This window comes from Polypterus senegalus, chromosome 14 (genome assembly GCF_016835505.1).
Source record: "Polypterus senegalus isolate Bchr_013 chromosome 14, ASM1683550v1, whole genome shotgun sequence".
Classification (NCBI taxonomy): Eukaryota; Metazoa; Chordata; class Cladistia; order Polypteriformes; family Polypteridae; genus Polypterus; species Polypterus senegalus.
This window is the reverse complement of record NC_053167.1, coordinates 143,934,446-144,006,534: the sequence shown is the minus strand read 5'-3', so window position 1 is coordinate 144,006,534 and position 72,089 is coordinate 143,934,446. Positions and strand designations below refer to the sequence as shown.

The 72,089-nt window shown below is 41.9% G+C and overlaps 1 protein-coding gene across 1 annotated transcript; it reads right to left on the bottom strand.

Moving 5' to 3' along the window:
• Window positions 1-21,311: 21,311 nt before the first annotated feature.
• LOC120515086 (interferon-induced protein 44-like) lies at window positions 21,312-69,939 on the bottom strand. Its single transcript, XM_039735812.1, has 8 exons — window positions 69,828-69,939; window positions 64,774-64,819; window positions 56,264-56,339; window positions 46,319-46,508; window positions 38,926-39,081; window positions 32,973-33,144; window positions 29,063-29,163; window positions 21,312-21,984 (listed from the first exon to the last, which is right to left on the bottom strand). The coding sequence occupies exons 2-8, from the start codon at window positions 64,796-64,798 to the stop codon at window positions 21,802-21,804; spliced, it is 903 nt and encodes a 300-aa protein (XP_039591746.1). The 5' UTR covers window positions 64,799-64,819; window positions 69,828-69,939; the 3' UTR covers window positions 21,312-21,801.
• Between the last annotated feature and the right edge of the window lie 2,150 nt (window positions 69,940-72,089).

Genomic DNA, 72,089 nt, shown 5'->3' with positions numbered 1-72,089 from the left:
ATATACATACATATCTACATATATACACACACAGCTATTTCAGTATCAGTGCAATACGCTGCTTGTTAAAACGGATAACTCCGCTCTTACGCAAGCCTCGTGGATATTATGAACTATCGTATTTGTTCAAGTTCTATTTAAATTTTAAATAGAAGGAATTTTTATTTAGTCGACAGAAATATCTTTGGTAGGAATGGTAAAAACAGACAGGAATATTATTCATGAATAAATCAACTCAAACCTTAAATAACTTAAAAGAACAAACATTCAAATTTCTTTACTCTTATGTAAATTTATATAAAAAATAAACTTAGATTTTAAATATCCCAAAAGATTTTGCTCTCCATAAAAATATATCCTGTCAAAATTATACAAATTCAAATATGAACAATGCTGCATAACAAAACCTGGAAATATAAATAAAATGTGTTCCTTTCAGCAATAACAAATCAAATCATTCAGTTGTCTTTGCTCATATGTCATTTTAGAGCTGGACGCCTGGCATCTTTTTTTGGCCACAAGTTCGTTTCTGTTTGGTGTGAGGTTCTGTGTTGTGGAGATTCTCAGGATGGATTGCAGGTGCTCATCAGTGAGGCGACTCCTGTGTGCTGTTTTGTTAGTCTTTATCACTGAGAAGAGCTTCTCACACAGATATGTGCTACCAAACATGCACAAGGTTCGAGCCGCATGTAGACGGACTTTTTGTTCTTCAAAGTCACCAAAGCGCGTGCAAACTCAGTGCGCCAGTTTATCAGCAAAGTGCGATTTGGGAACACCGTAGTGACGACTTGGTTTAACATTACTTGGCAACAGGGAAAGTGGGGCAAGGTGCACTGGTGCATTTGTGTCTCCCATAAAAGTAGCTTCACTTGAAATCACTTTGTGATTGTGCACGGGTAAAAACGTCCGCTGAAGTGTCAGATTCTTATTTAATTCTTCTGCTTTCTGTATCTTCTGCATTGCATTCAGGTTACCCTGATGTTTTGTCTCATAGTGCCGTCTTAGATTAAATTCTGTAATTACAGCCACATTAGCTCCACAAATGAGACACACGGGTTCAGTAAACATATACTCAGCCTCCCATCGGTTTTAAAGGCTCTATTTTCAGAATCAACTTTTCTCTTCAGCATCGTGTGAGCTAGCTTCGCAATAACTTGCAGCATCATAAGCTAGACTTGATTAACGCGTAAGTGTTGACAAGGCAGCTGAAGCGCTGCATTATGGGATCTGTAGTTTATTGTGTTACCAGCGCTTCATATACCGGGCCATTAATAACAATAATACAGTATATAAAATGATCTCGGGCGGATATAATTACACCGGCCGGATGTGGCCCGCCCTTGAGTTTGACACATATGGACTAAATAGAACTTGAAAAGATATATTTTTTCAAATGTGATTGCGCAATTCAGATAGAGTTGATGCGCACTACAGCCTGCATGCCTCAATAAGTCATCCTCCCTCGCTCTTACTTTTTACCGCTCATCTAATGAATACACTGAGTATGGCTTTACCAAAACAATCATTGATGGCGAATAAAGTATCCATTATTCGAGTATGTAGAGCGGGATATATATATATACATATACATATATATATACCCGTGTATCGCAGGGGAGAAGTAGTGTGTTAAAAAGCTAGAAAAAGAAAAGGGAACATTTTAAAAATAACGTAACATGACTGTCAATATACAGTATTTGTTTTGTGAGTGTTACTGAGTGTTGCTGTCATCAAGGATTTGATTATCATTATTTCTTTCAATCAGGTTCGTATTTGTAGGATGTGTTGTGTTCAAGTTACATTCCGTGTTTGTCAATCGCTGTAAAGATGACAGGTTTCATTCATCGATTCGCTTCTTACTGCATCAATAAACAGCTCGTCTTCTTCTTTATCTGAGACCTGACACACTGCATGCACGGGTTTTTTACACTGTCTTCCTTTAGCGGGACATTGACTTTTTCCACGTGTGCTTTGTTTCCACAGTAGCTGGATTTATGAATATGCTTGTATGTATCAGACGCTTCATATTTTTTGCTGCCTTTTCAATTGTGTAATTCGGTTTTTGTTCAGCGCTCTTTGGAACTGTTGCTTTTATCTGTGCACTGCGCCAGTTCACGTGAGCCGCTCGGTGTACATGCATCGAAGTTCCCAGCTGTGCTGGTGCCATCTCGTGCTATGTCCATGGCTGTATTTAATGTTACCTTAGTCCTGGCACTTAAAACTTTCTCTCGCAGTTTCGCTGAGTTTGTGTCAAACACCACCCTGACCATCTCATCTTCCTCTGCATAAGCACAGTCCTTCACCCGTGAATATTTAGTGGGAGTTTGCTATTGGATTGCCGCTGACGGACGGCCTTATATGGGCAGGCACTAAATTACAAACGCCAGCGGCAGCCTGTCTATGAACTTAATTTAAAGTGTAGGTTTACATCGTGCTTTGTTTCAAGTAGCAGAACTCATGAATATGGTTGTATATGTCACTCGCTCGCTTCTTATTGTTTCGCTGCCTTCTCAATTATATAATGCATGTTTTCTTGAGCGATTTTTTGAGGTCTTCCTGGTTTTCTATGTGCTGCGTGATTACGTGGGAGGCGTGATGATGTCACACGAAACTCCGCCCCCACGGCGTTGAAGCTCATCTCCATTACAGTAAATGGAGAAAAACTGCTTCCAGTTATGACCATTACGCGTAGAATTTCGATATAAAACCTGCCCAACTTTTGTAAGGAAGCTGTAAGGAATGAACCTGCCAAATTTCAGCCTTCCACCCACACGGGAAGTTGGAGAATTAGTGATGAGTGAGTGAGTGAGTGAGGGCTTTGCCTTTTATTAGTATAGATAAAAACATACATTTAATTTGTGTCTGTAACAGCCGGTGTAAATTTATAGTGCTAGTAAAAATTCTTTTAGTTTGATGCCCAACCTCTCATGTGGCACCTTATCAAATGTCTTCTGAAAGTCCAAATAAATAATATCATACGCTCCACTCTAACCCCATGCTGGCTGTTCCAATAAACTCCTGTTCTTGCCATGTGTTGCTCAATTTTCTCCTTAATAATTCTTTCCATTAATTTTCCTGTGATGCATGTTAAGCTTAATGGCCTATAGTTGCTTGGATCTGCCCTGTCACCCTTTTTATATAATGGGATGATATTTGCCATTTTCCAGTACTTCAGAATCTCTCCAGTGTGCAGTGAAATCCTAAAAATGTATGTCAAGGGTTTATATCTGTATCCGCTAGCCTCAACTCGAGGATAAATATTATCAGATCCTAGTGATTTGTTTGATTGCATCTTATTTAATCTGAGCAGCACTTGTCCCTCTACAATTTCCAAATCCCTCAGCACCTCCTTAGTAGTCCCTGTTACTGCTCTGAGGTTATCCACTCACTCACTTGTAAACACCTCAGAAAAATATCTGCTATTTCACTATCTGTATCTTTTAATTCCTCTTTACTATTTCTGATACACTTGACCTCCTCCTTGACTGTTCTCTTACTATTTAAAGAATCTCTTAGGGTCATCTGTCGCCTTATCTGCTCTATTCCTCTCCAACTGTCTTTTAGCCTAACTGATATCCTGCTTAATGGTTGCCCTCATGTTCTCATACGCCCTACGATTCACTTTGCAGTCATTAGTGTTATATGCCTTATAAAGCAGTTTTTTCCTTTGCTGCCTGTTTTCTTAAATTTTTATTAATCCACTGTGGAGTTTTTTAAAAGTTCCTATTAATTCCAAATTTAGGTATGTATCTGTCCTGAATTACATGTTGTCACAGACGTGTGCTTAGGAAGCAGCCAACAAGTCCAGAGGTGAGTGAAATATTATGAGAGGAGGGGTTGATTTCAAGCGCTAATGCCTCTCTCCTTCTTTCAACAGAACCACGGAAGAATAATAAACTTTCTCACTCACCTTCACCATTTCCAGCTCACCAACCTGATGTGCCCTTGATGACATCATTTCTGCCTCTGACTCCAGAAGATGATGTCACTTCCGGTTCTGCTCTGAAGATGTCATTTCTGTCCACCTGATGTAATGTCACTTCCATCATTACTACCTTCCAGACACCATCTTATTACATTCTCCATATTTCTCTGTTCTTTGACAAATGCTGAATGTTTGTTGACCTCAAATTTTAAACATTTTTTCACTAGTCCAATGGACATTGTAATGGGACAATTCTCCAACTCTTTGTGAGTGTCCTGAGTCAATTTATTTTGTTACAAAGTAAAACGTTTCTAGCACTAGAATTTCTGAAGCTTATGAAAAAACTCGTAATCCCGGCCCACTTTAAATCCCTTCGCACCTCCACCATCAGTGTCTTTTGTGTTGTAAATGCATCAGTCAGCACAAGCAGCCCGCTATCCCATCCACCTCCTTGACTGGGCTCAACTCTCCCAGCTCCTTATCTACAGTATATGTGAGGTACCTGGAGTTGTAGAGGGTAAATAATACAGTATATCTTTATTTGGAATTCATGCATTTCATGTGTGTTCCATGTCTTCAAAGATCTGGGTAAGTGTAGGATGAAAGGAACTGAGAAAAATGCAAGAAATGCTGAACACATACCTAAAGCAGAAACTTTTTCCATGTTATACTGATAATGACATGAAGTGTATAATGTGTGGAGACTTTAGTCCAAATATCAAATAAACATTTGCTTTTAATACAAGAATATAACCAAAGAAAAAAAAAGCATTCAATTTACATGTTGATGTCAATGAGTTAAAAACTCAAGCTGAAATGTCAATCGACAGGGAGTTTACACGTATATTTGAGTGGTGCAGAGGTAAGAACTGCTACCTTATAACCTGAAGGCCTCGAGTTTGAGACCAGGCACTCCGTATTTTGAGTAGTGAGCTGCTATTATTATAATTATTATTTCTACAATATAATAAAAACATACATTTGATTTGAGTCTGTAATATCTGATGTAAATGTTGGCTACTTGTTAAAGTTAGCCATTTGCTTTTTTATTATTCAGTTTTATTCTCACAGTGATGTTCACGTGGTACAACAACCTTGCCTCTCCCATTTATTAATTCATGCTTTTGTTTGTAGTATATATTTTCTCATGGAAATTAAATCCTTGTGTCCTGTAAATGTAAGTTGATGTTTCATTGCACACTTTCAGTTTGGTTTCACTGCTTTCTTACAGTCTTTTTTCACAAGATATTTAAATTTTTTTTTGAGAGACCTTGCCCTGCTATGGACCATTTAATTAATCAGTACCATTTCATCATCACAGGGTGGTGCAGTGGGAGTTGTGCTACTAAAATGGAGACTGTGGCAGTCCCAACTCCAGCTAGAAGCCCCCATCCATTTCCCATTGGACTCAGTGATCTTAGTGCTGTCTTTCCACGTACACAATATGTGGCAATGGTTAACCCCCTGCACATCGAATCAGAGCGACTCTTTTCTGATTATGAAGAAGAGCAATTCTCTTTTGATTTTATTTTTTCAGTCAGCATGTGTGGAATGGAAGTTAAAATCTATTGCTAGCTTCTGTATGAAAATCTGCATGTTCTCTGTGTGGCTAGGTATTATTATTAACAGAAGTGTGCTTCCAGCTGTGGAATGCAGCTCTCAGCCACTCCCCGGCTTGTCTCAAGCAGTGTCTGGTTATTGTCCAAGTAAGATGCCAAACATATGACAAGTTTTCTGATAAGCTTCATTCCAAATATAAGACTAGAATTTATGCTTTCCGCTGTAATCAACAAATTTTGTAAAGAATGTTCTGTGGCCTTGGATAGAACTGCTCTATTTTTTTCTAACCATTCTCTTTGAAGATTTTGTTATAAATGCAGCTGAACCCCGTTTGTCGGGGGCCTTCCTTGCATTTTCTCTCTGTAAGGAAAAGCCGCTCTGCTCACCAAGAAGTCAGAAATAAAAGATTTTGCTTATTAGAACTGGTGTCTGCCTGCTATTTGTTTGAACCTTCGTCCACACATGTGATGTGCTGCTCACAACATTCAGACTGATCTGACTGAACTACAATACCACCGCTAACTTTGAGGTTTGCTCCTGTTCTGATTTCTATGCCTCACTTCCAGGCACAGTGACATATTTCCACCTTCATGTGACTCGTGTTGTCTTCACTTTTGTGAATTGTGACCACCAGGGAGCGCCCAGAGTCCATATACACCAGACACAACTCAGCCACATACAAGTTTAAGATAACATAAAAATGTTATTTATTTGGTAACAGCACCTTGGCACAGAAACAGATCAGTCAAGCACCACACCAACACCCAACAAAGCTCCTCCATCTCCCTCTGTGTCTCCTCTGTCAGGTGTCATCCTGCTTCCTCCCGACTCCGACTCCATGATTCAGATGATGTGGTGTCTTTTATGCCAGACCTGGGAGTACTTCCAAGGTCAAAGCATTGCACATCACAATCATTTTTGGCCCAGGAGGAATCCCCCCAAAGTGTTGGAAATGTTTCCCTACAGCTCCTCAGGGTGGCACCTAAGTATCCCAACAGAGCTGCCTCTCAGGACTACACCTCTCAACATGCTCTGCAGGGTTATTAATGGGAGTTCAACCAAATGAATACTGCCACCCTGCTGTGTACAGGAGGAATACATCGCTCCTCTGTTCTTCCATTATGGTCTCCCAACTGGGAAAGGTACCAGCAACCAAACCAGCCGAGATGCCCATCCATCCACATCATTCTGTTATGGACTCCAGCTTGGGAACAGAATTAACCTCGATCCCAGTTGAGATACCAGTCCATCCACTCAGACACTTACAGTGTACATATTTATTCTGGATAGCTGTTTTCACTGATTAAACCCAACAAGTCTAAACCTAAAAACACTGTCGTTCGAGCTCCTGTATCACAAGACATCATTGTTATTTTTTTAGTTATTAATTTCTGCCCACATCTATCTTAATAAAAAGATAAGTGTCTGCATGTCCAGGGCTGCTGCCAACTACAAAGACTATGTAGTATACATGCATGGTGCACATAGGCCTACATGTCCTCATACAGTACATGCACGAATTCTTGTGTATTGCCAGTTTGCAGATTCCTTTGTCAAACGTCCAGTAAACTTCATTTTTTGCTCATTAGAGCAGACACGGTGCCTATTCAGTAACTGCACAGTAATTGCATTCAGCACTGCAGTAACTTACACATATTCAGTCCTTGACAGACATGATAAGAAGACCATGTGTTTCCACAGCTTTATCAGTCCACACACAAACTTACAAAACTTCCAAGTTCCCAATAACCTCTTGTGATGATGCGGGTCCTGCTCCATGCTCGCACTTCTCTCCAGGGAGCATCTCAAACCCAACACCATCGTTAATGTAACCGGATGAGCTGGACAATGAACACCAAATGAAGCAAGGAGAAAGTGCAAAGTGCAAAACTGCTTTTTTTAAAAATAACAAAAAAAAAAAAAAAAATGTTCAAATAAACAGTGCAGTGTTCCGACAAACAGTCAATAAATCATCCATAAAACAGGTGTAAAAAGTAGAGGTTAAAATAAAACAAAATCCCTTAAAACAAGGTTTGAAACAAAGTCAGGAAGCTGTCCTTTCAAAATAAATCTGGTGCCTTCATCTTCGAACTGGCGGCTCCCCTGCTCATCCCATACAGGCCTTGCAGCAAAGGAGTCGCTCTATCACCGCGGGCAAAGCTGACCTTCCAACCTGTTCCGGTAGCCTTCCATCCCCTGGCTATGTATAGCTCCCGCCCGACCAAAACTTGGGTTCCCCCAACGGCCAGGGAACTCACGCTAGGGATCAGCCTCCCAAGCCTCTGTGACCCCTCACTACCAGTTACTCTAGCTCCTTAGGACTCCTCAGCTGGAGCGACCGCTTCTGTCTGTCCCTGTACCAAGTGTCGGCAAAACACTCTTCATCAGGGGCTCTCCTCCTAGCTGCCTGCTTTCTAGCGAGCCTGCTCTCGTTCATGCACCGGCTCTCAGCCTTCAGCTTCCTTCTTCTTCTTCTTCCTCTTCCTCCTCCTCCTCCTCTAACCTCCGCTCTCTCTATTTTTTCATTTTTCCCTTTCTCTGTGGCAGCCCATACTTATACAGCTCCTTGGGTACAGCGTCTTAATTACGCACCACAGGAAGCCAGTGAAGCAATTGAGAACAATCGCACCCTCACGTGCCAGTGCGACTCCCCCAATTACCTCATTAACTCCCTGCGGTCGTGTGATCGTGCTCACAGAGATTGACAGAGCTATTTGGATTATTTAAAAGTGGCCATTGTTATGAAGCCGTGGACCCGCTATGTCACACCCCTTCAAGAAACAATACTCTAAATCTAAACTGAATCATTATCTAGCCCATTCTAATGCATAAATTAATCTTGAACTACAAAATAATTTTAACATATCTTCAAATTAAAAGAACATAATATGGTAATACATAACTTGGTTCACACAAAGCCTAATTGTTTTCTATTTTTAAAAACAATTGCAATAACACAAGAATCAGTCATTAGAAAATGTAGAATTGTGTCTCATCCTGCTTCTTAGAGAAGACAGATTCTAGTGATTGTTCTATCAAATTCACTTGTCTTTGTCGTGACACAAACTTTACAGACAACAACAACAACATTTATTTCTAGAGCACATTTTCATACAAATGACGTTGCTCAAAGTGCTTTACATAATGAAGAATGAGAAAAATGATGAAATAAATAAGAAAGTAAAATTAGGCAAAACTAATTAACATAGAATAAAAGTAAGGTCCGATGGCCAGGGAAGACAGAAAAAAACAAAAAACAAAAAAAATCTGCAGGGGTTCCAAGGCCACAAGACCACCCAGCCCCCTCTAGGCATTCTACCATCATCATTCTAACATCAATGACCTCAATCAGTCCTTATAATTTTCAGGGTTCACATGGAAGAACTTGATGACGGTCATGTGGACTTCTGGCCTTTAATCCATCAATGGAGGGACATCACGGTGCTTTGATTAGGGGTGCAGGTCGCCACCACAGAAAACCGGAAAAAGAACAGAAGAGAAAGTAGGGGTTCGTACGGATTACGAGGCCATCAGGAAAAATATTGATAATTAAATGCATATACAGAGTTAAAATGAAGCTCTGAGAAAGCCATATTACAGTAATGTGTTTTTAGCAGTTTTTTAAAGTGCTCCACCATATTAGCCTGGCAAATTTCTATCGGTCAGCTGTTCCAGATTTGAGGTGCATAACAGCAGAAGGCCGCCTGCCCGCCTCACCACTTCTTTTAAGTTTTGCTCTTGGAATTCTAAGCAGACACTCATTTGAAGATCTGAGGTTACAATTTGGAATGTAAGGTGACAGACATTCTGAAATATAGGAGGGAGCAGAATATTTAAGGCTTTGTAAACCATAAGCAGTATTTTAAAGTCAATTCTAAATGACACAGGTCTAGTGACATCAAACCTGGTGTGATGTGCTCAGATTTTCTTTTCTTAGTTACTTCCAGATGCTATTACGCTACTCTGAACAACTCTTTACGCTCCTATGGTGGTCAGCAGAATTTTAGCCTTTTATCCACAAAGGTTTAGCTCATTCATAAGCTCTTCTGTGCAGATAGAGGCCTCACTGCCGGGATCTAAGAATACTGGAACAATGGCAAGAACGTTGTTTGTGTCTCCGGCCCCAGTGGTGGCACATGCTTTACTTTCTGGATCCACAAATCCACTGATCACTGTAAGCTTAGTTTCCTCTCCTTATGTGTTGCTTTATGTTTAGATTTTATGTGCACCAGTGTAGGGTGTATCAGTGAACAGAGCTGGCAACATAATTTCTCCTCACAGGATTTACTCCTATGCCCAGGCATCAGATAACTGAAGTACAGGCTCTTAATTCTGAGTAAATCCAACTTTTCTTTATGAGATGATTTCTGACATTTTTTACACTGATCCATTATATGCTTTTCTTGACAGAAAAGGCAAGGCTTGTAAAATACATTTGGAGTGATTTGCCCTCTTTTGCTTGAGCTTAAATCTGAGCTTAACCTCGTGTCCACTCACTTGTGTTCCTGTGGTGATGAAGTTCCTTTCATTCCTTGCTTTCCCTGACTGATGTCTAACAGAGACTTTGTTTTTATCTAAGTATCCAAACAATGGATGTGAAGCAATATTAGATTGTTTGTTAACAAACTCCACAATGTCTTTAAATGTAGTCCTGGGCTTTTGTATCTCTTGAATATCACAGACCACATTCCTCTACTTCTCCCTCAGCTTACATGGGAGCTTAGAAACAATTCCACACACATTAGCAGCATTGTTCGTTTCTTCCATATATTCTATATCTGTCATTGCACTGCTGCAACAAATTAGAAAAAGAAATAAGTGCATCACTGTCTTCTGCTTTAATGGTAGGCCAATTTAAAGCTTTATCTATTTACGCAACAGAGATTTTATATTCATCTCCAAAATGCTCTTTTAGGAGTCCCTTAGCCTCACAATAACCCTGCTTGGGGTCCACAAGAAGACAACTTCTCTCTAACTCCCTTACGCTCTCAACACAACCCGCTGTAGAGCTTTTTGATCAGCTGCTGTACCACTGTGATACCACACTCAGATACAGTGGGTTAAAATACTCTGAGTGGTGCACTGAGAGTAACAACGCTAAAGCAGCTATGATAGTTGGAATAGTTTGGCCATTCCGTGGACCATTATATTGTTACAGAATGATTACAATTAAATTTGTAAATGATATACAATTCATTTCAGTGCATTTGATAAGTTGTGCGTCATTGATGCAAATATGAGAAAGAAAGGTAAATGACACAGAAACACGTAGCACTGCTTTGATGCTGGGGGCTGGCAGTTTGCAAAACTGAGCAGAAATGTGTGGACACAAAGAGAAGGGCTACCATGAAAATGTGCGTGGCTTTACACCAAGTTTAGTTTTTATACATCTGAAAGTGTGCGAGGAAATGAGCGTATGCAACATTTTTGTGAGTTAGCACCATTTATACTGGAGGCCCCATTCATTGACACACATTAATGAATACAGGGTGTCCTCGGGGTTACGATACAGTTCCGTTCCTACAAGAGTGATGTAACCCAAATTTTGGTGTAAGTCAAAACACACCCTAGCCTAAGTCACTTACCTATCCTAACACATTTGCAAAATCATAATCTAGAACAGGCATGTCAAACTCACTACTATTGGTGGGCCGTTTCGACTGCCATACGTGTGTCAGCAGGCCTCACTGTAACAAATACTGTTATACTTCTATACAAAGTTACTGTAGCTTTCTTTCCAATACAGAAAACTTTAAAAAATGTAACACTTAAAGTTTAAAGAAAAGCTATTTATTTCCATTCAAGCTCCGTACAACAGCATACAATTAGAGTCTTAGTCTCTTAGCTAGGTCCTTATATTATTATGTTATATTCATCATATTATATAGGAGTCTTACAGTGTGAGATCTTTTTCTTTTGTCCTGACACTTGGCATCTCTTGTTAGTGACCAGTTTGTTAATATCAGGCTTGAAATCTTGTGCAGCTGCAACTTTTATGAGGGATGAAAGGTGCTCGACAGGAAGTCTTGAGCGATGTGGGGTTTTGGTAGCTTTCATTAACAAAAACAATTGTCATAAAGGTAAGTGCTTCCGAACATAGACTGTACTCTCGATGCCAACTTACGGATCTGCACATACGAGGGTGGCAGGTAAGCATGCAAGCCTGGCACACCAACTTTGTTCTATTTTGCCTTCAGAATAGAATCTGACTGCAGTTCAATCAACTCCATTTGGATATTCTCAGGTGCATTCTCAACGTTGTAAGAGAACAGCGCAAAGTCCTATGCGTGTGAACTGAAATCACGAAAACGCTCATTGAATTCATTGTTCAGTAATTCAAGTTGGAAAATAAATCCTCCAAAAATCAAATTTTACTTTACTAAGTTTACTTCAAAGTTTATATTGTAAAATAAGCTGATATGCACAAAGCCACTTGACCTACACTAATTTTACAAACTCAGAATCACAAAAATATGTTAATAAACAACTCATCAACTTCTCGCGTCCACTTCAAATCTTCAGCTGTAGTCTGCACTGTTTGTTACAATACTAGCACAAAATTACATAAAACTAGAGCAAAAAAAGGTGAAAATATGTGAGCTATTACTACTCGTGATGGTCGGTTCTGCCCAGTGGCCAGTCTCAGCAGCCCAGCCAGTAGTGTAGCCTAGCGGCTCTAGGCTCATGGCGGCCCTGGGCAGAGAGAGAATCGGTGGCCCCTTTGCCCGCCAATGTCAATATGGTATCTTATGCACGGCAGATGGCCACGTCCGTTGCGGACACTGCATAGCCGTCTCGTGCTCATGACACGCTTCTATATGCGCGTATCCGTAACTTGAAAACCAAGTGGCGGCCCATGATATTCTCATTAAGGCAGAACGTTATAATACTACGTATAGCTTACTGCTCCGACTCGAGCGACATTAGTAAATACAGCGTACTAATTAACAAGAAACACAATGTTTTTCAGCCACATTGCCGTCAGCTGTGTCGTTATTTTCTCTTTCTGGTTTATATTCAATATATATAGGCGTGGCGGCCCCTGGGATTTGGCGTCTCTGTGCAGGTGCCCAGTTTGCACATGCCTAGGGCTGCCCCCGCTGCAGCCTAGCACTTCAGTTGTGACGTTGCAGCTCATTAACTTTGATCAAGGATCGTGGCTATACTAGCAGATGACGTTTCCGGTACCGTAATGCCATGGGAAAATGTGCTTTCGTCAGAAGGCAGAAGTAAGAAAAGTCAATAAGTAATGCCAAAGATGCAGAATGATTCAATCACAAACAATAGTAATCATTTTGTACAAGTTTAGTGCTAACTAGGATCTGTCATGCGGGCCACACAGATTTCTGTTGCGGGCCGCATGCAGCCCGGGGGCCGCGTGTTTGACATGCCTGATCTAGAACATAAAAACACAACTAAGCCACAGGAAAAGGAAAAGGACATAAATATATTGTACTGAACACTGTACTGTAGTAAGAGAAAAAATTACTGTAAAAAAATTCCTTACCTTTATTCCTTCTGATCTCTTAACAATGGGTAATTTCACTTCCATCATGATGGCTTTCCTCTTCTTCAAAGTACTACCATCTGAAGACTCTGACTTTCGTTTAGGAGCCATGATGAGAGCCACAAAGTCGGCAAACAAAGCCACACAAACGGAACACTTCCTCCGTGCACAACAAAACTAGTTTGCCAACTCCCTCACTCATACGCTGCGTTACTGTGTATTCTTCCACTGCGCGCAACCAAACTAGTTCGCCCACATAGTCTGTAAGTACGGCGCTAATGGCGTAAGCCAAAACACTCATGTCTCAATTTTTTTAAGATTTTATGGGAGTGAGAGTTGTAAACTCGAAACGTTGTATGTCAAAATGTTGTAACCCGAGGACTACACAAACCTAGTCTGCAATAGAAATAAAATCCTGCTGTACTTCTTTATATTTCCTGCTTTATCCCCCATTAAATATAAATTATTGTCAGTATACCAATAATCCAATTGCCCATCAATCACATGGAAATAGGAAACACTTTAAGGCAGAGAACATTTTATCGGTTGCACATGCCAATCAACCTTTACTACCCTTTCAAACCTACACAGTATTTAATCTTTGGAAAACATCTGGTATTAAAACACATTTTTGTGCATCTTATAAACAATTACACTCACCTAAAGGATTATTAGGAACACCATACTAATACGGTGTTTGACCCCCTTTCACCTTCAGAACTGCCTTAATTCTACGTGGCATTGATTCAACGAGGTGCTGAAAGCATTCTTTAGAAATGTTGGCCCATATTGATAGGATAGCATCTTGCAGTTGATGGAGATTTGTGGGATGCACATCCAGGGCACGAAGCTCCCGCTCCACCACATCCCAAAGATGCTCTATTGGGTTGAGATCTGGTGACTGTGGGGGCCATTTTAGTACAGTGAACTCATTGTCATGTTCAAGAAACCAATTTGAAATGATTCGAGCTTTGTGACATGGTGCATTATCCTGCTGGAAGTAGCCATCAGAGGATGGGTACATGGTGGTCATGAAGGGATGGACATGGTCAGAAACAATGCTCAGGTAGCCCGTGGCATTTAAACGATGCCCAATTGGCACTAAGGGGCCTAAAGTATGCCAAGAAAACATCCCCCACACCATTACACCACCACCACCAGCCTGCACAGTGGTAACAAGGCATGATGGATCCATGTTCTCATTCTGTTTACGCCAAATTCTGACTCTACCATTTGAATGTCTCAACAGAAATCGAGACTCATCAGACCAGGCAACATTTTTCCAGTCCTCAACTGTCCAATTTTGGTGAGCTCGTGCAAATTGTAGCCTCTTTTTCCTATTCGTAGTGGAGATGAGTGGTACCCGGTGGGGTCTTCTGCTGTTGTAGCCCATCCACCTCAAGGTTGTGCGTGTTGTGGCTTCACAAATGCTTTGCTGCGTACCTCGGTTGTAACAAGTGCTAATTTCAGTCAAAGTTGCTCTTCTATCAGCTTGAATCAGTCGCCCATTCTCCTCTGACCTCTAGCATCAACAAGGCATTTTCGCCCACAGGACTGCCGCATACTGGATGTTTTCCCTTTTCACACCATTCTTTGTAAACCCTAGAAATGGTTGTCGGTGAAAATCCCAGTAACAGCAGATTGTGAAATACTCAGACCGGCCCGTCTGGCACCAACAACCATGCCACGCCAAAATTGCTTAAATCACCTTTCTTTCCCATTCTGACATTCAGTTTGGAGTTCAGGAGATTGTCTTGACCAGGACCACACCCCTAAATGCATTGAAGCAACTGCCATGTGATTGGTTGATTAGATAATTGCATTAATGAGAAATTGAACAGGTGTTCCTAATAATCCTTTAGGTGAGTGTACACTTCAAATTTAATTTCCCAGGAACATAATTTTTCCACTACTTTCAAATCAGAAATTTTATTAAAAGAAACCTACACAATTTTCCAAACCTCCCTCACTTTTCTATTCCAGAAATATAATAATCAGTAGCATCTCATCAGAAAAGGAGTAGATGGCAGCCCTGCATAGTGTAGCACTAACTTCAGATTTTTCATCTGTCACATTTATCTTGTTTGAAATTGTCCAAAATGTATCCAGGGCGAGATCCACCATGCGAGTGTTGCAAGCTATTCCAGCCTCAATGGGCCACATGTTTTGAGAGTGTGTCAAATTAACATCATTTTTGACAAAAATCTTTACATGCCTATCAGACAGCCTTAGTGTCACAAGTACTCCTAACCCATTAACAGCTGTGTTTAGTGGACCCCAGAGGGGCTTAAAGTGTAGAAGTACAAATTGATTGCAAATGCCATCACCACACTACAAGCACATAGACTTACCTTGCTTAACTGCGAGAATCCCAACCCACTGTTTATAGGTCAGTTAGTAGCTGATGTTCTACAATTTAAATTCTCTATTTAAAGGATTTGTTCAAAACTTTTTTAAGTATGGAAAGATTTAATAAATACAATTTTGAATAAGCATTTATATTTGAAGATAAAGGACATTTTGCCTTCTTTTTCTTTTTTTCCTAACTACTTTTGCCCAAGCTGTTGGCTCTTTTCTCTGTCTATCGGGTTGGGGTTGAATTCTGTATAATTTTGCTTCTATCGCCCACCCCTACTACTGCCTCCCAGCTTCAGAATCCTGAGCTCCTGGCCGTACAACTGTGGTAGATCTCTGTAGTCCTAAACTGAACCTGTACCCTGTGTTGTGATTTGTGCATTGTTAGTCATTTTTCTTGGTCTCCTCTGTTTGAAAAATGATGATCTACACATCATGTTGTGGGTTTTAGGAAGCAAGAATTCTGACTTTCATATTACTTTTTGCATATGATGCGGTATTACAATGTTGCCATGATGCCATCGTTGTTTTTGTATGGCCACCGATATTTTGTGACCGTCTCTTTCCCTGGTAACTAAACCAAAGAATTCCCAGAATGGTGTGACACTGAATCATAGGGGCAATGATATGAAGGTCAACCTGGAACTTTCTGGGGTATCCAAATGTAAGGATAAATAATTACCTTTGAGACTTACTTGGAGACTACCTTTTGATTTAGATTTCTTGGTTAGCAAATTTTTTGTTCTGTTTATGGATTTTGACTCCCGTTTTGGCTTTGTCGAAAAGATCAGGTGGGCTCTTAGAACTGACCTTGGCTTCATTTCTGACCACAAGTATCTCCTAATCAAAAAATATTTAGTGCCTCTTGCCAGTCAGAACAGGCCAGTATGAATGTGTGTATACTATTTAAAGATCAGGAGCAACACTGAATTAACACTAGTGTTGGTGACCGTGTTTAAATTGTAAAGTGGGTGCAGCCATGTGAAACTCAGGCCCACCCAATCAGTAAGCTGAATTTCACATATTGTGCTGTCACAGGTCCACCCCAGTGAGTGTGCCAGTCCATCCATGACGATATACACATACGCACACACTGCCTCAGAAAGGCAAGCAAAATCATTAAAGATGTTGGCGATCCTGCAAGGTCACTTTTGTCATTCCTCATTCAGGGCCATTAGAGCTCACACTATGAGCTTCAGAAACAGTTTTTGCTCTCAGATTATGAGGGTACTCAACAGCCACTCATACCAGCCATAGTATGATTGTTATGTGTCCGCATCAGTTTTATATTGTGTTTCAAATTTGAATGTATTTTTTGTTATTTTTGTAATTAGGTATTGTCTTTTTAAATGTGTCTCCATTTCTTTTGTTTTGTGGACGGAGCACTAGGAGGCGCAGCCCCCGCATGGCATCATTGCTGTTGGGTCCTCCTTCTGCTTTGTGTTTGCAATAATCCCTTCTTGTAGAGCATTTTGGTATATTTTGTGCTGTTTTGCCCAGTTTGGGGATAACCAGGCTGAAGCTGGAAGATGTTTTCTGAAGCAAGCTGGACTGGGTAAGCCTTTTCTGGGCTGGCCAATGAAGGTTCTGTCGTCCTTTATGTCTACTTCTCATGGCAGGTTGTTTCTCCTGTCTATTTTCTAATTTTGTATTGAAAGCAGGTTGCTGTTTTCATTTGTTGTTTTTCATTTTTGTATAAACTGAGCACTGCCATGGCTTTCTACTCATAAATCATTTAAAGAACTCCCTTGTGTTTCCCAGTCTGTATCATCTCTATCTTAAATGGCTTCTCAGTCTTCTTCTTCCTCTTCATGTCTTCCCACTTCTATGTTTGACCAATATGCTTGATCATCCTTCTTCAAACTGTTCAGTCCTGCTCCTCCTCACCAGTCAGGTCCTTTTCCGTCAGATCTTCTTTTACTTTAACCATCCCCCTGCACTTTGGCCACCCTCACTGTCTTTTCCCCTGGACTTTCGTTCCCATCACTCTTTTGTTCACATATTCATCGTCTGTCCTCATCACATGTCCATACCATTTCAATCTGCTTTACTCGGTTTTCTTAAATATATGTACATCTGATTAACTCATTTCTTATTCTGTCCTTTTTAGTAACACCACGCATCCATCTCAGTGCTCTCATTTCTGCCACATCAAAGTTCTTCTCCTGCTGTGCTCCCTTTACTGCCCATGTCTCAGTTCCATCCAGTATTGCTGGTCTTACCTATGTCTTACCTTTAAACTTCTCCTTAATTCTTTGTTCACACAATACTCCTGATATCTTCTTCCAATTGTTCCATCCACACTGCACTCTATGGGTTATCTCTGCATCTAATTCTCCATCTCGGGCTACCACTGATCCTAGATATTTAAATGTATCCGCTTTTTGTAGTAACTCCCCCCACAGGCTAACTTCTGAATCGTGATTATCATTAAACCTTATATATTCTTTTCTCTTTCTATTTATTTTCAATCTGTATCTTCCAAAGGTCTTCTCTAGTCTTCCAGCTTCCTGTCCACTTCCAATTTTCTGGTGCTACACAACACAATGTCATCAGCACAAAGCCTGCACCAGGGGATTGGTCTTTTATTCCATGATCAACACATCGAGGACTTGAAGAAGATCCCTGGTGCAGACCTCATCTACCTGGGATCTTATCTGTTACCCCAACACTGCTTTTCACCCAACTGCTTACTGCCTCATACGTACCCTGGACAATCTTCACACACTTCTCTGGTCCTCCTTTCTCTGTCATGCACCTCCAGACCTTTCACATTCAATGACCACCATATGTAAACCTTTATGTTTTTCCCAATGCTTCTCTATCAGTTGTTTTTCTCCCTAGCAAAAATCAAACTGCTCCTCCACTATGGTGGTCTCTTCCATAAGCCTTGTCTCTATAACCCTCTCTCAGATTTTCATTGTGTGTGACATGAGCTTTATCCCTCTGTCATTTCCACAATCTTGATTGTCACCCTTCTCTTTATAAATGAGTTCAGTCCCACTGCTCCTCCACTCCTCTGGTGTTCTATCCTGTTCATAGATCTTCTGCTTCAGATCACACAACACATCGACTCCCTCGTCTCCTAAACTCTTCCACACTTCATCTAGTATTTCATCAAGTCCTGTTGCCTTCTGTTTTTCATTCTGTTCAGTGCCTCCTTTATTTCCTTCCTCCTTATTCTTGGTCCTTGCCTGTCATTTAGAACTTCATTTCCAAATACCACCCTTGGATTTTCTTCATGAAACAGCTTTTCAAAATACCTTTTCCATCTATGCTTGATCCTATCACGCTTAATGACTTCTCAATAGCTTTTCTTTAAGTGACAATTAAAACACAGCACACAATAGTGACAATGTCAGTGTGTCCTAAATATTAGATGTTACTTAGTGCTATTCATATTAAATGTACTCATTAAACAACATAATACATTAATAAAAGGCCAAGAAACACTCTGACCCCCGGTCCTCAAAATAAGGTGGTCCATGGACTTTTTTTTTCCAGCTTACTCTCATAGAGTTCTTCTGGAAGGTGATCTTTAACTTCATGCCTCTCTACCCTACAGGCTGGCAGGTAAGGCGATGGTCGGCAGTGCCAGTGAGCAGTTCAATGGCTCTGAGTTCAGACTGACCTTTTACTTTGGTTGTTGTCTCATCATTTGTCATTCATCCTCAGTGAAACGGCTCCTACATCTGGAGTGACGCTGAGATGACCTGGCAGATGTTGTTGCTTTTCATGGCTATTCACATAGAAGCGTTTGGGTGGGCCAGGCTTGTGAATGGCTTTGCCTCAGCCTGCCACATGTGTGCTACATCAGTGCATGTTACATTATAAGCTTTTCAGTGTGGATGAATGTAAGTGTCTGCCTTTAGTTTGTGCTGAAAACAACTAGTCTGTGGCACAGACCTAAGGAGACTTCAGTTTACACAGGTAGTTGTCCGTGTTTGTCACGCCCGCATTGTGTATCCCACACTTTGATAACTTTGTTTGTGGCCCTTGTTCTTCTTTGTGCTGTAATGATGTGTATCAGTCTGTTCTGCATGTATAAAAATCACATAGCTGTGAATACCTGAGCACATTTTTCTTTGCACATACATCTGTCTTTATCGTGCTTGCATTCTGTATCCCATTTGCTATAAAAAGGATGCAAAGCCCATTAACTTTGTGGATGTGGCTGCTAGCCACATGTCACAAGTATCAGTGATTCAGACACAGTGGAATCCAGGGGTGTCGTTTTTCTTTTTCCTATTAAGTCATTGGCCTTTGCAACTTACCTCATGCTCAGCAGATGTTGTGGCTCGTCCTACTGTCATACTGCCTTATTGATCAGTTTCCCTATACAAGTTTCCATAGAAAAGATGAGACCACTGATAACTTCATGAAGTTTGTTGCCAGCCACCAGTGTCTAAGCCAGAAACTGCAAAGTGATGAAGCCTGGAAACAAATGGGTGGTCAAGATATAAGCTGTTCTTGAAATCAGAAACTTTTTGTGGACTAGTGGCGAGTTCTGGAGGGGGGTTGTGCCCCATGGAGATTAGAGAGGCTCGATTCATTGACGTCTCAGTGTGAGGAGGATCCCAATTGGACCTTCACGGGTCACATAGAAGCATTTGGGTGTGCCTAGCTTCTGAATGGCTTTGTCCCTGCCAGCCACATGTTGTGCTACATCAGTGAGTATCATGCCATAAAACTTTAGTTAAGACCAAGATGAAGCCCCAATTTTAGACCTAGTAATCGTGTGGCGTAGAGGCACAACTGTTAGCATTTTGTATATGAGGGTGAGTTAAAAATTATCTGCACTTCGACTGCAGAATTTATTTTAATAAACTTTCAGAAAGGACAGTTAATTCATTTTGTGACATAATCTCCCTGATTTTCAATACATTTTGTCCATCTGTCAACATGCTTTTGTATTCCTTCATTAAAATATGTTTTAGGTTTAGCTGCGAGCCACAAACGCACTGCTGTCTTCACCTCTTCATTAGATGTGAATCTTCATCCTCATAGGGCTTCATTCGAAACCCAAGTCTGTCTTGGATTATTGCATAGGCAGAGCCATGGCTGATTTGCAAATAATTTGCTACATCATCTACTGTCACTCGTCTATTCAATAAAATCATGTCACGTGCACGCTCAATGTTGTCATCAGTCATGGACATGGGGGGAGTGTCCTGCTCCTTCTTCATGGCTGACACTTCCTTGAACTTCTCTATCCATTCATACACACTTCTTCGGAACAAAACACTTTCTCCATACTGTGCACAAAGTCTTTAATAAATATCGGCACAGGCGCCTCCTTGAATCACTGCATGTTGCTTTTCTTTCATGCAAACCACAAGTGGGGCAGCCATTGTTTCTTGCAAATGATCTGACGTAACACGTTCACACCTGCAGAGCAGTGACTGGAGAGACAGGGACCTCGTACAGAAAGCTCCGATAAGACAGTGCTGCCAACAGAAGTGTTAATATAACCGGAGTGTGGATAATTTGTCACTCACCCTCTTATATATACATATAAGATTAAAAATATAAATATATATTTTTTGTGAGTAAAATGCACAGATATTTTCTAAATACCGTACAACAGACTCAAATAATATATATTTTTGAACAAACATAGAAAATGTAGAAATAAAGATGGAAAAACTTTTAATCATGTGAAGTGTCCCTTCAAAGTTAGATTAACTGCTCATCTGGAGGAAATACAAATCAGGAGCCACCAGGGGGCACCAAGACTGAGTCGGAAAAATGAACTTCACATGCCAGCCTGGTATTTCATAACCAACTTATTACACAGGAGGCGGAGTCTTTATTGGAATGAACCCTGGACAGGATGCCAGTCCACCATTGGGTCCATTCAGTCACAGTGAGTCAGTTTGGAGTTGGCAATTAACCGAAAACAAACTGGACGCCATTGTGAAGCACAAGAAAACTGTGAAGAAAGCCACTCAGACACTGGAAGAATTCTAGAAATATCAGTTTATATTTATTTACACAGTTTGTTCTCCTGTACAATGAGCTCTAATACAAGATGCTTTATTAGTTAATTCCTGAGATCACAAGATAAGCATAATACTACACGTCTATGTTAAACAATGTGAAATGGGAAAGATAACAAAGTAAGGCAATAAATGTGTCAAATATTTAGAAAACTAACATCAAACAATTCTCTGCATCTCTACATTAGAACTTCACTCGATCGAAACGGCTGGCACTCTGGTGTGTAGATTAGCGTTGCTCCCTCATGACTCTAAAGGCCTGGGTGGACTTTACTTGACTTCTCCAGGTCTCTGTGGACTTTTTCGAGGTCATCCCACATCCTTGGATTAATGGGTGCAACTCAGTGTGCCTGTGGACTGGAGTTGCCATTAAACCAACCCTGTTAAGGATTAAATACTTTCAAATGCACTCAAGTTATTGAACCATGGCAAAATAAAATACATCAGGAACTGCTTCACTGAGCGAGGCCTTTCAGCTTCATATCATCAAAGCAGGCATCAGCAGCTCGTAGCATCTGCTGCAGGGCCTTCAGGATCAAAACATCCACATGAAGGTTGAGCTCCGTCTCTATTGAGTAGTTCTTAACCGGGGAGATGGAGGAGACGGGAACTCCCAGCATCTGTCCAAGCTGAGTCACCTGGAATAAAAATGGAAAAAAAGGGTAAAGCAGAGGAAAACCCAAGTGAGACTTGATTTATGATGGATGGAAACATCTGGGCTGCTGCTGATTGAGTTTCCTGATTATTTTCATCTTTAAGTGTTTAAACTAAGATGGATGTTTGCAAACCTTAATGGTGAGGCCACTGCTGACACTGACAATACAAGTTGGTTAAGTGACTTAATCATGGAGACACAATGTATAAATACTGAATGAGCAAACCAAAGTTTGTCTTGTACGTCAATCAGATTTGACTGAAGAAATGTTTGTTCAACCTGGATGTCTGTTTCAATGAGAAGGAAGAGAATCAGTCTGAACTGAGAAAAGCGAGTGCAGAAGGACACAAATGTGGACACAACTGCTTTTTATGCATTGTAGAGATGCAGAAGACAGGCCCAGCTAGTGAGACCTGATGATCCCTGTGACGGTGACACTAATTCAGGATGATCTGGACAAACTAATTTCAGCGGCAGAGAGGGAGCCCATCTTCAGTTCTTGTGGGTGTCATTTAATACTGTCTTAAGGGACACATTGGGAGATTTTCTAAAGAAACACACACATATGGTAAGTCAAGGCTGTGGTTGAACCCTGTACTAGCCTAAGTGAATCTTCTGTTCAATTATCCAGGAAGCTAAACACCTTTATGAAATAATTTCCAGAACCGTGAAGTGATGTTGAGTTTGTCTAATCACAGAAATGGAGTGAAACTGTAAACATAAATACAAACAGACACTACTGAGTTCTTGTATAAGTGTCATATACAAACACAAGGTAAGTACAAACGCATCTATACTAATAAAAGGCAAAGCCCTCACTCACTCACTCACTGACTCACTGACTCACTCACTCACTCACTCACTCACTCACTAATCACTAATTCTCCAACTTCCCGTGTGGGTGGAAGGCTGAAATTTGGCAGGTTCATTCCTTACAGCTTCCTTACAAAAGTTGGGCAGGTTTTATATCGAAATTCTACGCGTAATGGTCATAACTGGAAGCAGTTTTTCTCCATTTACTGTAATGGAGATGAGCTTAAACGCCGTGGGGGGAGTTTCGTGTGACATCATCACGCCTCCCACGTAATCACGCAGTACATAGAAAACCAGGAAGACTTCAAAAAAGCGCTCAAGAAAACATGCATTATATAATTGAGAAGGCAGCGAAACAATAAGAAGCGAGCGAGTGACATATACAACCATATTCATGAGTTCTGCTACTTCGGAAACAAAGCACGATGTAAACCTACACTTTAAATTAAGTTCATCCCCTGAGATCTCTGCAGGAATACTCTTAGAAACTCTTAAGGCCTTCTTAAGAGGACAGATTATCTCATATCTTTCCCACAGAAATAAATCCGAAGCGAAGAAAGTAGCAGAGATAAAAAGCGAAATTACTAAAATAGATGAAGAACATGCCAGACTACCAAGCGAGACTCTACATAAGAGGAGGCAGGCTCTACATTCAGAATTAAACCTCTTGACAACTAAAGAAACCGAACAACTAATTTACAAATCCAGACATCATTATTATGAACATGGAGAAAGCTAATAAGCTTTTAGCGCAACAAATTCACAAGCAAGATGTATAGCGCAATCTCGGTAATTACTAACACGAACGGAGATAAAATCATCGAACACAAAAATATAATGTACACTTTTAGAGACTACTATAAATCCCTATATACTACTGAGTTTAAAGAAGACAATATACAATCTAATGCATTTCTGGATAAATTACAGATACCACAAATTGACGCTATTAGTGTGGAGGAGCTCGATAAACCTCTGTCATTATCAGAATTACTGGATGCTATAAAGTCACTCCAAGGTGGAAAAGCAGCAGGCCCTGACGGCTACCCTGCAGAGTTTTACAAGAAATTCTCCGCTCAGCTAGCTCCCTCCTATTAGCAACATTTACAGAAGCCAGAGATAACCAATCTCTTCCACAAACCTTTCAGCCAAGCACTAATCACTGTCTTCCCAAAACAAAATAAGGACTTATTACAATGTGCATCATACAGACCAATTTCACTTCTGAATAACGACGTTAAAATACTCTCTAAAATCATAGCTAGAAGGATGGAGAAAGTGCTCCCCTCAGTAATATCACAAGACCAAACTGGATTTATTAGGGGCCGACACTTATCTTCAAATCTTGACGCCTGTTTAATGTAATATACTCACCAACTAAATCAAACACCCCAGAAATATTATTATCATTGGATGCAGAAAAAGCATTCGACATGATTGAATGGAAATACCTTTATACTATTTTGGAGAAGTTTGGGTTTGGCCCAACATTTGTGCATGGATTAAATTACTGTATACTAACCCAGAAGCTTCAGTTTGCATCAATAACATTTGCTCAGACTACTTTAAACTAGAGCGTGGCACAAGACAAGGATGCCCTTTGTCACCACTGCTGTTTGCAATTGCCATTGAACCACTGGCAATACATTGTCGAAATACTGATCAGATAAAGGGGATTAGCAGAGAAGGACTGGAACAGAAAATCTCATTATATGCAGATGACATGGTACTGTATATATCGGACCCAGAAAATTCTGTGCCTGCAGTCTTAGCAGCACTCACAGAATTTCAAAAGCTCTCTGGTCTCAGAATTAATCTGAATAAAAGTGTACTCTTTCCGTGAATTCGCAAGCATATAATATTAGATTAGACACCCTTCCTTTTATCATTGCAGAACAGTTTAAATACCTCGGGGTAAACATCACAAGTAAACATAAAGCTCTTTATCAACAAAATTTCGTCGTCTGCATGGAAAAAATTAAACAAGACTTGCATAGATGGTCAACCCTTCATCTCACACTAGCTGGAAGAATTAACACTGTTAAGATGAATATTCTTCCTAAGCTCCTTTTTTTATTTCAAAACATACCAATATACATTAATAAATCGTTCTTTAAGCAATTAGATTCAACAATAACCTCATTTATTTGGAATTCTAAACATCCACGCATCAAAAGAGCGACCTACAAAGACAAAAGGCAGAAGGCGGCATGGCTCTACCTAAGCTGGCAAATATACAGTCGATAAGAACCTGGACACAAATAGAAGAACATACACAGGCATGGACCGCAATAGAAGTAAAATCCTGCAGTACTTCTTTGTATTCCTTGCTTTGTGCTCCAATAAACACACGTTATCGGCAATACACTAATAACCCAATTGTGCTCCACTCACTTAGAATCTGGAACCAATGTAGAAAGCATTTTAAGACGGAGAAGCTTCTTTCTGTGGCACCCTGCAAAAGAACCACCTCTTTCAACCCTCACAAACATATGCAGTTTTAATATCTGGAAAAATTTGGAATTAACTTGCTTAGAGATCTTTATATAGACAACGTCTTTGCATCCTATGAACAATTACATTCCAAATTTAACATTCCAGCTACAAATTTCTTTCACTATCTTCAAATCAGGAACTTTGTTAAACAGAACCTTCCAGATTTTCCTCATCTTGCACCCTCATCCACGCTGGAAAATTTATTGCTCAATTTCAAGGAGTTAGACTCCATCTCTACAATATATAAAATCCTTTTACAATCCCTTCCTTTCAAAGATCCAAGAGGACACTGGGAAAATGATCTCTCAATTAATATATCAGAAAAGGAGTGGAAAGTAGCAATGCAGAGAATTCACTCAAGCTCCATATGCAAAGCATACAATTATACAACTCAAAATTATATATCGAGCACATCTGTCTCGACTAAAACTCTCAAAATGTTTCCAGGGCATGATCCAACCTGCGAACGCTGCAACCAAGCCCCAGCCTCACTAGGTCACATGTTCTGGGCCTGCTCCAAATTAACATTATTCTGGACAAAAATTTTTAATTACCTCTCAGACAGTCTTGGACTCACAATCCCTCCTAACCCATTAACAGCTGTGTTTGGGGTTCTTCCAGAGGGTCTTAAAGTGGAGAAAGACAAACAAATTGTGATTGCATTCACTACACTGTTGGCACGCAGACTTATTCTGATAAACTGGAAGAACCCAAACTCTCCTCTTTAAGTCAGTGGGAAACTGATGTGTTATATTATTTAAAATTGGAAAAATCAAATACTCAGTTAGAGGATCTGTGCAGACTTTTTCAAAACATGGCAGGATCTAATCAGTAATATTTTGAAATGATTTTATAAAGCACAGAGAATTTGTTGATTTAGGTATTTTTAAAAGCCTTAAATTTTACACGTTTGGCTTGCTCTCTCTCTCAAGGGTGGGGATCGATCTGTTCTTAGCATAATTCTTTTTTTTTTGTAAAACTTGATTGCTATGTATTGATTGTAATAAAATTAATAAAAAAAAAAAAAAAAAAAAAAAAAATAAATTATATTTTACACTTTAAAAAAAAAAAAAAAATTAAGTTCATAGACAGGCTGCGCTGGCGCTTGTAATTTAGTGCCTGCCCATATAAGGCGTCCGTCAGCGCAATCCAATAGCAAACTGCCACGGGTAAATATTCACGGGTGAAGGACTGTGTTTATGCAGAGGAAGATGAGATGGTCAGCGTGGTGTTTGACACAAACTCAGCTTAAACTGAGAGAAAGTTTTAAGTGTCAGGACTAAGGTAACATTAAATAAAGCTATGGACATAGCACGAGATGGCACCAGCACAGCTGGGAACCTTCGATGCAAGTACACCGAGTGGCTCACGTGAACTGACGCAGTGCACAGATAAAAGGCAACAGTTCCAAAGAGCTGAACAAAACCAATTACACAATTGAAAAGGCAGCAAAAATATGAAGCGCCTGATAAGCATATTCATAAATGCAGCTACTGTGGAAACAAAGCACACGGTGGAAAAGTCAATGTCCGCTAAAGGAAGACAGTGTAAAAAACCCGTGCATGCAGTGTGTCAGGTCTCAGATAAAGAAGAAGACGAGCTGTTTATTGATGCAGTAAGAAACGAATCGATGAATGAAACCTGTCATCTTTACAACGATTGACAAACACGGAATGTAACTTGAACACAACACATCCTACAAATACAAACCTGATTGAAAGAAATAATGATAATCAAATCCTTGATGACCGCAACACTCAGTAACACTCACAAAACAAATACTGTATATTGACAGTCATGTTACGTTATTTTTAAAATGTTCCCTTTTCTTTTTCTACCTTTTTTAACACACTACTTCTCGCTGCGATACGGGTATATATATATGTATATATATATATCCCGCTCTACATACTCGAATAATGGATACTTTATTCGCCATCAATGATTGTTTTGGTAAAGCCATACTCAGTGTATTCATTAGATGAACGGTAAAAAAGTAAGAGCGAGGGGAGGGTGACTTATTGAGGCATGCAGGCTGTAGTGCGCGTCAACTCTATCTGAATTAGCGATCACATTTGAAAAAATATATCTTTTCAAGTTCTATTTAGTCCATATGTATCAAACTCAAGGGCCGCGGGCCACATCCGGACCGGCGTGTAATTATATCCGCCCGAGATCATTTTATATACTGTATTATTGTTATTAATGGCCCCGGTATATGAAGCGCTGGTAACACAATAAACTACAGATCCCATAATGCAGCTTTGGTAGAGTTATTATGCACTGAGTTTGCACGGCGCTTTGGTGACTTTGAAGAACAAAAGTCCGTCTACATGCGGCTCGAACCTTGTGCATGTTTGGTAGCACATATCTGTGTGAGAAGCTCTTCTCAGTGATAAAGACTAACAACACAGCACACAGGAGTCGCCTCACTGATGAGCACCTGCAATCCATCCTGAGAATCTCCACAACACAGAACCTCACAGCAAACAGAAACAAACTTGTGGCCAAAAAAAGATGCCAGGCGTCCAGCTCTAAAATGACATATGAGCAAAGACAACTGAATGATTTGATTTGTTATTGCACGTAAGAGCGGGAGTCAACCGTTTTAACAAACAGCGTATTGCACTGATACGAAATAGCTGTGTGTGTATATATGTAGATATGTATGTATGTATATATGTGTATATGTATAGATATGTATATATATATATATGTTTGTGTGTGTGTGTGTAAATATATATATATATATATATATATATATATATATATATATATATATATATGACAACAACACTCATCACTCAAAACAGTGACAGAACAATTACATTGACAATCAGGTTACGTTATTTTCAAAATGTTTCCTTTTCTTTTCATTGCTTCTTTAACACACTACTTCTCCGCTGCGAAGCGCGGGTATTTTGCTAGTTTATAACTAAAAGCCTAACAGTCGAAAGCTCAGTAAATTTACTTGTTGAAATATAACATTTACTTGAACATTCCCTGATCAGAAGTTACTTAAATAAAAGGTATATAACTAGAAAAAGGTGACAACTTACAGGGATTGTCTTCATAGGGCTAACTAAGGAGGATGGCAAAGGACTGTCTGAGAAGACAAACAGTCTCTGCTTTCTTCTGCTGCACTCGCCTCCTACTTTCTGTCACATTGGCTTCCTGTTTCCTGCAGCAGCAGCATTGGGATTTTTATATTACAGTTACAAAAGTTTGCTAAATAGTTAGAGCACAACTGGCACTGCCAGTAAAAACCTGTTATATGGACACATTTTTGACTGATAGCACAGAAACAGGTGGGCCAAACAAATCGTCAGCAGCGACTCTCCTCTGTCTCTAAATGGTCTAAATTATGTCCCCTTCACACTCCCTCGCTGGTTCTCTGGCACTAAAGAACTGCCACATGACAGTCACATGGCATCAGACACAAGAGACGGCCTGTTGATCTGGGCTTGAGGAGGACACTTGAATACGTGTAGAGACTTTACTGTTTAAAAGACTTAAATTTAATAATATCAAACAACAAAAAAGAGACGATGATAGCCAATAAACACTTTATCAGTTTCAGATAATCAATTGTCCTGATGAGTAGCAAAGAAGAAAACCGGCAATGTGACAGAGAATGTTTAGCGGTTCAGATGCCCCTTTCTTGTCTGGTAGGCTGATTTTACACGTTTTACTACTTCTTATGATCACATCACACTCATCACTACCAGACCCCGTCGGTCCCTTTGACTCACCTTCTCATAAATGTAGCGACTCCTGTACACTTTGGTCAGGTCGTTTTTAACTTCAGGGCAGGCTTTGTCTATCTTAGTGACCAACACAAGCTGAGGAATCCCTGCAAGAAAAGAGACGAGAGTCTGAGTGAAATTCCGATTCTGTCTGCCATTTCTTATATTCCTGTCTAACAGAATGACGAGGACATCGTTGAACCACTGAAGGTGTCTCAAAAAGACTTCATTTTCAATCTAACACTATTAAATTTTTATATTAATTAATTGATTATTCATTTTTATTTCATAACATTATTACATCATTGCCGTTTCTTCAGTAGTTTGATTAATCTCAGTAGCCTCTGGTTTCAAGACCCATTGAGTCAGTTTTCCTGCACTGATGTGGATTTCTTACCTCCATTTGTTCTGCAGAACCTCACAACTGATCTGACATTGTCAACACTAAAATCAATTTCACCCAGGATTGTGGTTATGATAACCAATTACTTTATAAGTCACATAAAAGTAGTATCGTGTGAAAGAAGCAGCAGTGCCAGGTTGAGGATGTCAACATGAAAAAATCCAGCTTGACACTGATCATAACGCTGATGTAACTTTGCTAAGTAGTGGTCTTCAAAGGATCATTTTCAACTAATTGACAACCTTCTTGATTGTTGCAGTGTGTTTCTGTCTCTGGAGCATTCTTACATTCTGTATCCTTTGTGATGGAAAGCCACATGAGACAAGGAACAATACCCGGGCAGTGTAATGCATGAAAGGGGATACAACCTGTCAGGACTACATGCTCCCCCAATACACTAGATGGCAACATCCCTGGGTCAGGACTCCTACATGGATAACTGCAGGACATGCTGGAACCTGGAGTCCCATAGGGCAGCCCTGTTGGGTTCCGTGAGGGCCACCGGGGGGAGCTGCCAAAATCAGTAATCCCTAGATTGTGGGGCTACCGTTTCATACAGAAGTGCTTCCAACGGGCTATGCCCTGGTACCAGAAGTACTCCTAGGCCCAACATTAAAGAAGCCGCTTGACCTCATCTAGGCAAGTCAGAGTCGGGTGTAGAGGACGGACAAAGCTCACCTGGATGATTGGAAGGAGAAAGAAAAGAAGAAAGGAAAGGTTGTGTTTTTTATGTAACTGTTTTGTTGAGCCTTTTTGAGAGGTATTTGTGCTAATAAACGTTTTATTTAAACTGGGACTTGTGTTGGTGAGGTTTGTGGTGCTGCATCTCCTTCTAGTGGTCACACCTGGAATTTGTCTTGCATGTCTGTGAGAAATTGTGTTTATATATATTTAGGACTACTTCTTCCTTGTCAGTGTGGTTCAGCGTGTTTTCTTCGTATAGGAGCGGGTGTTGTGACCCAACAAAAGACCAGATATAAACAACAGTGAACTCTCTGCACGGTTACAGGCGTGCCTTTCTTGGTCTTTGTTGTTCTTGCATTGTGTATGACAGCGTTTCTCAACCTTTACGTATTGTCAGAGATGGCTGGGGTGGCGACCATATTTTCAATTCTTGTTTTCTTTTTTTCACATCTTCGCACCCCCTTTTTTGTTACTTCGCACCTCCCTAGGGGGGCCCGCCCCACAGTTTGAGAACCACTGGTGTATGAGTTGCTTAACAGACAGCACTATCCTTATTGTTCTTCTTCTTGTAATTATGGTATTCTTTGTCATAAAATTGATCTCTGTGATTTATATATAGATATATATATATATAAAATTCTTGTGTCCTGTAAATTTAAGTTTAAGTATAATTTCAGGCTTTTAGCTAGGTTTTAGTACTTACTTATAAACTTTTTTCACACTGTATTTTTTTAACACTTGAGACTTTGGACCATTTAATTAATCATAAAAATGTCATCATACAGTGAGCACAATGGTAGTGCCGCTGCCTCGCAGTGAGGAGACCCAGGTTCACGTTCAGGTCCTCCCTGCGTGGAGTGTGTATGTTCTCTTCATGTCTCGGTGGGTTTCCTGGCTGCTCTGTTTTCCTCCCACTGTCCAAAGCATGTCTGTTAGGTGAATTGCTGATGCTAAGTTGGCCCAGTGTGTGTGTGTGTTTGCTCTGCAATGGGACTGTTTTGTCTTGGTAGAGTAATATTTTACTCTACTTTCCCCTTTTGTATTATTAATATGTAGCCTTTGTCAGAATGCCTCAGATATCACAGACTTACCATTGTAAATAAGGTATTGTAGTATACAACTTATCCCCATCTTCCCTTCTATATCTATAACCTCAGGCAATTAGGTATAGTAAAACACAAGCAGGAGCTGAATTACAATTTAAACAATGTATTATTGGTAATATTCATAAATAATAACAATATGCAAAGTACATTTGAATATTGGCAACCATATAACCTGATTAAATGGTGATGTGTAGTTTCAGGTGGCACACAGACTTGTTAGTTACTTAAAAATGTCTCTAGTTCATTTGTGGTCAGCTTTCAGGTAAGCTTCTTGGTAAGAGATGCTTCATCATCAGATGTTAGTAAGAGAGAGAGTGTGAGATTTAATGAGTAAATTTATAGATGTTCTGTCTAACCCCTAGAGCCAATAGGACGTCATGGTACTTAAAAGCTTCTGATCCAAGCCAATTCCAAACAGCTATATTTCAGACCAATGGGGGAACAGAACATCTTAACACCTGCCACCCCCCAAGACCATGTGTTAAGGAAAAGCTTGGCAGTTAGGGAGCCTGGCTTTCCTGTGGGGGTTGAAAGACTTTAGCAGAGAAACATTCGTCAAACTGGTTTAAGGCACTTCCTCCCCCGACTCTGTCATAAAATTTAAAGAGACCCATTCCTGTTGGGGTGGGGGGGGGGGGGGGGGTTGTAAGCAGGAATGCTTCTCACATAATGTAACACTAAATTACACTGCTTTGCCTAAATTACAAATAAAGACATACAAAATATTTATCAAGTTATATGCAAAATCGTACATCACAACAGGGATGTACTGCCAGAATTAGTTCCTGCCTTGTGCCTTATGCTGGCTGGGATAGGCTCCACTGACCAAGAACAATATACAATATATATTTTATTCAAGTTGAGGACGAGGGAACAAAACACAGTGATTAATGCTTGCCTGCCTTTTGAATGATTATCCTTTGTGACTTACGTGCTGAACTGTAGCTAGTTAACCCAGTTGAGGGCCTACTGTTACTACCATGGCAGAGCCATGGCGGGGATACGGGTCTGGACAGAAGCAACAGTTAACTGGTGAATATGAATTATATTTTATACATTTACATAAAATAAGAGGGACAATTCTATCTATCTATCATATAGTGCCTTTCATATCTATGTATCTATCTATCATATAGTGCCTTTTGCTCTATCTATCTATCTATCTGTCTATCTATCTATCTATCTATCCATCCAAGAAGGCAGGAACAAAAATGAGGCAAAAGTCTCAAAAGAACCAAATTAAGGACATGTACGTGGAAGAAGACATCAGTAAAGTAAGCTGGTGCAGGAGGGGAGGTGAAGCAGAGTCTCAAAGCAGGGGTCACCATGAGATGAATGGCCACAGGAGATCCTGAAGATCATCCCCTTAGCTATACATCCTTAACAGCCATGAACTGTCCATTCCTGGGAGATACAATAGTTATATAACTAATCAAGCAAAGACACAAACTGTTAAATAAATTTAATGTGCAATCCTGTGGTCTGAAGCAAAGCCAGGAAATCACTGCTTTCATACAATAAGCATGCAATATAAACTGCTGAGTGCATTTCATTTTAACAAACATTTCGAACTTCACTAAATGGTCTTAGTGGTATTAACAACAACTGACTTTTCAGCAGCGATGCGCACTAATAATGGTATTAGTTATGTGAGAGAAATAAAATTGCTCTCAGAATGTCTCATTAATGTCCCATAATCCTCTGTCAAGCTACAGTTACTCACCCATACTGTTCACTTCAGCCCGGATGGACTTCATCTTCTTCAGCAAATTTTGACCGAGGAGGCTGATTTTGTCTGCTTCAACTACGTAGACGACGCAGTGCACCTTATCAGCCAGACTGGAGTCCTCTCTGTAGCGCCTGTCATTTCTGGTTATCGGTGCCCTGGGATTGAACTGGAGAGACACGATCAGTTTAACATGAGACAGTCACACTCCCCTCACTCACACACATGTACAGTTCTTCATGGGAGCCGCCCTGCTTGTTATTACCAATTTTTTATAGAGCAACGCCACCTTGAGTGCTCATGTGTAAGTGCCAGACTGAATAAAAGGAAAGAAAATTATAAATAACATAAAGAAAATGTCTGATTTGGCAGTCCCAGCCTCAGTGAGAAGATATACAAGCACATTTCTAGTATACAGTTTCTTGATACACTTCTGATGAATAATTCATTGATTGAAAGCCCTCAATGTTGGTGTGTCACAGAAATTGTTCATAATGACACTCGGTTTTGATTTTATTCTCTTCTCCTCTATGACCTCCAAGGGACCCAAAGTGCATCCCATAATTGAGCCTGCCCTTTAAATGAGCTTGTTGATTTGGTGGGCTTCTCTTGAAGTGATGTCACCAGCCCAGCACACCACACTGGCCTTCACAGAATTGTAGAAGATGTGAAGGATGTCACTTCACACATTCAAGGAGCACAGGCTCTAAAGGAAAAAGATTCTACTCTGCCCTTTCTTCTATAGTTCCTCTGTGTTACGAGACCAGTCCAACCTGTGATTGGTGTGGACCCACAAGTATTGATAGGACTGGACCACCTCCACATCCCACCTTGAATACTGACCAGACATACTGTAGAAGCTCTCTGAGTCAGTTCCCAGTTCCTTCGTTTTGCTGATGTTAAGTGACACACATTTCTTTCTGCACCAACAAACTAAGTTCTCCCCCTGACTCCTCTCCCTTGTCTCATCCCCCTTTATCAACACACCACATAAGTGCAGAATCATCTGAGAATTTCTGCAAATGACATGACCTGCTGTTATACTTATAGTCGGGGGTGTAGAGTGAAGAGAAAAGGTGACAGGCCTGCTCCTTGTGGACCTCCAGTGTTGGTCATACAGTCCTTGAGTCTCACAAAGGGCAGCCTGCCCGACAGATGGTCCATCATCTTGTCTTATACTGTATGATATTCACAGAAATAAGAAACACAGTAACCCTTTTTATTTCTTTGGCACAAAACTGCCAAAAATGTAACGTTTTATGTTACATTTTCTATAAAATGAATTAATGACTTCTGTGAACAGCATCATGTACTACAGAACAAACAGCCAACTCCACTGACAGAGCAATATGTTTGTATTCCTGAATCTCCTCATACTGACTGGGCTTTTTACAGAGAAAAATGGCTATTTGGTATCGTAAATACACCATAGACCACGAAAAAAGTGTATGTGAGTCGAGAAGCTTAGAGTCGGTTCTCAAAATCACAGACAGGACAGACTGGTCAGTGCTGTGGACAGGTGGGAAGCCATGGCACCTGTGTAGCTTTAAAAAGTCAGTGGAGTGGCATCTATCTATCTATCTATCTATGTTCTCCATGAGATTGTGATATCTTTGTCATTAAGCTAAAGCACTAATGTTCTTTCTGGTAGTGTGGTGTGTCTCCTTATTTTCAAATTTTTTTCTGTTGGGTCCGATTCCATTCACACTACAGCTTAGTAGCCGGGGTGCTCTGTGCTACTCAAAATAACGTCATAGGACAGTGAAGAGGCCTTTTAATGGTGGGTATAAATGTAATCTGTTTAATTAAATAAAGATACAATCAGTGGTGGCTGGTGAAAAAAAATTGGGTGGGGGCTCAGCTTTTGTGGGCACAAACTGAAGCAGCATGTCTTAACTCAGCAAAAAAGAAAAGAAAAGAAAAAACACATAAACTGTAATGTTGCCGACAAAACAGAGCACTTTGAGTAGTGAGAAAAGCGCTATATAAATGTAAAGAATTATTCTTATTAGTAGTAGTAGTAGTAGCATAGCCAGAAAACTGTTGGTAGGTGGGCATATCAAATTTCACCCAGTTTATAGAACTTGACTATCAACATCCGAGTGAGGGGGATCCTCTAATAAAACTGCTCAGTAATGCACACAATGTTGGAAGATGCACGTACATAAATTCAAAGACCTAGCCGTAAAAAATTAAACTCTGTCCTTCATGGCTATTATAAAGAAGAAAACTAAAAGTATGGCCTTACAATGATGCAAAAAACAAAACAAAGCAAAAAAACATTTAACTGGTATGACATCACCCAATGTATAGACACCAATAATAGCCTACAGTGAACAACACTGTCAAGTGAATATTTTTCTCTCTCTCGCACTCTCACTCAGTTTGTAGCTATGCTACCATTGGCAACAGTCCATTTCCCAGCAGCCCAAGGGTTTTACCCGCATAGGATGACTGAAACAGAAGCAGGGGCTGCTGGGTATGAAAGAGGCCATTGGGAAAAGTTAAAAAGGGGAGCCTGGTGGAGCAACAAGGATGACTGGTGTTTTGCGTATCTTGTCCAATGTGTTGTCCGAAAAGTCAATTGCGCCCTGGATTGTTTCCCATTAGGATGAATGAACTGTCTCGTGCCTGTCGTATGTATAGTGGTGGATTAATAGTCATGAGTCTTGGTTTTGTGTCTCTGCTTGTGAGTGTGTACAGGTTGGGCAAAGGATGGGTGGGTCCCTGGAATCTCCACCAGAAAAACAAATAAATCACATCTCTTCAATGGTGTGAATCTTAGCGGCACCGGACCGCTATAAGCTCAACCTTCTTAACCTGCATGACCTTAACAAACAGTAGGCCTATGACTAAAGCACACTAAGGGAATAAAAAACACAATGTATAAAAAGAAAAGGCAGAGGGGCTCATGTATAACACCATGTGTAGAATTCATACTAAAATATGTTGTATGGACAAAAACAGAAATGTGCATATGCACCAAAAACTTCAAATGCATAAAACTGTGCCCCACCCTGACTCCTCCCAGAAATTCACATATTTGAATATGCAATTCAACTTAAATAGCCCCTTCTGTTCAGTGCTTTGTTAACACTAGAATTACGAGCGCCTACGAAAAAACTCCCAGCCCCCATTAAATCCGTTCGCACCTCTCCATCAGTGTCTTTTGTGTTGTAAATGTGTCGATAAGCACAAGCAGCAAGTAGCCTGCTATCCCATCTGTCCACCAATGCAGAAAGGGCAGAAAGTTCTCTCAGCTCAACTCTGTTCACCTGCATGTGAGTTGCCTGAAGTTGTACAGGGTAAATAATATATCGTTATTTAGAATACATGCATTTCATGTGCGTTCCATGTCTATAACAATCTATGTAAACACATCATTAAAACAGAAATGTTTTTCATGTTTTAGTAATAATTGACAAAATGTAGACATGAAGTGTATAATGTGTGAAGCCTGAAGTCCAAATATCAAATAAACACTTTCACAAAAGATATTAATATAACAGAACAAGTGTGCTTTCATTCAAGACTATAACTGAAGAAAAAGAACTCACATTAGGGTGCGATATTGATACGCCTTTAATATGATCGCTTTGGTTGTGCAACGGTAAGAACTGCTGACTGATAATCAAAAGGTCGCGACACAAAAGACGCTGACAGAGAGGTGCAAATGGATTTAAGGTGGGCCAGGATTACAATTTTTTTCATAGGCTTTGGTAATCCTAGTGTTAAAATACAATGGTAAAAGCACAGGTAAAAAATGAAAGAGGCAAGGAAAAGCATACCATTTAGTGGCTTAGTGCAGTGGTGTGTGCAACAAAATGAAATTGATGTAGTGGGACTCAAAGGTTCAAGTTCATAAAGTCGCACAGTGCCAAAAATAAAAAAGAAGTGGTCAGATGTCAAAATCGACATGAAAAGGCCAGTCGCAGCCCACTGTCTGACTGCCATACAGAAGTCTATTAGGGCCACAGAGAAGAACAAAATAGGGACACAGTGAAGAAAAAAAAGGTGTATGTCGATATTAAAGTTGAAATTTCCACTTGATCTCAAAATTTCCACTTTAATCTTGTAGTTTATGTTGTCAATAAAGCAGAATGTCATAAATTTCACATCCCATTGTAACTAAAGTAGCACATTAAATGCTTTTGTTTGTACTAAAAAATGGAAAAAGTTTGTCTTTTAGGTATGTGTTCAACATTTCTTGCATTTCCTTTCATCCTACATTGACACAGATCTTTGTAGACACGGAACACATGAAATCCATATGTTCCAACTAACAATATACTTTTTAGTCTATACAGCTCTAGGTACCTCACTCCCTGATAAACAAGGCTTGAGCTGGGAGATGTTTTTACTGTTTCAGCGGCAGGGGAAGAATGGGATAGCAGGCTTCTTGGGTTTATCGAGACATTTACAAGACAAAAGATGCTGACAGAAAGGTGCGAGCGGATTTAAGGTGGGCCGGATTTATGATTTTTTTTCGTAAGCTTTGGTAATTCTAGTGTTAAGTCAGGTCAATTGAGTTTATGCTTCTTTATCTTATTGTTGTCTTCAAGTGAACAATTTATGAAGGGGTGTTCCATTAAAGAAATAATCAAATTTTCTTTGATTTCTGAAATTCTGTTTGACATTGCCATCTCCCTAAAGTCACGCTCGCTCCTCTATAGTTACGTTAATGGCAGGTGTGAGCCATGAGCCATTGATTTCAACATGACATAGTGCATTGATGATTGTCCCATCACATTAGATTAAATAAATGTTGGTGTGTCCTGCATCCCTGGAAAAATCTAAAAGCAACCAATTAAATAGCAGCCTCAGGTCACCTGCTTGCTAAAAGATCAATAACGTACATAGACTCTTATTTTGCTTTATTTTTAATCAAACAGAAATCAAACAAATACCAGTTGTAACTAATTTTGAATGGATGTTCACATGCACTGACAGAAGGCACCTAATTAATTTAAATCGAATTATTAAAATATTTGGATGGGCAGTGCCACAGTTCCCCTCATTATAAACCGCCACAGGATATGATCTCTGCGGTGGGATGGCGCCCTGCCCAGGTTTGTTTCCTGCCTTGCACCCTGTGTTGGCTGGGATTGGCTTCAGCAGACCCCCGTGACCCTGTAGTTAGGATATAGCGGGTTGGATAATGGATGGATGGATGGATGGATGGATGGATGGATGGATATGATCTATATATGAAATGAATGTTAAAAGGGGTCGAAAAAAACAGTGGTCATTGTGGGCCGCATATACCACAAATACTTTTTAATGCAGCCAGCTTGATCAAGGAGCTTAACACCCATGCTGCCATATTCTTTCTACAGATGCAGTAGACAGCAAACTGAAAATTGTGGAGCTTACCTGTAGGGTCACAAGACCTGGCTGTACACCAGCGTCACACAAGTCTTATTTCTGTACAGCAGGGATTCATCTCACTAAAGCTCAACAGAGTGGATATTCTAAATTGTGGTCAATGTCGCCCCTGAAGGTGTCTTGTGATGATCCTGCCAGCATGAGACATGTTTCTACATATTTTACAAAAGGTCATTTGTATTCCTGCTTGTGGTCATAGCAGTGAGTGTAATTTTAGGGCAAAACGGAGAAAAAATGGATAGAAGATGGACTGAGCAACATTGTAAAGCTCTGTTTTAATGTCATCTCAGTCCAGATGCTACCTTGTCTTCATTCAAGCCTCACCTTAGTGATGGACTTTGCATCAATTATGTCTGAATGTGCTTTGTGTAAATGGTAGAGAGCTGAACACACAGTCCATCTGTGACATCTGCTGATGGTGACCATCTTCACTACACTTTAAGGAGAACATGTCGGCACATTCACTTTCAGTAATTATTTATTTTCCTAGTCTTTGCTTAAGAAATGTATGCATTTTATATCATGAGTTTACACTGACATCAGTAAAATGACAGGCGAGTCTCACCTCATACAAGTCTGAGACGTGTCCTTTAATGACGCTGATGATGTCTTCCACACGGATCCCTTCATCATAGTCACTATCTTCTAGACCCATTGTGTCACACAGGATGTATGGCAGCCTCTTTCCACCTTTTCCATCTTGAACTGGATATGTTCGGTACTGCGCGTAAGAACAATAATAATATTTATTCCTAAAGCACATTGTCATACATTTAAGTAGTACAAAACTCTTTACAAAACACCAAAAATGTTTACAAAAATAAGTAAAAAAAACTAAAGAGCAACTGTTTATAAAGGAAAGAAGGAATCCAGTGAGTGCAAAGCCACATGTCTGTCTGTCCATCTTCATTCTCAAACTCCCACAACTTATTTTAAATAAATGCATGAATGACCTGTGACTGGAGGTACAAATACAACGTCATTACAAAGCCAGAAAGCCACTCAGTAGCCTTGTCCTACTCCTCGATCACCACACATGTTTATCATGTCAGCAGCAGGAAGTGCTGATGTTTATCTGAGGATATACAGACACAGAACGCAGTGCAATTATATGGGGATCGAATAGCTCTAACTAAAAATCCTGGAACCCCATACTCTCCTTTCACCAAAGAACCCATGGAGGAACACAGTTATATTCCTTCTCTAAGATCCCAAAACACATGTAAGCTGATGTCCCTCCAGAGGTTAAATAGGTGGTCCACTGTTCCTCCTAGATCTGATGTTCCATGACTGAGCAGTGTCTCTTTTACAATACCCTGGTATAAGCTTTTCCAAGGAGGCTGAGAAGTGTGACTCCCCAATAGTAGGAGTACAACCTCCGGTCCCTTTTTTTTTTTAAATGACGGCCATCACTCCACGCTGCCACTCAGGGGCACGGCTCCCAGAAAAACATCACCATCATTTTAAGTGGGTGTGGGACTCTGCCAGGGCTGTGCTTAGTCTAATATCCAGTTTTCATGAACAGGATAGCAAGGTGCAGCTAGGGGCCTTAGAATTGTCTCACTTCTTGTGGAAGATGATGTGGCCTTGTTGGCTACACAGGGCTGTGAACTCCAGCTTGTATTAGGATAGTTTGCAACTGAGCAGGGAGCAGCAGGGATGAGGATCAGCATCTCCAAATCTGAGGTCACAGTCCTCAGTAGAAAAAACACGGACTGTCCTCTCTGAGTAGGATGTGAGTTACTACCCCAAGTAGAGGAGTTTAAGTATCTCAGGGTCTTTTTCAAGATCGAGGGAAAAAGGGATGATGAGATCAACAGAAAGATAGGGGCAGTGGGCACAGTTATGCAGTCACTATACTGATCTGTAGTGCTGAAGAAGAAGCTATGCCAGAAGACAAAGCTCTTGATGTACCAATTGATCTACATCCCTATCCTCACCTGTGGTCATAAGCTTTGGGTGATGACTGAAAGGATGACTTTTTGGGTTCACGTCACCAAAATGAGATTTTTGTCTGTAGGATGGCCAGGCTCTAACTTAGAGTTCAGGTGAGATATGCAGACATTGGGGAGAGGCTCAGAGCAGAGCAAATGACTCTCCACATTGAGAGGAGCCAGTTGAGGTTGTCCAGGCATCTGATATGGATGTCTTCTGGACACCTCCCTGTGAAGGTTTTACAGGCACAACCATCTGGGAGGCCACCATAGATAAGACCCAGGGCACACTGGGAGGATTATCTCTCCCTGAGGCCTGGAAACACCTTGGAATCCCATAATAGGAGCTGGCAAGTGTGGCTCGGGAAAGGGACACCTGGGGCCTCATGTATAAACGGTGCGTACGCACAGAAATGTTGCGTAAGAACTTTTCCACGTTCAAATCGCGATGTATAAAACCTACACTTGGCGTAAAGCTACGCACTTTTCCACGGTACCTCATACCTTGTCGTACGCAAGTTCTCCGCTCGGTTTTGCAGACTGGCGGCACCCAGCGTCAAAGCAATGCTACTGTCCCTGTGTGGTTACTCCTTATTTTCATGACGCGGCTTTATAAATACACCGAAACTAACCGCATATTGTTTATTAGTGTAACGCATCTGATTGTAATTAACTTGTAACAATATAATGGTCCAGGGAACAGCCATAGTAACCTTAGATCTTCAAATGAGTGTCTCCTTAGAATTCCAAAAGCTAAACTTAAAAGAAGTGGTGAGGTGGCCTTCTGCTGTTATGCACCTAAAATCTGGAATAGCCTGCCAATAGGAATTCGCCAGGCAAATACTGTAGACCACTTTAAAAAACTGCTGAAAACACATTACTTTATCATGGCCTTTTTATAACTTCACTTTAACTTAATACTGATACTCTGTATGTTCAATTCTTCATAATAACTATTCACAGTGGCTCCAAAATCCGTACTGACCCCTACTCTCTCTTCTGTTTCTTTTTCCGGTTTCTTTCCACCTACTCAAAGCATCATGATGCACCAACATTGATTGACTGAAAGCCAGAAGTCTACGTGACCATCATCATCAGGTCCTTCCATGAAAACCCTAAATCCAAAGAGGACTGTTTGATTTATGTTAGGGAGATTGCCCAGAGGAGACTGGGCGGTCTCTTGGTCTGGAACCCCTACAGATTTTATTTTTTTGTTTTTTATGTCCACCCTGGCCATCGGACCTTACTTATTCTGTGTTAATTAATGTTGACTTATGTTTATTTTTTATTGTGTCTTCTATTTTTCTATTCATTTTGTAAAGCACTTTGAGCTACATTTTTTTGTATGGAAATGTGCTATATAAATAAATGTTGATTGATTGATTGATTGATAGTATTCCAAATACCATAACTGATTTAGCGTTGTTACTCTCACTGCACCTTCCTCTTCTTCTTATTTTTCTTCTTCTTCTTTCAGCTCCTCCCGTTAGGAGTTGCCACAGCGGATCATCTTTTTCCATATTACTCTCACTGCACGACTCGGAGTATTTATATCACTGTATCTGAGTGTGAATCACAGCATCAACTGATCGGAAAGAGAATTATCGGTATACAGCTTCAAGGACATGCTGTCTCAGCCACTGCAAAACGTTTTAAAGCCTTTCCTGTACAGACCTCGCGGTTCAGAAACAGTTTAATCCCAAGAACTTTAAATGCACTCAATCAATTGCTCCTTGTAGAACTGTTAGGACTTATAAGTACAATCACCTCACTGTAACCTTGCACTACAGTTATAATATCGCACAACCTGAGCCACTTTATAAAGCGCATATTTACATATGATGACGATATCTTTTTTTTTTTTTTTTTGACGGGTCTTGACGGTGGCTGCGGGTCACTGCCTAGTGGCCGCAATGCCCCTGGGTTGGTCTGGGTGTGGGCCTGGTGGCTTAGGGTTTGGGGGCGGCCGTCCCCGGATGGGGATATGGGTAGGGCCTTGGGGATTGGGTCCTGGCATGTACGCTGCCTGGAAGAGGGCCGGAACGTGCGGCAGTTCCACCATGGGGGAGGGGGATGTCCGGGAGGGGGAGGATCCAGCTTTATCCTGGGTGTCTTATGTCTTACTTAATCTGAATGTTGAGTAAATGTGGGGAGGGGAGTAAATATTCTGCTGGGGTGGTGTGGGTTGGTGGCCTCAGACTCCGTGGGGCTCTGTGATGCTGCTGCTTCGGGCCATGGCTAGATAGGCTGGGGCCTCCGTGCCCCGGGTGGATTTTGGGAACGGAGGTGCCTATTGGGGCCAGTAGGGGAGCTGGCTCCCTGGAGGGCTCAGGCCCCTCAGCCGTTCCTCCCCATCCTCAGACATTTCCCTCCTCCTGCTCCTTCACATCATCACACAAACATGCACATAGGGCCTTGGGGTGTGGGTAAGTCAGGGGGTGCGGGTATGGATCCCGTTTCCGCAGTCCTGTGGCAGCCTACACCCCAATTTTATTTGCACATTAAACACTTCCACAAAAAACATTCCACACAAATGCACACTTAGGGCCTTGGGAGTGGGCACACTCAACGGCATCCGTGGGGGAAATTTCAGCCTCACTCCGAGTGCGGTGTCCACTTCCAATTTTAAACTGCACCTAGTCACGGAGAGTTTTGGGGGGGAGGTGGGCTGTGTGTTGGCATCAGCTGGTGTAGGCCACATGGTGCCGGCACTGCCTGCGCCCCCCCAACCACAAAATGCACCTTATCAGCACACACCAACACTACATTAGAGCAGGCGGAGGGAGACTAGAGGTCTTATCACACTTCTGTTCTCAGTTAGCTGCCCGGGCTGGAGGCTAGGAGTGGGAGCTGGCCGTCTGCCTGTGGTCTGGAGTGGTGGGTTGCTTTGCTCTACGTTGGATGGGGGTGCCTGCTCACTATTACCCCTGCGGAACGGGGCTAACTCTGACGTCCAGGAATGGCTGTACCTCAGGTACGGCAGCACGGTACCAGAGTTAGGTAGGGTGTGTGTGGGGAGTGTGAATGGGTGTCTGGCGTACATCCTTGTAAGTCTTGGGTTGTATGTGTATGTGAGAGCATGAGGGAGGGAGTGTATGACTGTGTTTGTGTGTGACTGTATATGTCAGGTGGGGTTTTGGACTCCTCCCCTCTCCTGGGACATCTGGCAATACTACAACATCTTTGCCTACCCTCCCCCTGCCTTAAGCATCTGTCTGGTCGCTCCCGTGGCTGCCTGGTGGGATCTGGTTCCCTGGGCTCTGTTGGATCCTCGGCGGGTGGGTCACCCTCGGGTCCCGGGCTGCTGGGTTCCGGGCCCGCCGACTCGGGAGAGCGGCTGCGGGGGCCTGAGGGCTTGCCGTTGATATCTCCCGGGACTCTGCCGGCTGCTGGTTGTGACCCCGGGTGATCCTCTGCGCCTCGGGTGGGGGTTGGGGCTTCTCTGGTGACGGCCTCCCTGGGGTCTCCAGCTCTGGGGTGACATCTGGATCTCTGGGCTTGGAACTCCCTCCATCTTCCGCACGTTTTGGGGGCAGGTCTGTGGCCCTTCACACTCACTATTGGATGCTCCTATAGAGAAACCTTACACATACAAGCGCATGCGCACACAGGTGCTCACATGGTGATTTCATAAGTATGACTTGGACATCTTCAGCACATGATCTAAGGTTGTGGTGGCCTTAAATGCCTCAGTAATAATTACTGTATGATTGTCAGCAAACATTTTTACTTTTATATATCTTCATGTAGCTGATGCAGCAATGTTTTTGTCTTGTGGTTTTTTGTCCCCCCTCTCTTTCTGCAGGTCTAGAAGCGGATTCTGGTTCATTTATTGTTTATTCTATACGAACCCCCTTTACCTCCATCTCTTCCTTCTCTCTCTTCTTTTCTTTCACTTTTGTCTCCGTGTCCGTTCAATCTTAAAACATCTAAAATATTTTTAATAAAGTTTTGGTATCAGGCGTGACGTCAGCAGAAGCTGTAACGCTCCACCTGAGAGAAAAACTGTAAGGCTAGTCGCCAGCATTCAGACATCAATTCTGATTGCTTCACAGCCAAACAGGACACGGTAAAAAAAAAAAAAAAAAAATATGATGAGGATATCATTTTTAAGGTGAAATGCAGCAAAATATGTTTGTTAAATTATACAGATAAAACTTTAACTTCATTTAAATAATCTATATTCTTCACTGGGAGTGTCGTGAAGGATAGAATAATTAAACATGTACTACGAAGATATTTCAATGTTCTTTAAACGTTTTGAAGAATCGCCGCTAAGCTTACAGGTGGCTTAACGTCTATTACAGAGCTGATTGTGTGGCGATCGGTTACTTGGGGAAAGAAAAGCAAGGACTGCAGTGACGGCCACGCCAATATATATTGAATATAAAACAGAAAGAGAAAATAACAACTCAGCTAAAAACGTAGCGACAAATTTCGGTAAAAGTTAAATGCTTGTGTCATGAGCACGAGGCGGCTATGTAGTGTCTGCAACGGACGTGGCCATCCACCGTGCATAAGCTGCCTTACTGACATTGACGGACGAAGGAGCCACCGATTCTTCCTCTGCCCAGTGTCACCACAAGACTAGAGCCGCCCCTGAGTACTGCTGCAATAAATTATTTCATCGAAGTGAAACACATGTTTAATAACGTGCTTTAACTCCTATCATCATGAAAATGACATCACGTATACATCTCAGTATTTTAGTTATTCAGAGAGCTGTAATATCACGAATGTAATGGATTCTGTGTCCAGTTGGAGGAAGAGAGCCGGTTTAAGAAGCAAGTAGTGATTCACACACATAGAGCACATAGAAAATCAAATACAAAACAAAGCATTTAACGTGCTACTTTAATTACGATGTGATTTGAGAAACTGGTTAATTAAACGACTTTAAGATGAAGTTTATGATGTTCTACTTTAATGACAAAATAAACTACGTGATTAAAGTGGAAATGTCGAGATTAAAGTTGACATTTCGTGCTTTTTCCCCACTGTGTGCCTTTTTTCTCTGTACCCTAATAAGCTTTCATATGACACTCAGACAGTGGGCTTACAACTCGGCTTTTCACGCGACTTTGATATGTGACTTCTTTTTTATTTCCGGCACTGTGCGATTTTGAGAATGTGAGCTTTCAAGTTTCTCCAACACACTATGTCACTCGATCAACTTCCTTTTGTTGATTATCCCACGGTTTAATTAAACAAATAGTATGTTTTTCCTTTGCCTCCACTTGGTATTCGCTGAAATTCTTATATTTCCCCCGTGCTTTTCCCATTGTCTTTTCACAGAAGGCTGCGCTTAAGGGCGATTTATATTGATTTGCATATTCAAAGAGGCGTAATTCTGGGAGGAGTTGGGGCGTTACATAAAGCGTGCACGAGCGTTAGTTTTCACGCTGATCGGGATTTATGTAGCGGAAGAACGTGGAAGTTGGAGTACGCACAGATTCCTGCATCTGGATTTTTCTGTGCGTAAGCACATTTTGGCTTTTGTGCTTACGCCATGTTATAGTGCGAGTTCTACGCACGGCGTTATACATGAGGCCCCTGGGCTTTACTGCTAAGACTGTTGCCCCTGTGACATGGTCTTCGATAAGTGGAGGAAAATGAAATGAAATGAAAAATGAGCAGCATAAGTTCCTAAGACAAGTGCTTTATGGTGAACAGAGGAGCTGCCATGTCACAAATAAGAGGTGCCATTGAAGTTTGAACTCTGCTTTCTCGATAGGAATATTGACAGAGCAGTAGGCTGATGGAATCTGCTACTTTAGATCTACCCATCTCTCTCAGCAGAGCACAAACAGACATAGCTTGTGGCTTCTTTTAAGTTCCATGTCCCATTACTTTCACACCCAAAATGACTTGTAGCCCATGTTGAGGCCTGATCTGACTCTGTTCCCAGCAGTGACTCCCAGCATTAAATAAATAAGCAGGAGACCCTGAGTACGGCCAGCAATAGATGACCAAAAAGCTTAAAGAATCCTCACAGCTCAACTATTCCCTCTAAACTTCACTTACCTGTTTGCTAACACTGGTGTCTCCATACCCAGATGTGGCCTGCAGCATCACATGACCTCTGAAGATGCTGTTCACCGAGTTGAAGAAGCTGCTTTTACCAGCTCCAATCTGCCCAACCAGGAGGATTCTTGGCTCTTCCACTGACTCTGTCAGAGTCTCGTAGTTTCTGATTATTTCCAGAAGTTCATACCTTGTGTGATAAAGTAATATAAAGTAAAGCGAGTGGTTGATAATTCATTGGAGACGTTGAGGAATTCTAACTTCAGGATAAAAGACTTTCATTTTATAGGTACACACTCATGTTGAAAGAAACTGTTGAGTCCCCATTACACCCAGCATTTGATGGCACGCTTGTCATATTAGCACTCACAGGCCACAGCCAGCCATTCTGCATTCCCATTGTTCTTTCAGCCATTCAAGCTATTTACAAAATTAAAATGTTTGCCATTTAGCAACCCTTTAGCTCTTACAGTGTACTGTCAAGCACCCAGACTCTTCAAACTCACAAAAAGAGCACAAATTGGCAGACAAAAAATATGAGCAGCTACAGAAAAAGAAGAAAAGGCAATGGTGCTGGGTGAGAAAAGTCACATCTTACATGGAGTGCTTGGGCCTGCTCTTGATGCCGATCATGCTAGGACTTCTCAGAATGACACAATTCAGAATGGCCACTTTCATGCCAGGGCTACTTACAGTTATATGAAAAAGTTTGGGAACCCCCTCAGCCTGCATAATCATTGACTCTCCTTTCAACAAAAAAAATAACAGTGGTATGTTTTTCATTTCTTAGGAACATCTGACTACTGCGGTGTTTTCCAAAAAAAGATTTTTAGTGAAGCAGTATTTAGTTGTATGAAATTAAATCAAATGTGAAAAACTGGCTGTGCACAAATGTGGGTCCTCTTGTAATTTTGCTGATTTGAATGCCTGTCACTGCTCAATACGGATGACTTGCAACACCTAATTGGTTGGATGAGCTCTTTAAGCCTTGAACTTCATAGACAGGTGTGTCCAAACATGAGTGGTAAAAGGTATTTAAGGTGGTCAATTGCAAGTTGTGCTTCCTTCCCTTTGACTTTCCTCTGAAGAGTGACAGACAGCATGGGATCCTCAAAGCAACTCTCCAAAGATCTGAAAGTTTCCTGGTTTAGGGGAAGGTTACAAAAAGCCATCTCAGAGGTTTAGACTGTCAGTTTCAACTGTAAGGAATGGAATCAGGAAATGGAAGGCCACAGGCACAGTTGCTGTTAAACCAACTGAGCAGGTCTGGCAGGCCAAGAAAAATACCGGAGCGGCATATGCAGAGGCAGGATTGTGAGAATGGTTACAGACAACCCACAGATCACCTCCAAAGACCTGCAAGAACATCTCGCTGCAGATGGTGTATCTGTACATTGTTCTACAATTCAGCACAATTTACAAAAAGAAAATCCGTATGGCAGGGTGATGAAAAAGAAGCCCTTTCTGCACTCACGCCACAAACAGAGTCACTTGTTGTATGCAAATGTTCATTTAGACAGACCAGATTCATGTTGGAACAAAGTGCTTTGGACTGATGAGACAAAACTTGAGTTATTTAGTCATAACAAAAAGCACTTTCCATGGCAGAAGAAGAACACCGCATTCCAAGAAAAACACCTGCTATCTACTATCAAATTTGGTGGAGGTTCCATCATGCTGTGGGGCTGTGTGGCTAGTTCAGGGACTGGGGCCCTTGTTAAAGTCGAGGGTCGGATGAATTCAACACGATATCAACAAATTCTTCAGGATAATGTTCAAGCATCAGTCACAAAGTTGAAGTTACGCAGGGGTTGGATATACCAACAAGACAAGGACCCAAAACACAGTTCGAAATCTACAAAGGCATTCATGCAGAGGGAGAAATATAATGTTCTAGAATGGCCGTCACAGTCCCCTGACTCGAATATCATTGAAAGTCTATGGGATGATTTGAAGCAGGCTGTCCATGCTTGGCAGCCATCAAAACCTCCATCCAGAATCCAGACACTCATCAAAGGCTATAGGAGGACAGCATCTAGAGGCTCAAAGGAGCAAAAGGAGGCTCCACTAAGTATTGATGTCATATCTCTTTTGGGGTGCCCACGTTTATGCACCTGTCTAATTTTGTTATGATGCATATTGCATATTTTCTGATAATCCAATCAACTTAATGACACTGCTGGCATGTCAGATACTAAAAGGAAGTTGCTACTTTGAAAGTTCAGCCAATGAGAAACAAAAATCCAAAGAATTAAGAGTGGTCCCCAAACTTTTTCATATGACAGTATTTCAAACTGCCTCTTTTCAGGATGGATTCCTTACCTATTAGGCAATAACCTTTTCCTATTGGTTAATCATTGCCTCTCTATTGTTGACAGTGGCCTACCAAAGATCTTCAGTGCTACTTTTCTTACATTCAAACTGACAAAGCTATCAAAGCAATAGGAGTTCCCCTGGTTAAGGCAACACATTCTGGTTTTAATTGTAATGTGCTCACTTTTTCAGCATTATCCATTCACTTATTTTCAGTTCACCTTCTGCCTTTTCTACTTCTTTTGATCGTATCTGGTGAAAATTGTCCAGCATTAAAATAGCATCTGAAATAAGATGTTCAAGCTGTTTCTCAATAATCAACAAATGCCACACTACCTCAACTCACCCTGACTCTCTATGCCGTGTAAAACTTCATCCAACTCATTTAAAAGCTATTGAACATTCCACATTTATGGAGACAGACCAGTTCTGAGTACTTTCCACCTGACTTGTATCTTTGCACCTTATTCATTCCATCTTCAGATGAGCTGCTCTTTCTCAGAAGTTTTTGACTTAAAGTGGTGCTTGAAAGCTAGTGAACCCTTCAGAATGTTCCACATTTCTGCATAAATATGATTTAAAGCATCATCAGATTTTCACACAAGTCCTAAAAGTAGATATGGAGAACCCAGCTAAAAAAATTAGACAAAAATATCATAATTAGTCATTTATTTATTGAGGGAAATCTCTGAGTGGCAAAAGTATGTGAACTTATCAGATAACTTGAAGGTGAGATTAGAGTCAAGTTTTGTCAATGAATGTGATGACAATCAGGTGTTAATGGGCACCTTCTTTAGGGTTCTGTCAAGGGCTTCATCTTCAAACCTGTTTGTGCAGTATCAGTAAATCATGCCACAGTCAAAGGACATTTCAGTGGACCTTAGAAAAAAGATTATTGATGCTCATCGTGCTGGGAAAGGCTAGAAAACCAGCCCTAAAGAGGTTGTATAAAAATGGAGGAAGTTTAAGAGTATTTTTCCTCTCCCCAGTAGTGGTTGACCAACAAAGATCACTCCAAGGGCATTGATTGTCCACGAGGTCATTAAAGAAACAAGGGTAACTTCTAAGCAAATAAAAGCATCTCTCACATTGGTTAATGTTAATGTTCATGAGTCCATCATCAGAAAAACACTGAACAACAGTGGTGTGCATGGCAGGGTTGCAAGGAGAAAGCCACAGCTTTCCAGTAAAAACATTGCTTCTTGTCTACAGTTTGCTGAAGAGCATGTAGACAAGCATGAAAACTATCGGAATAATGTTTTATGGACAGATAAGACCAAAACAGACCTTTTTGGTTCCAATGAGAAGCATTATGTTTGGAGAAAGAAAACCACTGCATTCTATCATGAGAACCTCATCCCATCTGTGAAACATGGTGGCAGTAGGATCATGCTTTGAGCCTGTTTTTGTGGGGCAGGGCAGCTTGCTATTGATGACAGAAAAATGAATTCTGAATTATACCAGTAAATATTGAAAGAAAATGTCAGGACATCTGTCCATGGACTACATCTCAAGAGAAACTGGGTCATGCAGCAAGACAATTACCCTAAGCACACATGTTGTTCTACCAAAGAGTGGTTGAAGAAAAATAAAAAAAGTTTTGGAATGGCCAAATCAAAGTCCTGACCTTAACCCAATAGAAATGTTGTGGAATGACCTGAAGCGTGTGGTTCATTTGAGAAAACAGCATCACCTGTGAGTTGAGGTAATTCTGTATGGAGGACTGGGCTAAAATTCTTCCAAGCAGGACTGATCAAGACCTACTGGAAACATTTAGTTGCAGTTAGTGCTGCTAAAGGGGGTCACACCAAATACTAAAAGCAAAAGTTCACATGATTTTGTAACACACAGATTTGTGACACTGTATAATTTTCCTCAATGAATAAATGACCAAGTATGATATTTGTGTCTCATTTGTTTAATTGTGTTCTCCTCACCTACGTTTAAGACAATTGTGTAAATCTGATGATGTTCTAGGTATCATTTATGAAAGAGTATGGAAAATTCTGAAGGGTTCACTAACTTTCAAGTACTACTGTATGTAGCCATTAGATTCTTTTGGTCCTTGTGGTCCCCGGCTTGTGCCTCCTCCAGACCGCGAGGCGGCGTCCGTCCTGGTTATGTTGGGGGCCTCGGGTACAAGGCTTGGAAGCCCAGCCCTGTAGGGACCCGTGGCCACCGCCAGGCGGATCCCCGATGCCGGTTTATCCTGTGTGGACCCCGGCCGGGGCTGGAGCCCGGCCAGGACGCCTTGGAGGACCAGAGGAGGGCGTGTGCCTCCTCCAGACCGAGAGGGGGCATCCGTCCTGGTTGTGCAGGAGGCCTCGGGTAGGAGGCTTGGAAGCCCAGCCCTGTAGGGACCTGTGGCCACCGCCAGGCGGCGCTCCAGTGCCTATTTATCCCGGGAGCCCGGCACTTCCGCCACACCAGGAAGTGCCGGGGGGAAGACGACAGGGACACACGGACGGCTTCCGGGTGCGCAGCCGGCACTTCTGCCACACAGGGGTGTGGCTAACACTAATTTCCGGGAACTAGCTGGAGCCCATCCGGGTTCCCATAAAGGGGCCGCCTCCCTCCAGTCATTGGTGGATGTCGGGAGGTAGCGAGACAGAGCTGGGGAGAGGACTGGAGGTGGCCAGGAAAGAAAGGCACAGAGACTGTGAGCCCTGGACTTTGGGGAATCCGTGCAAGAGGCACTGGGGTTGTGAGTGCACGTAACTTTTGTATATATTGTAAATAAACGTTGTGTGGTGGAACTATGCTGTCCGTCTGTCTGTTTCCGGGCCAGCTTTCACATCCTCTTCACTCACTCTGTGATAACAAGATGCTGGTCATCTCGTGCCATTCTCACTCCTTAACATAACACTGCCAGTATCTCTGATGCCCAATTTTCACTACGTACTATTTGTTGATTTAAGCAGTGGTATAAACAACAACAGGAAATTGATCGAGTGATACAGCATAGCAGAGAAACTTGAAAGTTCAAGTTAATAAAATCATACAGTGCCCAAAATAAAAAAAAGAATTGGTCAGATATCAAAGTTGCCGAGAATATGTGAGTCATAGCCCACCGTCTAAGTGTCAGACAGAAGCATATTAGGGTACAGAGAAAAGAATAAAAAAGGGACAAAATGAAAAAAAGGTCAAAATGTCCACTTTAATCTTGAAGTTTATTTTGTCATTAAAGTAGAACGTCGTAAACTTAATCTTAAAATCAATATTTAATTTAATAGATTTTCTCAGATCCCATCATAACTAAAGTAGCACATTAAATGATTTGTACTCTATGTGTTCCTCTATGTGCTCTATGTGTGTTAATCACTAAGTGCTTCTTAAATGGACTTTCTCTTACACTGACAGGACACAGAATCCATTACATTCATGCTGTTACAGCTAGAACATTAGAACACTCTAGACGAGAACAGGCCATTCAGACCAACAAAGCCTGCCAGTCCTATCCACTTATTCTTACAAAAAAACATCAAGTCGAGTTTTGAAAGTCCCTAACGTCTTACTGTCTACCACACTACTTGGTAGCTTATTCCAAGTGTCAATCGCTCTTTGTGTAAAGAAAAACTTATTAATGTTTGTTCAAACTTTACCCTTAACAAGTTTCCAACTGTGTCGCCGTGTTCTTGATGAACTCATTTTAAAGTCAAAGTCTCGATCCACTGGACTCACTCCTTTCATAATTTTAAACACTTCAATCATGTTACGTCTTAATCTTCTTTTGCTTAAACTGTGAAGGCTCAGCTCTTTTAATCTTTCCTCATAATTCATCCCATGTAGCCCTGAATCAGCCTAGTTGTTCTACTCTGGACATTCTCTTGTGCTGCTATGTCCTTTTTGTAGCCTGGAGACCAAAACTGCACACAGTACTCAAGATGAGGCCTCACCAGTGCATTATAAAGCTTGAGCAGAACCTCCTTCGACTTGTACTCCACACATCGTGCTATATATCCTGACATTCTGTTAGCCTTCTTAATGTCTTCTGAACACTTGATGGACCAATTGAGTGAGTTTATAGCTCTTGGGATTAAACTGTTTCTGAACCATGAGCTCACTACAACAAAGACTCTGAAGCATTTGCCGAGTGGGAGAAATTCAAATAGACTGTGCTCATGGCTGAGGCAGCACATGCTATAAATGTTCTCTAGGGTTAGATGCTGTATCTCAATAATCCTCAGCGCTCTCGATGCAACTCATCACAGAGCTTTCCAATCAGCTGCTGTACAGCTGTGATTCCACACTCAGATACATGTGATTAAAATACTCTGAGTGGTGCACTGCCAGTAACAATGCTAAAGCAACTAAAGCCATTCGGTGGACCATTCTATTGTTACAGGTTGATAGCAATCAGATGCCTTAAATTAATAAATGATATGTGGTTATTTTCAGTGTATTTGATAAAGTCGTGTCAGGGATGTGAATCTAAAAAAGACAGGGAAACTACACAGGAACAAAAGCACTGCTTTGACGCTGAGTGCCACCAGTTTGCAAAACCCAGCAGATAACTTGTATATGCATTGGATTGAGCTGGCATGAGAATATGTGTGGCTTTACACCAAGTTTAGTTTTTATACATCACAATGTGAGTGTGGAAATGGGTGTACATAACACCGTTTTTATACATGAGGCCCCAGGCCACCACACTGGTCATCAAAAAGCTGAAGAACATACAAGTATAAAGGACCTTGCTACCGCCATTTCAGAAGTGCCATCCATCCATCCATCCATTCATCCTCTTCCGCTTATCCAGGGTCGGGTCGCGGGGGCAGCAGCTTAAGCAGAGAGGCCCAGACTTCCCTCTCCCCGGCCACTTCTTCCAGCTCTTCTGGGAGAATCCCAAGGTGTTCCCAGGCCAGCCGGGAGACATAGTCCCTCCAGCGTGTCCTGGGTCTTCCCCGGGGCCTCCTCCCGATTGGACATGCCCAGAACACTTCACCAGGGAGGCATCCAGGAGGCATCCTGATCAGATGCCCGAGCCACCTCATCTGACTCCTCTCGATGCGGAGGAGTAGCGGCTCTACTCTGAGCCCCTCCCGGATGACTGAGCTTCACACCTTATCTTTAAGGGAAAGCCCAGACACCCTGCGGAGGAAACTCATTTCAGCCGCTTGTATTCGCGATCTTGTTCTTTCGGTCACTACCCATAGCTCATGACCAAAAGTGAGGGTAGGAACGTAGATCGACTGGTAAATTGAGAGCTGAGCCTTGCGGCTCAGCTCTTTTTTCACCATAACAGACCGATGCAGAGCCAACATCACTGCGGATGCCACACCGATCCACCTGTCGACCTCACGCTCCATTCTTCCCTCACTCGTGAACAAGACCCCGAGATACTTGAACTCCTCCACTTGGGATAGGATCTCTCCCCCAACCCTGAGAGGGCACTCCACCCTTTTCCGGCTGAGGATCATGGTCTCGGATTTGGAGGTGCTGATTCTCATCCCAGCCGCTTCACACTCAGCTGCGAACCGATCCAGAGAGAGCTGAAGATCACGGCCTGATGAAGCAAACAAGACAATATCATCTGCAAAAAGCAGTGACCCAATCGGGGGGGCCATTCCTCCCAATCACGCCCTTCCAGGTCTCACTGTCATTGCCCACGTGAGCACTGAAGTCTCCCAGCAGAACGAGGGAGTCCCCAGAAGGTACGCCCTCTAGCACCCCCTCCAGGGACTTCAAAAAGGGTGGATACTCCAAACTGCTGTTAGGCTCATATGCACAAACAAGAGTCAGGACCCTTCCCCCCACCCGAAGGCGGAGGGAGGCCACCCTCTCATCCACCGGGGTAAACCCCAACGCACAGACTCCAAGTCGGGGGGCAATAAGTATGCCCACACCTGCTCGGCGCCTCTCACCGGGGGCAACTCCAGAGTGGTAGAGAGTCCAGCCCCTCTCAAGGAGATTGGTTCCAGAATCCAAGCTGTGCATTGAGGTGAGTCCGACTATATCTAGCCGGAACCTCTCGACCTTGCGCACTAGCTTCAGAGAGGTGACATTCCACGTAACAAGAGCCAGTTTCTGTAGCCGAGGATCAGACCGCCAAGGTCTCCGCCTTCGGCCACCACCCAACTCACACTGCACCCAAACTCCTTGGCCCCTCCCATAGGTGGTGAGCCCGTGGGGAGGAGGACCCACGTTACCTCTTCGGGCTGTGCCCGGCTGAGCCCCATGGGTGCAGGCCTGGCCACAAGGCGCTCGCCATCGAGCCCCACCTCCAGGCCTGGCTCCAGAGGGGGGCCCCGGTGACCCGCGTCCGGGCAAGGGAAAACATTGTCCAAAGTTTTCTTTCGTCATTGGAAGTTTCAGAAGTGCAGAGTCTACTTTGCCCTTTCTTCTCTATTTCCTCAGTTTTATGAGACCAGTCCAGCTTATCAATGATGTGGACCCCCAAATTCTTACAGCAGTGCACCACCTCCTCATCCATTTCCTGAATAGTGACTGGGTGTAGAGGCTGTGTGGTGCAGTAAAAATCAATGAGCAGTATTTTATCAATTCATTTCAAAAAGGCATTATGTAGTAAAGGATCATTTTCTAACTAGCCAACTCTTGAATGCCTCCACGTCTTTGCCAGTTGTAAAGTAGCACTAAAGATCTTTGGTAGCCATGCAGCCTACAATCAGGAAGAAGTACAAGCATTTAACAGCAAAGGATTAACCAATAGGTTAAAGTTCAGCTATTGATTGACAAAAGTGGCAAAACCATCATGAAAAGAGGCAAACTGAAATAAATATCACTGGCATTGAAAGAGCAATTTGAAAATGTGTCGTTTGGAAATGTCCCCCTGTTAAATAAGGCTACATTTAAATAAAACCTTCAATATTTAAATGTAAGGTAACTTACATTGTTGAACCAAAACAAAATGATGACATTAAATATTCCATAATTTAATGATGAGTTTTTGTTTTTGTTTTTTTTTTCACAATTTATTGACTCATTTAAATATATATCTTTACTTTTTCATATGATTAATTACCTTATAATTGCCATTTCATTTATTTCATTTTGAAACAAATGGTATTTCATATTCAGGCTGGCCAGCCATCTACTGCAGAAGTGGGCAGAGGTTGACGGCTTTTGGCTCAGCTAATTCTTAGTTAGGGTTTCTGTAACTGCCTTTTAAATTAGACATTGAGCTCTTTGTACCTCTAGTCAATCTGTGCATCAGAACTAATTTTAGCTAATATTTTACTTTTATGTCAAAAAAACAACAAAATGTTTTAGCAATGGTGAAAATATCTCTCTCCATTTTGACATCAATCTCTTTTATTAAAGGCACAAACAAGACGGTGAAAATGCCCCCAGTTTAGCTGACTTTCCACTGCCTTCTGTATTATTTGTGATGGCTGCTTAATTGCCTTCTGATTAATAAAAAGAAATCAAAAAGAACTAAAAGTACTTGGGAAGCATGTCAATAATATTAGGCAAAGAAGCTGAAAATAAAGATACCAGTGTGAGTTAAAAATCCTGGTGGCAGCAGTAAGCATCTCTGAATTTCAAAGCATGGTCCATGTCAAATTATTAGATTGACAGATAATGAAAGGTGCTGTATAAGAGACAGACAGATCATGAAAAGTTATGGTAAAAGGAATAATAAAGGGGGAAAGTGTGCAGGCAGATACTCACCTTGTGTTAAATTCCTGCTTCCTCCATGGTTTTTCAAGCAAAGGCGGTGGTGGTGGTGGTGTTGGCTGTCTGTACTCTTCAAAATAAACAAAGTTTTAGTTGTTAATTTTGGCACTCATGACATTCACAACTTAACAAGACAGCCACATGCCAGTCTCCCTAAATCATAATCAGTTTTTTGGAACAGTGACCACCTGCAAAGTCAGAATTAGCAAGCTTGTGGTCAAATGGGCACATGCCCTCATGGTGGCAGCAGGGTGACATTTATGTAATACACACACAGGCGTCTTCTGATCTCCACACTCCTTAAATCAGTCCAGGCATTTCACTTGGGTAAGAGATGACGTCTGTGTGTTTCTATATAATGAACCGCAGCATCAGGGACACCCATCCATCCATCCATTCTCTTCCGCTTATCCGAGGTCGGGTCGCGGGGCAGCAGCTTAAGCAGAGAGGCCCAGACTTCCCTCTCCCCGGCCACTTCTTCCAGCTCTTCCGGGAGAATCCCAAGGCGTTCCCAGGCCAGCCGGGAGACATAGTCCCTCCAGCGTGTCCTGGGTCTTCCCCGGGGCCTCCTCCCGGTTGGACGTGCCCGGAACACCTCACCAGGGAGGCGTCCAGGAGGCATCCTGATCAGATGCCCGAGCCACCTCATCTGACTCCTCTCGATGCGGAGGAGCAGCGGCTCTACTCTGAGCCCCTCCCGGATGACTGAGCTTCTCACCCTATCTTTAAGGGAAAGCCCAGACACCCTGCGGAGGAAACTCATTTCAGCCGCTTGTATTCGCGATCTCGTTCTTTCGGTCACTACCCATAGCTCATGACCATAGGTGAGGGTAGGAAGGTAGATCGACTGGTAAATTGAGAGCTTTGCCTTACGGCTCAGCTCCTTTTCACCACGACAGACCGATGCAGAGCCCGCATCACTGCGGATGCCGCACCGATCCGCCTGTCGATCTCACGCTCCATTCTTCCCTCACTCGTGAACAAGACCCCGAGATACTTGAACTCCTCCACTTGGGGCAGGATCTCTCCCCCAACCCTGAGAGGGCACTCCACCCTTTTCCGGCTGAGGACCATGCTCTCGGATTTGGAGGTGCTGATTCTCATCCCAGCCGCTTCACACTCAGCTGCGAACCGATCCAGAGAGAGCTGAAGATCACGGCCTGATGAAGCAAACAGGACAACATCATCTGCAAAAGCAGTGACCCAATCCTGAGTCCACCAAACCGGACCCCTTCAACACCCTGGCTGCGCTAGAAATTCTGTCCATAAAAGTTATGAACAGAATCGGTGACAAAGGGCAGCCCTGGCGGAGTCCAACTCTCACTGGAAACGGGCTCGACTTACTGCCGGCAATGCGGACCAAGCTCTGACACCGGTTGTACAGAGACCGAACAGCTCTTATCAGGGGGTCCGGTACCCCATACTCCCGAGCACCCCCACAGGATTCCCGAGGGACACGGTCGAATGCCTTTTCCAAGTCCACAAAACACATGTAGACCGGTCGGGCAAACTCCCATGCACCCTCCAGGACTCTGCTAAGGGTGAAGAGCTGGTCCACTGTTCCGCGTCCAGGACTGAAACCACACTGTTCCTCCTGAATCCGAGGTTCACTATCCGACGGACCCTCCTCTCCAGAACCCCCGAATAGACTTTTCCAGGGAGGCTGAGGAGTGTGATCCCTCTATAGTTGGAACACACCCTCCGGTCCCCTTTTAAAGAGCGGGACCACCACCCCGGTCTGCCAATCCAGAGGCACTGTCCCGATGTCCATGCGATGTTGCAGAGACGTGTCAACCAAGACAGTCCTACAACATCCAGAGCCTTAAGGAACTCCGGCGATCTCATCCACCCCGGGCCCTGCCACCAAGGAGTTTTTGACCACCTCGGTGACTTCAGTCCCAGAGATGGGAGAGCCCACCTCAGAGTCCCCAGGCTCTGCTTCCTCATTGGAAGGCATGTTAGTGGGATTGAGGAGGTCTTCAAGTACTCCTCCCACCGACCCGCGTCAAGTCGAGGTCAGCAGCGCACCATCCCCACCATATACGGTGTTGACACTGCACTGCTTCCCTCTCTTGAGACGCCGGACGGTGGACCAGAATCTCCTCGAAGCCGTCCAAAGTCGTTCTCCATGGCCTCTCAAACTCCTCCCATGCCCGAGTTTTGCCTCAGCAACAACGAAGCCGCGTTCGCTTGGCCTGCCGGTACCTATCAGCTGCCTCCAGAGACCCACAGGACAAAAAAGTCCTATAGGACTCCTTCTTCAGCTTGACGGCATCCCTCACCGCCGGTGTCCACCAACGGGTTGGGGATTGCCGCCACGACAGGCACCGACCACCTTGCGGCCACAGCTCCGGTCAGCCGCCTCAACAATAGAGGCACGGAACATGGCCCATTCGACTCAATGTCCCCACCTCCCTCGGGGCGGGTTGAAGTTCTGCCGGAGGTGGGAGTTGAAGCTACTTCTGACAGGGGACTCTGCCAGCCGTTCCCAGCAGACCCTCACAACACGCTTGGGCCTACCAGGTCTGACCGCATCTTCCCCACCATCGAAGCCAACTCACCACCAGGTGGTGATCAGTTGACAGCTCCGCCCCTCTCTTCACCCGAGTGTCCAAGACATATGGCCGCAAGTCCGGACACCGACCACAAATTCGATCATCGACCTGAGGCCTAGGGTGTCCTGGTGCCAAGTGCACATATGAACACCCTTATGCTTGAACATGGTGTTCGTTATGGACAATCCGTGACGAGCACAGAAGTCCAATAACAAAACACCGCTCGGGTTCAGATCGGGGGGGCCATTCCTCCCAATCACGCCCTTCCAGCTCTCACTGTCATTGCCCACGTGAGCACTGAAGTCTCCCAGCAAAACGAGGGAATCCCCAGAAGGTATGCCCTCTAGCAACCCTCCAGAGACTCCAAAAGGGTGGATACTCCAAACTGCTGTTGGCGCGCACAAACAACAGTCAGGACCCTTCCCCCCACCCTAAGGCGGAGGGAGGCCACCCTCTCGTCCACCGGGTAAACCCCAATGCACAGGCTCCGAGTCGGGGGCAATAAGTATGCCCACACCTGCTCGGCGCCTCTCACCGGGGGCAACTCCAGAGTGGTAGAGAGTCCAGCCCCTCTCAAGGAGATTGGTTCCAGAGTCCAAGCTGTGCGTCGAGGTGAGTCCAACTATATCTAGCCGGAACCTCTCGACCTCACGCACTAGCTCAGGCTCCTTCCCCTTCAGAGAGGTGACATTCCACGTCCCAAGAGCCAGTTTCTGTAGCCGAGGATCAGACTGCAAAGGTCCCCGCCTTCGTCCACCACCCAACTCACATTGCACCCAACCTCCTTGGCCCCTCCCATAGGTGGTGAGCCCATGGGGAGATCAGGGACACTTGTGGCTATAATAACCAAGCTGGGTGGAAGGGTTAAAATGGCCTGAGAACACTGTTCAATGAGTAAACGGCTCGTGTCACAACACCCCTTCGGGTCTATTTTGCTGACAATAGCAATACAATGCCAGGTGGGAAGAAACACAAGGCTAAAAAATAAAATCATATAAAGTCCATAATTTTATACATGGGAGCTGATCATATAAGACACCAGGAATCTGTGCTGACTCCTGATACGTACTGTTTTATAATAAGCTGACACTACGCTTGTTGCTTTCAAATGTTTGCCTAAATAAACCACAGGAATACGTGAAAATTATTATATATTTTAAACTGCAAATTCCTCAAAATTTAGTTTCTATTTCATTTGTTATTTTATGTTGCCAAGTGATTGAAATGTGTTGTTTTTGTTTTACAAGTAAATACTGAAGCGGTTTTATGTTGAGCAACAGTACAACTCTGGAAACTGTTTTTTTTTTTTTGTATTTACTAAATTAATGTGAACATAATTCTTATTGAAACCATGAATTAACTCCGTATTTACAAAGGTATCAAGGTTTCCTTCCTCTTACCTTATTCACATAATTGAAGATACAGAATTTCTTTTGCTGACAACACACATTTCAAGATGTGAAACAAAGGTGGATAGGAAACAGATAGTACCCTCGTGACTCCACAATTATTTTTCATTTTGTTAATTAGATAAATGATTAATTATTTCATATTGTATCACAACAGTTGAACGTAAGCTAGCCTGCCTCTTAAAAAATTGACATTTTCTTGAAATACGGATATAAGGAAAGGCATTCTGGTGCGAGGATTCTCAAAACAGACAGGAAAACAAAAAAGTGTGCACTAAGTACTAGAAATAGAGGCCAGCAGTATCTTTCCACTAATTAACAGTTAAACTATGGGTAAAATTCTGTTACAACGAATATTTTTACAACGAAATTTTCATTATAACAGTATTTTTATGGTCCCGACAGTTTCTCCATATGACACGGGTCTAAGAAATCTTGTTACAACAAAGTACATTCAACAGATACTTTCTTTACAACGAAGTGCACAAAATACCTTGAAATGCTTGAATGAATCATCCACAGAGCAGTTAGCTCTGTGGTCGCAGCTCAGTTGTGCACAACGATCCCCAAACAGAAACATTGTAAAATAAAATTCTTTCTTCGAACTTTCCTCGTACTCATTTTTTTGCTGTTTTATTCGTGGTTTTCAGTGATACCTTTAGCTTATTGCTCGCCAACATTTGAAAAACATGCATTGGAATTTAATTCATTGTCACCCTCCTATAGAAATGGCAGACACGAAAAAATGATAACAGTTCATATTAGAAGAAAAAAACTTTACATTTTTGCAGCTCTTGATTGCGGCAAAAACAAAAAAGATGTTGCCAGTGAATTTAGAATTTCACCATCGACACTGTCAACTTTCTTGAAAGACCGAGCAAAAAAAGAAGAAAAATCTCGAGTTGCAAACATATGCAAACTGCTGCATTTGAAGACATCTAAAACGCTGTTTTTATGTAGTTCAGTGATGCTCATTCAAGGAACATTCCTATTAATGTGGCACTCATTCAAAAAAATATGAGGTTTCTAAACTCTCTTGTTACCATCCCGAACTGGACAACACACCGAACAGTGTCCTGAAGTTCGAACCGCGTCTCTGGAAGACTGTTTATCTGTTGCTGTGGCAACAACAGGTTCACAGCTCTGCTGCGTCTCTCTCCACCAAAAAAAAAAAGAAAAGATCTCAATGGGTGCTGCAAGGAACATTGTAAATGCAGGTAACAGGATTACTAGGCCACTAACCTGGCCACGACCCTGCCTGACTGCTGTCTGTGTATAGCAGAGTGGCAGATCACGCTACAATAAATAATTCTGCTGTTCCTGTTTCAAGTTGAATAAAGCTGGTTTTGTTAAAGTACTGAGACTCAGCCTCGTGTTTTGGGGTGTAAGACAGGGACTTATAGCACGACCCCAATCTTTTAGGATTCGCTTCTGTGGCGCCTCACTGCATCACTGTGAATCTGCTGTTGCCCTGCCCCAGCAACGGACAAACAATCTTCCACAGATGCGGCAATCGCGCTTCGGGACGCACTTCAGCGTGACGTTCCCATTGGGTGGGGGGGATCCCAAAAGAGTTCAGAAACCTCACAATATGAAGAAGAAGAAAAGGATGATTCTGCTTCTGATTGATAACTGTGCTGCCCACAACATGCTTCCACATTTAGATAATGTTTGCGTTGAATTCCTCCCACCCAATTGCACGGCAGTGCTTCAGCCATTGGATTTGGGCATAATTTGCATCCTGAAAGTGTATTATTGCAAAAAAGTGATGAGAAAAATTCTCATCAGCATAACTTGTAGACAGGAGGAGATTATAATTAACGTGAAAGAAACTATTGAAATGATTGCAAACGCCTGGACGCAAGTTAAAGAAAGCAGTATTGCTACAAATACAGAATATCATTACAACTAAATATTTTTTAGGTCCCTTGCAGTTCGTAGTAATGGAATTTTACCTGTATTACCAACTGACAACAAAGTTTATTTTGACAAAGGTAGGATTTAAAACTGGTGGAAAATAATAAAAACACAAAGAACAAAATCAAAGGTCAAGAGTCAAAAATCAAACAGCAGAATAAATTCCCAACAGGGAAGCACAAAAGGGGAGCCAAACAACAATAGCCAGGAAGATGCGTTGATACCTGAGCAAAGATTTTGAGGCATCATGGGTGTTTCAAAAGGCTGAGGACAGCACCCCAGCTGCAGTGGTAGGTGGGTCCCATTCCTTTGGCTTGGGAAACACTTACCAACAATTTGTAGACTTACCACGCATAAAAAAATATAATAAGTAGAAACCCAAAATACATTAAATCAAAGGACAATAATTGTCAAAAGCTTTGATGTACAAAAATAGCCCAAAACAATAGCAAATAAAGAATAAAATATCAACAAAAGTAAAAAGAAGCCAGGAATGGAAATCTGGTTCAACCATCACATCCATTATGTGACTGCTGTTTAGCAAATACTGTCAAGAGTGGGCCTGGGATACGAAGGAAGTCCTTAGGGGCAGAACTGGAGCTCACTCTGGGCACTCTTTATCCGACGGTCAAATGTACAACTGCGTGTCTGAACTGTTCACTTCAACGTACTGATATTCTAATCATACTGTAGAGGAAAGGAGGAGCAGAAGCCACCCAGATTAACCGTGAACGTCTCAGTCTTTGCCTTCAGTATGCATGTGCTAGAGAGTTTTTTTTTAATTTAACTGTTGCATGCTGCATTAGTCAAAGATATTAAAAAATTCAATGTAGGGAATAAATTATTTGCTTTAATCGGCCCATTTGATGGCAGCCTAGCAGCTGTTGTCTTCTAAATCAAATGGATGCCTGCATGAGGAAACACTTCAGGAAAAATGAAAATCAAGCAGGGAATGCTGTAGTGCACCATAAGAGCAATCACATTAGAGATTTCAAAAAATTAACTTCAAAGGATTTTTAAAACTTATCTACCATTCTCTGGGGAGAAAATTTCTCAAGCATTTGTACTCCAAGACACGGAAGACATGGAAGAATGAAAATGATGTGTCAGGTTAGCGGGTGATTCCAAAGTGGCCCTTGTGTAAGTCTGAATGCACGTACAGTATGTGTGTTTGTATGACTGAGACACCCCGTCCAAAACTGGTTCCTGCCTTGTGTCTGATGCTGCTAAGAGAGGTGCCATCCTACAAATCTGAATTATATTAAGCAGGTTGGATAATGTGCTGTATGTGTCTTGTAATAAAAAATTAAAAAAGACTGAACTTTCTGCTGCATTGTGACTGTCGACCCCATCACACGATATATTTCTAATGTCACATTAATCTCCAGTGACTAATCAAACATACCTGAAGATTTATTATAAATAACATCTTAATATCCTCTGCTTTCACAACTTTTAGCATTCTATTCTGTTACATAATCTGGCAAATGACATTGGGCTGTCAGGCACAGAGCTTGCCTGGTGTGACTGATACAGAGGGCAGATGGGCATTACTTCAGAATAAAGTGGAAGGTGCCAGGGGATGCACAAGCATGAGCCAGAGGCCAGGAGAAGTTCCACCGTCTATACATTAGGTGGCAGTTGTCTGCTGGAGGTGTTCTAACTTGAACACCCGCAGAGGTTCATGGGAACTGGAGTCCATGTCCAAGTGCAGCCCTGACAGGGTCCCTGAGTGCCACAAGGATGAACTGTCAGAGAAGAAGTACCCTGGATCTCAAACAGCTCAGACGTACTTCACTCAAGTCATGCTGGGTTACCAGAAGCTGTTCTGGGTCCATTTTATAAGGAGCCCACTGCTTTACCTTATAGACTGTTGGGAGGCGGCGGGTGATACTCAACTGAAGGCAAAAGGAGAGGAAACACTTTATTGTTTTGGTGCTTGTTGGACTGATCCTCTGACTATGGTGGGTGTTATTGAGTCTGGGGTTTGGGGTTATGGTGGCACCACCTACTGATTACAAGTTCTTATTTTTCAAATATAATTTTAGTTCATTCACAAATGTGCTGACAGGACTCCATCATTATATTCAGAAGTTAAATATGGTGTACTGCAGGCTCAGTGCTCTGACCTTTACTTTTTCCACTTTACAAGCCTCCATTAGGAAGTCTGCAGAAATAACAGCATCAGTTTTCACTCAAATGCAGAAAACACCCAAGAATACTTTTGTTTTAGACCAAATTACCTTTCTCTAATGTTCACTTTAATTAATTGTGTCAGTGATGGATGAGAATGACTTCTCTCTGTTTTTAATGGGGGAATGCAACACCATTCTGACACTTTTTAACTCAGCTGGAGTCACCATCAGTTTTACTGAACCAGCAAGTTATAAACACATGTGGTCTTCATGTGCTCAACTGTAGGCACTTAGGCAGATGACCACTGAATGTTGAAAAGCCCCTGTGAGAGCCTAGAAGCGTCCAGCTTAGCAAAAGATCTTGGCACTGAAGCTCTTTGAAGAGAAACATCATGGCTGCCTCTTCTCCTGAATGTAATCTGATTGCTGGTGACACAAATGAGACTTAACAAGTATAAAAGAAAGGAGGCTGGAGTGGCGGGCCTTACCTGGTTGGGATTGTGCTTGTCCCATGTCTGTTAATGTACTTCAAAGCTGGAATTAGAAAGAAGAGAATGGCAATGAAGTGAGGAACATGGCGATAGGTAATGGCATGTAATCTCCTCAGAATCACACACCTTATGACTTACCACATCACTCGCCTTGAAGGGAAAATTAACATACGTGTGCAATGATAAGTAAAAGTGAGAATCCTCCAAATTAAATAGTTTCATGTCATTTTAAACAACATGCTTCTCTTGGTTTCAATACAAAATGGATGTTTCTTCCTCCTCATAGCTGCGGAGCTGCAAGTTCAAACCAATGTCTGCTCACTGTCTGTGTAGACCAGCGCTGTCCAAACAAGCTGCCCAGGCTTTTCATTTGGCCTGCAGTGTGTGCCTGTTTTTTTTTTTGTTTTTTTCTTATAATATGCATAAAAACCTGCCTACCCTGCAATACTCTCAAGGGCCACTAGAGGTGGAGTTCCACTAGAGTGGAAACATTTTACCAAGAAGGGAAAAAAGACAACCTGTTGAATTATTAAAGAAAATTGTGGGGTCTTCAATGATTACAATATGGGGAAGCACGTTGACTAAAAATATGTTCTTGGTATTTCAGAGATGCTGAGTGAGACTGAAGATGAAGGAGGTGAAACTCATAAACTAATAGCAGGGTGACGTCCTCATCTGACTTAGTTATTCTTTATGAGCTCAATTTGAATACGTATAGAAATGTGCTTTCATGACTCCATCATTACACTCAGGAGTTAAATATGGTGTCTCACAGGGATCAGTACTGGGATCACAACTGTTTGACTTTACATGCTTCCATTGGTAACTCTCATTAGAAAACGTCACATTCATTTTCTCTGTTTGGAAGATGACACCCAGTTATACCTTTCATCTAAACCAAGTGACATTTCCCTGATGTTGTCCTTCATTAGTTCTCTCAGTGAGCTAAAGGAGTGGATGTATGAGAACAACTTGACTCTGAATACAGAAAAAAAAACACCAATGCTATTTACTGGGGGAATGATGAGACCATAGCAAGATTCTGTCACTTTTTAACTCAATTACTGAACAATAGCATGTCCTTTAAATAAAACACATAAGAAACTATCTAAATCATGTTTTTCCATTTTAAAATGTCAAACAATTATAACATTTCCTAATTATTGAGGATACTGAGAAATGACTTCATGCCTTATTTTCTAGTAAGGCTGACTACTGCAATGTGAAGCTCACTGGCTGCTCAAATTGTGCTACAGGCAGCTTTCAGCTCATTCAAAATGCTGCCACAAGAATTATTAGAAGAACCAGAAAGTACAAACCCATAGTTCCACATTTCAAAGTCATTCTGTGGTTTCCAAGGGACTCTGATTTTTGTTTTCTGCCTATTAAAATGAAGTTGCATATGTTAAAAGAATTCTTGTTCGTCATGGCTGTTAAATTTTTACAAAATGTGTGCCATTGAATTGCACTTCAATAAACTATTAATAGTATTTTCCTGTTTTATTTGTGGTGAATCTCCAAAGCTTGAGAAGTGGTGAGTGAATATTACAGCCTTCAAACAAAACGATATTTGAAAACACAGCCCTTCAAAAGAACGTGAATCTGTCTACATACAAAGTGACGTGATCATGAAAGAGATGGAGGAATGGACTTAGCATTCTGTGTAAGGCCGGTGATGTGTACTGGCAGACACTGAGATGAAGATGCCTGCAGAAGACTTAGAACAATTGATGAAGGAAGCAGCAGATCCAGTCGCAGAAGAAACCAACAGTCCTTCTAAAGACCAGCTATCAGGAGCTTTATAAAGCTTATGTCTCTTACACCATTTTCGGGTTATGTGGGTGCCGCTGGGGAATGCCATGGAGACTGAGGACCCCTACTTTGTCAGCTTCTCACCTCACCAGGAAGTATTTCCAAACTACGGCTTCAGAATCCCCAAAGTGCTTATAAGGAGCTGCCTGCCACTGCTTGGGGATCCAGAGTTGGGAAAAGGAGGACAAGGCTTTCATGGAGGAGTGGAGGAGGCAGTGACAAAGAAGAGAAGAGAAAGACACAGAGCTATGTCTGGAAAATCCCTTCAGGACAAATGTCAGCATCATATGACTGCCTGCATTGAATGAGCCAGAGATTGTAATGGCTGATTTTAAACATCCATATTTCCTCTGTGCTGTGCAATTGCTTTCTAACTATGCGGGGCAATGCTGGCAGAGGATGGCACAGAGAAAGCAGTGGCCTGTGCCAGCCAGAACTTCACTGTGTTTGTACAGAAATTGACAACATACAAGAGGGATCTGTAGGCAATTGTAAGGATGTGTGTTAGTTTGGGTCGTATTTATTTATTCACCATTATAACTGAACACAAGACTGTGGCAGGTTTGAGACACCTCAGATATCAGGGGTTACTGATAGTACTGAACAATTATAGTTGAATGTTTAATACTTACGCAAATATTTACTAAGTAAAAGTACATGACAAACTACTCAAGTAAAAGTACAATTTAGTTACTTCTGAATGAATCTAAATTATTAAACATCCTTCATTATTCACGTTGTACTTTGGAAAGTGTAAGCAGAAGGTACATAGCAATACAGTTGAGCAGGGTCCTCAACTCCAGTCCTGGGGATTTTCATTCCAACCAGTTTTCTAATTAGAAGGCAGGCCTAGCAGATCAATTCTCTTTAGTTTTCTAGGTTGCTGGTGCCTTCATTGTTCCAATACAAATCTTTATCACATTGTAGATTTTTCATTTTCTGAGGACATCATCAATATTTTTTGTTGCGTGGGACAGATTTGTACTTCTTGGTCCTTTCCTTCTCCCTCATTTATTTTAAAACCTTTTGCTAACGCAGATACTTCATGATGCATGTACTGAGATTTCAATGAACATTCGGGTTTACACCGCTGTTAAATGGTGATTTGCAAATTTTATTTTGGGGACCCCAGGAATACCCCCAGCCTGGACCCGGCTCATACACTCACAGACAGAGACACTTAAAATGAATGTTCAGAAAATCAATAACAAGCAATGAAGGTAAAAAAAATGAACAAACAACACGCACACAAATCCCACCCAATTTCCCCAACTGCGATAATGACACAACTAGCGCTGAACAAATCAAACCCAACAAAACACTAAGCACAAAAGGGTAAACGGTAAACACTCACAATGCCGTCCACAGACACTGCAGTTCCACAGAAATGAGCGATGATAATCAAGTTAACAGCCTCCTAAATGTTAGGAAAATTTTGTCCTACCGAGTTCCATTTGTTATGTGAAGACTTGAAGTGATTGGGAGCTAGTGGTCTCCAGACGAAGACGTAACCAACTAACATGAAATTGCAAAAACAAGCAGGACCAGGAGAAGAACGTAAATCTAGAAAAACTGTAACGCAGGGAAGTTGTATTTGTGATCTGACTGAGGATGAAGCATTGAAACAAGTAGACCTAAACGACCACAAAGCTGCCGGCTTCTTCTGGCCACTTTTAAAGTCTCAGCAATCCCCTGGCAACACCTAAATCTGTCCAAAGGCAAAGTGCTCTCAAACCTGCTGGGATTTGTAGTCCATTTAAGCAGCACTGATAGAAAGGAATAAAACATAAATACAGCCGATTAAAACTAAAATTGAGCAGTTAAGGGTTCTGAATCGTATCAAATGAGTTAACTAAAAGTCCCAAAAAGCACTGTGCTTAAGTAGTAAATAAAAGGTTCTCATGAAGAATTTGGATAAAGCGAAAACCTACAGCCACTGCGGACCTCCAGGACTGGAGCCGAGTTGATGGCCCCTGCAGTAGAGGAATATTAATAACATACAGTGAATGGACATCCACACACTTATAAATAGAAACAACTGCGCTGGTAATTGAGTGTCAAACTGTACTTATTATGTACACCCTAGTAAATGCACAGCAAGCAAGTTATCAGAAAAGTATTACATGTTCGCCATTTACATTTCACTGATGCACCTTTCTACACAGATGTGCTTTGGACAAAGTTGTGGTGGCACATTCAAGAGATTTGTCAAGCTGTTAGAAACAAATAGCACTTTGTGTGTGAGACCAAAGTAAGGATGTCATGGAGCTGTCACGTGTTGTTTAACATTACATTCTCGTGTGAGGTCAGTGCTCTGAATCTAAGACTGCAGAGGTGCAGAGTGCCGTTAAAGCCTTCCACCTAAAATGGAGTCTGTGAGAGTCACCACTGCAGCTAGATATCCATGTCCATTGCCGTCTTTACTGAGTGATCTCTAAATAGCTCAGTGCAGCCTTTCCAATGCAGAACGTGTGCCAAAGATTAAGCTGCTGCAGATGGAATCAAATTAACTCTTCTGAGCGACTCTTTTCTGATGATAAACTGCAGCAGTTCGCTTTTCATCTTTTTCCTAATCTGTTTGCTGTTGGCACGTGCAGCGATGCTCATGGCAATTCAAAGTGACCTGACTGAGCTACTAAACCACCCGGGGTTGACTCCTATTCTGATCTTTGTTTCTCACTTCTAGACACAGTGACGTATTTCCAGCTTCATGCGGCTCCTGTCTTTTCTGAGTGCATATTTATTCTGAAGAGTTGTTTTCACTGATTTGATCCAACAATTCAAAGCACACATACTTCATACTTTTATTTTGAGTGGCTGTAGCAGAAGGCATCAAGCCAGATAGCGATGAGCTGATGTCATGCCAGCCTGCTCAGATTTCTGCCCAAAAGAATGGAGGCATAAGGAACAGGATAATAATTGAACATAATAAGACCACATGAGTCCAAACCAGTACAACAAAATGTAGTAAGTCACTTCTGTGCATGACATTTGGTTTGTTATTTTTGGTGCCCACATTCAGAACATAGAGGATTATTTTTGCCCTTCAATAAAATTGAATTAGACACCCTAGGACTAGATGGGCTTACATTGAAATAAAAAGCCAGACATTAAAGTGCTGCCTACAGAAATCAGCTGGATGTCCTACCTCAGCCAGTGTGTGATAAAGCAAAGGCTGATGAGAGACTGCAATTCAAAGGTCCGACCACGGCCACCCCCTCAGACCCCCGGTCACTCACCTGCTGCGATGCCCCAAGATGTTTTCACTCAGCGGCTGAGCTGCTCTCTCTTTATGTAGCCTGTGAGAGATTAGGGTGGGACGAGGTCTGTGAAGCTCAGGAAACCCCCTTGTGCCAGTAGAGCTGACTCAATGTGAAAGTGAAAGTGAAATCCACATTCTCTGCTTTTCCGGGAAGAACTCCAATATAAAGGGTTGCTACAGTACCCTCAGCACACTCATCTCCATGTCCTTGTGTGAATCTGTCCATATGTCCGTCCAGTCGCTGTGTCCCTGTTATCCAAACATTAGCACTGCTTTGACATGTCAAACTTCATGTAACGCAGACATAGTGAACTAAAGGACACAATCCACTATAAATGCCAACGCTGAATACGTCCAATGGACAGGAAATGTCACTGGGACATAAATGAGCTCATCCACCTTAATACCAGGACAAGTGTCTGTGTGTCGGTGTATCTGTGTGTCCATCTGGTTACTATGTCTCTTCCATTCCAACAGATGGTGTATCACAAACATTAGCACTGCTTTGATGAATCTTGTACCAAATGGCATGTAACTGAGACAGAGCAACCCAAAGAACACACTGGACTGCAAATGTTAATGCTGAATACGTCCGACAGACAGAAGTCTACTTATCCACCTTAATAAAAGGACAAGTGTCAGTGTCCATCTGAGTGAATCACAAACAGTTTTAGTTATGCAATTTATTACTACAAGTGTTTGTGAGGTGCCATCTGTTGGAATGACAACTACAATGCATTTTATTCAAATACATTCCACTATATGGCTACATTGATGAGTATGGCATAAACATTAAACTTACTGTAGATTTTAATGTTTAAATTCACAATGCTGAACTGTGTACTAAATAATAAATAAAATAAGAACTTGGACTACAAACAATAGTAAAAATGTGAACTGAGTGAGCTAAAATTGATTAACCTGCCGGCAATAAGAACACCTGAGTAAACAGCCAATAATTTGAAAAGCTACGCCTTTTGACTTTCACTTAAGCAGAGTCTCCTAAATCTTTTAAACTCGAAAAACAGCATGAGAACGGCAAACACTTCTTGATTATCCTCATAATCCTGGTTTATTCCACCTGAATTGAGGCCTTTAAGTTTGGGGTGCATGGTGAGCAAAGAAGGAGAAGACCCCAAAGAAACTGAGGACCTTTGTGGACTGAACACCAGTCTGAAGCAGCTCTGCACTCAGGCTTGAAAAGACTCATCTTCCATCACCTTCATTTTCTATATAAGCATTTTTAATAAGACTCTTTTTCAAATACATTTCTCTTTTCTATACTAATAAAAGGCAAAGCCCTCACTGACTGACTGACTGACTGACTGATTCACTCACTCACTGACTCATCACTAATTTTCCAAGTTCCCGTATAGGTAGAAGGCTGAAATTTGGCAGCTCATTCCTTACAGCTTACTTACAAAAGTTGGGCAGGTTTCATTTCGAAATTCTACGCGTAATGGTCATAACTGGAAGCTATTTTTCTCCATATAATGTAATGGAGTTGAGCTGGATGGCCGTGGGTGGCGGAGTTTCGTGTGACATCATCACACCTCCTACGTAAGTACGTAGAGAACAAGGAAGACCTCCAAACAGCGCTGAACAAAAAACGCCATTTCACAATTGAGAAGGCAGAAAAAGATTATGAAGCAAGTGATGCATACAAGCGTATTCATAAATACAAGCATATTCATAAGTACAGCTACTGCGGAAACAAAGCACGGCGTGAACCGTAAGTTTATATTAAGTTTATAGACACACTCCCGCTGCCGTTTGTCATGCCTACGGCGAATGACGGTATTCGCCAGATACAAGTTTACTGAGAAGACACGAGGTATAAACGAGACTTTGGATCACTTTGTAACGGAGTTAAAATTGCTGTAGCAAGAAACTGAACAAAACGTTAATGTTTTACTATTAATAACTTATAGACTACATTTTATTTTTTTCCCTTGCACTCAGTGAGCGAGGCCAATGCATATTCATAAGTGCAGCTACTGCGGAAACAAAGCACGGCGTGAACCGTACGTTTACATTAAGTTTATAGACACACTCCCGCTGCCGTTTGTCATGCCTACGGCGAATGACGGTATTCGCGACATACAAGTTTACTGAGAAGACACGAGGTATAAACGAGACTTTGGATCACTTTGTAACGGAGTTAAAATTGCTGTAGCAAGAAACGTTTAAGTGCCGGGTCTTAGCTACCATTAAATAAACACATCCTCCAAATATGAAC

Excerpts from the sequence above, each read along its gene's own strand:
- LOC120515086 (XM_039735812.1), bottom strand. The coding sequence starts at position 64,798 with ATGGGACAAGCACAATCCCAACCAG. Across the intron at positions 46,509-56,263 it reads AAGCAGGAATTTAACACAAG|GTATGAACTTCTGGAAATAA; the intron begins GTGAGTATCTGC and ends TTATCACACAAG. Across the intron at positions 33,145-38,925 it reads ACGTCTCAGACTTGTATGAG|TTCAATCCCAGGGCACCGAT; the intron begins GTGAGACTCGCC and ends GTGTCTCTCCAG.